This window comes from Lactuca virosa, chromosome 4 (genome assembly GCF_052849685.1).
Source record: "Lactuca virosa cultivar CGN04683 chromosome 4, Lactuca_virosa_CGN04683_v6, whole genome shotgun sequence".
NCBI classification, from domain to species: domain Eukaryota; kingdom Viridiplantae; phylum Streptophyta; class Magnoliopsida; order Asterales; family Asteraceae; genus Lactuca; species Lactuca virosa.
Genome location: NC_136429.1, coordinates 119,720,213 through 119,792,301, shown reverse-complemented (window position 1 = coordinate 119,792,301; position 72,089 = coordinate 119,720,213). Strand labels below are relative to the sequence as shown.

At 34.6% G+C, this 72,089-nt stretch overlaps 1 long non-coding RNA gene across 4 annotated transcripts; it reads right to left on the bottom strand.

Moving 5' to 3' along the window:
- Positions 1–43,664: 43,664 nt before the first annotated feature.
- LOC145168443 (uncharacterized) lies at positions 43,665–46,279 on the bottom strand. 4 transcript variants are annotated; one of them, XR_013741877.1, is made up of 7 exons: positions 45,722–46,279; positions 45,519–45,593; positions 45,330–45,441; positions 45,013–45,240; positions 44,763–44,923; positions 43,883–43,945; positions 43,665–43,818 (listed from the first exon to the last, which is right to left on the bottom strand). It is a non-coding gene; the product is annotated as an uncharacterized LOC145168443 (long non-coding RNA). The 4 variants fall into 4 exon arrangements; XR_013741875.1 differs by having other exon boundaries at positions 43,883–44,923; positions 45,722–45,801; positions 45,934–46,279; XR_013741874.1 differs by having other exon boundaries at positions 43,883–44,923.
- Between the last annotated feature and the right edge of the window lie 25,810 nt (positions 46,280–72,089).

Sequence of the window (72,089 nt, the reverse complement as noted above, 5' to 3'; positions counted from 1 at the left end):
TTGGTTACTCTAAGAAGTGTAGACTCTCATTGATCTTGATCTCGTCGAGTGGAACCACAAGAGTCTCATCGGACAGACATTTCTTTAGGTTAGGCACGTGGAAGACTGGATGTACGTTGTTGAGTTCTTATTGTAGACGTAGCTTGTAAACCACCGGACCGATTCTAGCAAGAATCTCGAATGGTCCGATATACATTGGATTTAGTTTTCCATGTGTACCAAAGCATATCATTCCCTTCCAGGGTGAGACATTTAACAGCACATGGTCACCGACCTGAAACTCCAAGGGCTTACGTCGCTTATCTACATAGCTCTTTTGTCGATCACGGGATGCCTTTAAGCATCCACGGATTTGTACGATTTTCTATGTGGTTTCCCGTATGGTTTTTGGGCCAGTGAGCGTACTATCAGGTACTTGTCCCTTTGCTAGTTGTGTCTCACCCACCTCGGCCCAACACATGGGTGATCTGCACTTGCGTCCGTAAAGAGCTTCAAATGGATCGACCTTGATGCTAGTGTGATAGTTGTTATTGTAGGAGAATTCGACGAGTGGAAAATGAGTATCCCGGTCTTTACCAAAGTCTATCACACATTCCCTCAACATATCTTCCAGTGTTTGTATAGTTCTTTCGCTCTACCCATCAGTCTGAGGATGATAATCAGTGCTCATATCAAGTTGGGTCCCCAAGGACATCTGTAGTGACTGCCAGAATCGTGAAGTGAATCTATTATCTCTATCACAGATAATAGATATTGGCACACCATGTAGTCCCACGATTTCCTTAATGTACGTCCTTATCAGGTTTTCCATTTTATCAGTCTCCTTTATTGATAGGAAGTGTGCAGATTTGGTTAACCTGTCCACGATCACCCAGATGGTATCAAGTCCACCCTTCGTCTTGGGTAACTTGGTGATGAAGTCCATGGTTATCCGCTCCCACTTCCACTCGGGTATGTATGGTTGTTGGAGTAAACCCGAGGGCTTTTGATATTATACCTTGAATTTGGCGCAAGTCAAGCACTTGCCCACATAGGTAGCGATTTCTACTTTCATGTTCGGCCACTAATAAAGTTTCTTGAGGTCCAGATACATCTTGTCTAAACCGGGATGAATGGAGTATTTTGTCTTGTGAGCCTCATTCATGACAACGTCTCTGTACCCACCGAATATTGGTGTTCAAATTCGATTCATGAAGTAACGAGTTATGTCATCCCTGACTTCGAAATTATTATCCATTCCCCTCAATGCTTCTCCTGTGACGTTGTCAGGTTTCAAGGCTTCTAGTTGTGCCTCCTTGATCTGTGTGGATAAGTGGGAATGGATGGTCATAGTCAACGACTTCACCCGGCGGCCCGAGTATTCCTTTCGGCTTAGGGCATCTGCTACTACGTTGGCTTTTCCCAGGTGATAACGGATTTTGCACTCGTAGTCGTTAAGCAATTCGACCCATCATCTTTGTCTCATATTGAGCTCTTTCTAGTTGAGGATGTGATGCAAACTCTTATGGTCAGTGAAGATGGTGCATTTGGTACCGTACAGGTAGTGTCTCCAGATCTTCAGGGCAAACACCATTGCTCCTAATTCGAGATCGTCAATGGTGTAATTGACCTCATGAGTCTTGAGTTGTCTTGAGGCATAGGCGATGACCTTTCCTCGTTGCATGAGTACACACCCTAGGCCCTGCTTGGATGCATCACAATAGACCACAAAGTCTTCGGTCCTTTCCAGGAAGGACAATATTGGAGCATTGCACAGAGCTTTCTTAAGTGTTTGGAAGGCGGCTTCTTGTTCTTTCCCCCAGCTGAAAGTTACTCCCTTCTGTGTTAAGGTTGTGAGTGGCTTTGCGATCTTAGAGAAACTTTGTAAAAATCTTTGGTAGTAGCCAGCAAGACCCAAAAATTGACGTATCTCCATCGATGTTCTTGGTGTTGCCCAGTTTGCAATCGCCTTGACTTTGGAAGGGTCCACATGTATCCCTTCTTCACTGACTTAATGCCCCAATAAATCTACTCTTCTGATCCAGAATTCGCATTTCGAGAACTTGGCGTATAGCTTCTCTGCCCTTAATGTCTCCAAAACCTACCGTAGGTGTTGGTTGTGTTCCTCCTTGCTTCGTGAGTAGATTAGTATGTCATCAATGAATACTATCACGAATCTATCCAGCTAAGGTCGGCACACACGGTTCATCAGGTCCATGAACACTGTTGGTGCATTAGTTAGACCGAAGGGCATCACTACAAACTCGTAGTGACCATAGCGAGTTCGGAATGTTGTCTTAGGGATATCTTCCTCCTGAATCCGCAGCTGATGATACCCCGACCTTAGATCAATCTTTGAAAAGTAGCTTGACCCTTGTAGTTGATCAAATAAGTCGTCGATTCGGGGTAAAGGATAACGGTTCTTGATTGTGAGTTTGTTCAGTTCTTGATAGTCTATGCACATGCGGAAAGATCTGTCCTTCTTTTTCACAAACAAGACCGGTGCTCCCCAAGGTGAGTAGCTTGGTCAGATGAATCCTTTGCTCAGCAGCTCATTCAGTTGGCTGGACAGTTCCTGCATTTCCGTAGGTGCTAAGCGGTAGGGGTATTTGGCTACGGGGGTGGCTCCTGGGATGAAGCCGATTCGGAACTCGACTTGGCATACCGGTGGGATTCCCGGAAGGTCTTCTGAGAATACATCAGGAAAGTTGCAGACCTCGGGAATATCCTTGAGGTCTTTTGTTTCTTGCTTCTTATCAACGACATGGGCTAAGAATGCATGGTATTCTTTGCGTAGATACTTTTGTGCCTTGATGCAAGAGATGATTTGTAAATTCTGGCCGGGTTTGTCGCCATAAATGACGAGGGTTTCATCGATTGGTAGGTTAAGGCGAACGGCCTTTTCGTAATACAGAATATTGGCATGATGGGGACTCAACCAATCCATACTGATGATAACATCAAAGCTACTGGTTGTGACCGACATCAGGTCGATTTGGAAGGAATGGTTGTTTAGATTTAATGTGCACCCTACGAATATATATATTTAGTGTGTTCTGTTTTTCCATTGGCCATCTCTATCGTGAATGTTTCATTTAGTGATTGGGGTTTTAGTTTGAGTAAATGTTTAAACTGGTGGCTCACGAAGCTTTTCTCCGCACCACTATCAAATAGTATTCATGCATATGAGTTGTTTAGGAGAAACGTACCAGTAACCACGGTGGGATCCCTTACTACCTCCTCTTGTCCTATTGTTAGAACTCTTCCTACACCTCTGTTATTTATGTTCTATGCCTTCGAGCAGTCCCTCTTGTAATGCCCGACCTCAGCGCAACCGTAACATGTGCAACTTACCCCAATATTAGCAGCTTGGGCAGTTGGTGGTGTCGGGGCTTTGTATAAACAGGCGGTATGCCCCTTCTTGATGAAATTTGTACTTTGCATTTCCCGACAGTCTCCATGGTGGTGGTAGTTGCATTTGTCACATTTTGGAAGAGTTCCAGCATACTACTTGGCTGGTGCTGGAGCGGTAGGGGCTGTGATGGCATGGACAGCCACAGTTTGTTGTTTCTTGGCTGAGTCTTGACTGGGTTGGCCTTTCTTTTTGTTCCAAAACTTTCTCTTGTTTTCACCTCCTTTTGGCTGTTCAGGCGTGGGGGTTATGATTCCTTGACGAACTCCCTGGTTGACAAGAGTTTGTGCTAGACGCTTGGCATTGTCGAGGGTGCTCGGATTGGCAGATATGACCATCCCTTGGATCTGAGGGGAGATCCCCCAAATGTAATGCTCCAATTTCTTGGCCTCTAGAGTGACCATTCCCGGACACAGAGTTGCCAATTCGTTGAATCGGGAAGTGTAAGTGGCAATATCAGAACCCTTCATGGAGTGCTCCCACAGTTCCTGTTCAAGTTTCTGCATCTCGCTCCTTGGACAGTATTCCTCGAGCATCATGGCTTTCAATTCTTCCCAACTCATGGCGTTGGTCACGGCTAGAGTCAAATCCTTTACGTGGTCATTCCACCACGACAATGCTTAGTCCGTAAAAGTACATGCGGCATACTTGACCTTGAACTCATCTGCGCAGGCACAGATCTCAAAGACGGGCTCAGTTTTCTCGAACCATCTTGTTAGAGTAACGACTCCACCGTCACCATGGTTGGTTCGGGGCTTGCAGTTCATGAACTCCTTGTAGGAGCACACCCGTTGGTGCCCCTGGTTGTCGTCATGATTGGAACTGCCAGTCTCGTTCCCGCTTCCGTTGCCGTTTCCGTTGGTGTTACTGCTGATTTGGGCCACAGCGGCTGTTACTGCAGCCTGGAACACAGCAGAATCCATTTGAGGAGGTGGTGGTGGTGTTGCTGCTGATGTGTTGGGAGGTTGTGTGTTGTTCTTGAGCCTGTTTGACTTACTTGATGGCATACTTATGCCATAAAGTTTAAATGTGGAATGATGATAAGTTTCTGAGAAAAGTTATTAATCAGGCGTTACCATCAATGAATGCCTTGTTTTGTATATGTATCAAGTCTAGTTGTTATCGAAATTTGCAAGCAATTCACAATGATATTTATCACACACACATAGTTGCATAACAAATAATGACATTTAATGAAATAAAACACATACCCATTTCATTAATAATATAGTGCTAGTACATAGTTTTTGTGAAAATTGACCTTTACGAAGGTCTACATAAAAGAGTAGCACCAACGCTTACTTGTAAATACATAAAGATGTGAGTGGGATACGCCCTACTCACGACGGGTAGTCTCCTGCGGTCCCTGAGATAAATTCGAGGCGCCCTGTATTCTGCTAATCGGCGCTCTGCTGCAATCACCCTTTCCTCGAGAGTCGCATGCCCCTCCCGGTACTCCCTCACCTCTGCTCGAGCGGTGGTAAGGTCCTTGTGGAGGCTGTCAATGAGGTGACATGTGCGGGGGTAATCCCTCTCCATCCATCGGTCTCGGGCGTTGGCGGCCTCACCAGCAGCCCCTAGCTCCATAATCCGGTTCGCCGTTGCTCTAGTCTGGTCCCCGAGGTGTGAAGTCCGCTGAACCATAATGGGAAGGGCGCAGTCAGTCGGACCCGCCTGGTGGAGGTTATAGTAACCTCGCTCCATCCCATAGGGAGAACGTTGGCGCTGTTTCCGGCTCCACCTCTCCAAGTCTTCCACCCAGCGGGGCGTGGGTCCATTGTAGCCTAAACAATGTGCAGGGACGCAGGCGACGTAAGGAGGATATATGACTTTGGACTCCGCATCTGATTCCTCCTCTTCCTTTTCCTCTACCTCTGGATCCTCTTCGGGATCCTCTTCGGGTTCCTCCTCCATTAGTTCCTTAGGATCCTCTTTGGGATCCTCTTCGATCCATCCCCCATTTCCCTGGTTAGGGAAGTAGGGGTCTCCAGGTAGGTGAAATCCTGCCATGATGTATGTGCGAGAATGGAGATGTGAGAAATATAAGAAAGACTGAAGTGTATGATTTTGTAGCATTCTAAAATACCCCTACAATATTTTTACTTTTTATGTTTGATTCTAAAGTTTTAGGGTTGGTAACTTTTAGGTTTGTTATCCACTACGACCATTCCTAAACACATGTTGGTCGTATCTTACATAAATATAGTTGATCAGGCTCTATTTATCCAAGATATGATTACATAACTGTCTAGGCTTAACCGTAGTGTCTAACTCCCCTTAATACTTTTATATGATTCTTATTATCACAATGTTCCTAGTATGCATGCATGTATACTTTTTATTAAAATATTATTACATTCTTAAAAGTATACTTTTAGTCAGAGTGCTTTCGCCCCATTGTATTTATAGTTGTATATTTTACTTAGTCGATTCACTATAAACAATGCTCTGACACCAATCTGTCACACCCCCAAACCGGAACGGCGGAAACGTCTGGGGGCAGATGACTTCATGTACATTATCATAACAATTGAATATAAATGAAAAATAGCATCACAACCATTACATTGAATGTTTAATAAGATTACATTGTGTTCAAATACTGTTTACATGACATCAGATGCATGTGACAAAAATGAAGGAAATAATTTGACGACGTTCCATCCTCCATATTTCTCGTGATTACCTGTTACCGATTTCTTGAGAATACAAGTGATTTTGAAAAGTTTCAACATTTAAGTTGGTGAGTTCATAAGAATTTTGTATGAAAAAGGGTTTGTAATGTTTCGTGAAAATGATAGTGTATACTTCCAGAAAATCCGGTATTTTCTTAAAAATTAGCTGTAAGTCTTAAGTACCAAGACTGGAAATGTAAGTAATATTGTACTATGAAATGATGTAATGTAGTTTTATCTTTATGTAAAACTACTTGAAATGTATGTTACCCTGTAAATAAAAGGTGTTGTTGATACCATATGTGAGTTATTATAACCATACTAATACGACTAGTGACCGGAACGACGTGCTTCGGCATCGGAACTGTTATGACATTTGTCACCCCAGACCTGCACGTCTAACTGTAGCTAACAGTTTAGGTGCGGCGTTGTCAATCCCGTATAGATCTATACACAATTGTCATGTTCTCCGTACAAGAGACTCTGGTTATAAATCAGGACTTTAACGTGTAGTCTGGTGGGTACTGTGAAGCTAACTGTCTCACAAAGTTATATCAATCGATTTATGTGTACTGAAAACTCTTTTTGCTTGTAAATAAAATTATTATGTCTCTAAATAATCATTTAACTATTACAACTAATAATATAATATTATGACTACCAACTATATCCAATATAGTTTATTCTGTTTGTTTGTTGAAACTTTTTATATAATCTTTATATAAATGTAAAGTTTCCACGTTGTGCCCAAAATATAGTCAAACATAACACTTTTGAGTTGTGAGCCACCAAAATTGTATAAAGACTACAAAATATACCTTTTTCTTTGAAAACTACCTTTTTATAGAAAAATTCTAAAATCATGTAGTTTTCCAACATAACCTTATTTCGACTATTATAATCATAAAATAAGTTTGTTCTTGTAGTTTTGCATTCTTTAAACATATATCATGAATATTTGTAAAATGGCTAGTGATTATGATATCTTGTGCATATAATGACATATATTTCGACATTTAAGCAAAACATGCGAATATATGTATAAAAAACAACTTTTAACTTGTATCCCCCCCACCCTAAAAACATAAAAATCTCGAAAAAGTGGGGGTATGAACTCACCTTGAGTGGTTTTTTTGTGGGTTGGTTGAAGTGATGAAGTGAAGATTTCGAGCCTAGGATCTTAGATGGAGATGATGAACTTTCTTGGAGATGTTAGTATCCTAAAGATTTAACACATGATAATGTGTGTTAGGATGATGAAACTACCATAAAAATGTATAAAACATTAGGGTATTATGAAATACTTACCCAAAAACCCAAGAATCACGTGAATAAGGGGAGTTCTTGAAGACCTTGGCTCGTTTTTGAGAGAAAGAGATGAAGAGTGAAAGAAAATGATCTTTTGGAGGTGAAGAATGCCTCTTCGGCCAAGGGTTTTAAAGGAGAAGGGATGAGATGCTTTTCTTGTTATTCGTGGGTTATTTGCATGCCTAGCATGGAGACTTGGTGGGTAAAAGGGTGTAAAGTTGGGAGGTTAAATCACTAGGTCAACTTTTCGGTTTTCCCACCCAACCTAGATCCCCAATTCCGAGGCCAAGGTTTTCGGTTCTTAGTGTCACTGAGATCAAGGAGTGATTTCGGTCCATGGAGGCCGAGAACTAAGGTTTTCGGTCCGCGGTGGTGGATGTTCTCAGTTGCGAGGATTCTTGGCTTAAGGCTTCTCGGTCCAAACTTAAACACTTCTAATGCAAATTTGAGATTTTCTTGAAACCCTTTGCCCATTTTATTGACTTTTCAAATGTTTATTACAACATAGTTGTGATATGGTTTCTACATTACACATAGCTACACGTTGCTTGATCCAAAATTTTCTAGTTGTCATAGGCTAGGGTTTCTTCTCTGGATAATGAAGTGGTAAGGGAGGCCACAAGAGGCGGATTAAGGCCTTTATATAGGGTGAAAACACTAAAATATAGGGTTTTCCTTTACAGCGCCTGCTCGTCGATTCTGGGCCTTCCGACTCGTCGAGTGAGATCTAAATCCCGCGTCCTCATAAATGATCTCTACTCGACGAGTTGAAGCTCCCCAACTCGTCGAGTCCTAGCATAAAACCTAAAACTTGGAAAAATTAGATGATACCTGGAACGGGTGTTACAAGTACACCTAGTGAACATTTTGTTTAAAAACACCTACAGGTTGCAAGTCTGCTAGCATTCCACTGGATTGTCTAGAATAGTCTGTGGTTGTCATCTATACTCTGCTTGATTAATCAACATCAAGTACCTATCTTATGAAAAAGTCGAGGCCTCTCTTATCTATTTCATCTTTCATCTATCCATCTCTACCCAATATATTTATAGGTATAAAAATACATATACAGTTTAAATTGAATAGAACATGTATAGATCGTTCATTTAGCACAGATATCAGGAACACAAATAATAGGCACATATAACATGTAATAATCTTAAATACTTTATATCTATGTGTAAGATGAAAGTAACTACACACTCACTTGTTAAAGTGATGCCTCAAAAATCGGAAAACGGTTCGCTTCTAGAAACTAACTTTTCCTTTGACGTAACCTAGTATCATTGTCACTAAGTCTTAGTCTAATATTATACGTGACTAAAAATATTCTAGCCCTCTATCATTCCAATGAATACAGATAGTTCTATCAAATAAGGACTAGCCAGGCAGGATAGTTGGGAGGCATGACCATTTCGACGTATAGCTTTTCTGAAATCCAACAACCAACCCAACATGACTATCCTAGTCACCTTTCCCGTAAGCATATCAATCTGTATTGTAACTTGGAATTACTGGTCGTTCTTATTTACAAATTCATAACAACGACTATTAATTTAAATACAAATTACACTAAAATAAATAGAGTGTAATTTAACTGCTAGGGATTCCTTAGAGAAAAGTATGGAAATTGCACTGGCGAGACTCCAAGTTGTTACTACAAGATGTCGGGCTCCTAGAGGTTACAGGGCTACTCTGGAATACTAAAAACTAAGGAAAAATGGGGCTACATCAGATAGAATTCGAGAGAGAAACTTGTAGCGGATGAGGGAAAAGGGTTGCACACAGAATGCTATTTATAGGAGGGAGAATACCCATGCACTCCGCGCACAGGGCAAGTGCCCGCCGTGCACCTGCTTGGGCGCTACTCTTCCCCTTCCGAAAACTTAGCATGTGATGATCAATGGGTGGAATGACGTGGCAGCTTCTAGAAGGTCATGCGCGCCGCACATACGCACGCACCGAATTTTAAAATTTAAAAATTATGTAACTTCTTCATACAGACTCCATTTTTGACGTATTTTATATCCACGCGTAAGTATTGGCGGGATCTACAACTTTCATTGAAACTCCGTCAGATAATTTTAAAATTATTTGTTTTACAAAAGGTTAGATTGTTAAATCCCATATAAAATACATAACTCTCTCATCGGACGTATGTTTTATACTGTCTTATATCGTTGAACTCCTATAAAGGAGATCTTCAAATCTCGTTTAGATTGTTTCGGCTAAAAGTCGACCGATCTAAAATTCGATTTATCTGCCCGCACTGCCTCGCTGAAACTTCGAAAAATCATAACTTCCTTTCACGAAGTCAGATTTAGACGTTCTCTCTCTACACGCTCTCGGTTTAACGACTACTACGACTTTCGTTTAATAGACTAAGGATGAAACATCCCAAAAATACAGACCAAAAATTTCTTTTTAAAATCATTTATAATAAAACCATAGTCATCCATTATCATAAAGAAAACCATAAATCATGTATCTCAGAACATTGTGCCAAATAATGTATCAAAATCATATGAGAAAAAAAATATCAGAGTCTAAACATCCCAGGCTGAAACTATGGTGTGTGTCATGCGATCATCCCGAGCCCTTCCCGTTGCTAGTGGAAGTACCTGAAACCAAAACTGAAAACTATAAGCACGAAGCTTAGTGAGTCTCCCCAACTACCACATACCATACACATATCACATAACATATCTTGGGCCCCGTCCCTGCTACATCGAGTCAAGCTCGACATCAGCTTTCTCATCATCGGGCCCCGCCCAGCATCAAACCCTATTCGGTATCGGGCCCCGCCCGGCATCGAGCAGATCTCAGCATACATATACATATCAACAACATATAACATAAGCACATAACCCTAGCATGAAAACATTCCTCAGGCCCCGCCCGGCATCGGACCGAGATTTGGAAACATACTAACATTCCTCGGGAACTGCCCCGGCATCGGACCTAAGCCCGAAACACATAACACATAACAAACACATGCAAGAATCACAAAGACATCAAGCATACAAGCATACAAGCATTCCTCGGGACCACCCCGGCATCGGATCGGAATTCGGAGAACATATAAACCTACTTCGAGCCCCGCCCGACATCGGACCGTGGTACGGAACTACTTCTATCTAAACGAGCCGGCCTTGGTGCCTTAGACCCATTCCTACTGGAGAAAACTCACCTCGAAAAGCTGTCTGCAAAAACTCGCGGTGAGGAATATCTGATAGCTGCTCCAACGACTCCCCGACTATCAATATCACAATAATGCTTAGTCAAAACCTGATAATCCTTCTCAGGGTAAAATAACCATTTTACCCCTGGTCAAAGTCAACATCCTAGTCAAATTCAAAGTCAAGGTCAACTCCCAGTCAACCCCAACTCGTCGAGTCATCTCCAAACTCGGCGAGTTCGTGAACAATTCAGACTCGTGCTCAACTAAGTCAACTCGTCGAGTCCCTTCCTAGAATCGTCGAGTTCTTCCTGTCATAACATCGAGACATATCAACTTCAACTTGTCTAGTCCCTCCTTGGACTCGTCGAGTTCTTCAGCTTTCGGGTCCTAATCTTATCCAACTCACCGAGTCATCTCCCAAAACTCAATGGTTTCACTCACAACCAGAAAAGGAGTTAGGGTTCACGACCCGACTCACCGAATCCAAGAACTAATCGTCGAGTCCTCCATGTGACATATCCATTCATTCGATTCTAATCCATTCCAGTGCTTCTAACTTTTTGATCTGGACTCCTGAGACTAGCATTACATGTAAAGTTGCTAACTTTACGTGCATGCATGGTGTTATGAAGCTAAAACACCCAATCCATACCAAAATGAAGGTCTAAGTCATAGAACTAGGCCATGGTTTTGAATAAAGGTGGCAACTTTGAGCTTCCAAAGCTCAAGAGTGCCAAGATCTGAAGTCCTTACATCCCCAAAGGTCCAAAACTCAGAATGACCTTAGCAATGACCCAAAATGACAACATACAAGCTAAGAAGGAGATCTAAGTGAATAAAAGCCAAGGTATAAGCTTTATGCCTCTATGAAGACAGAAATGAGTCCTTAGATCTGGATCTTTGACCTTCCTTCTGCAACTCCAAGCCTTTTGCTTCCTTCTTATAGCTTTAATCACAAAAATGGCAAGAAATAGCTCAAGATCACTCAAGGTTGATTATGGTTTCGAGATTAGGGTTCGGAGGTGATGGAGGCTGGGATGGAGACCAGATATGATGCTTAAATTGGGTGCAAACCCTAAAGATCAGGGTTTCATCCAGCCTGTCCTACTCGTGGAGTTAGGACTTCTACTCGTCGAGTAGCTCACTTAAAACTCACGCTTTTTCTGCCTTCTACTCGACGAGTTAGGGCCACCAACTCGTCGAGTAGCCCTTCCAAAATAAATAAACAATAAGGTTAAAATGCGTACCAGGAACCAGATGTTACAATTCTCCCCCACTTATCTTAGACTTCGTTCTCGAAGTCTACTCCCTCTGAAAACAACTCTGGGTAGTGCTCCCTCCTCGGGCTCCCAAGTCCACTCCGAACCCTTGCGATGCTGCCATTGAACCTTTACCAACTCCACCCTCTTGTTCCACAATTCCTTCGACTTCCAGTCAAGGATAGCTGCAGGTCACTCGATGTAGTTTAGGCTGTGATCAACCTGAATATCCTTAAAGGGTACCACTGCTGAATCATCCACTAAGCAATTCCGCAACTGAGAAACGTGGAAAGTGCTGTGGATCTGGCTAAGCTCTGCTGGAAGGTCTAACCGGTAAGCAACCCGACCCACCCGGGCCAAAACCCTAAACGGACCGATGTACCTGGGGCCCAACTTTCCATATTTCCGGAACCGAATGACGCCCTTCCAGGGTGACACCTTCAGGAGGACCATGTCGCCCACCTGGAACTCTAAGTCTGAACGCCTCTTGTCGGCGTAGCTCTTCTACCAACTCTGAGCAGTATGGATCCTGCTCCGGACCTGCTGCATCCTCTCTGTAGTCTTGAGTACTACTTCAGTACTCCCCATGACTCTTTGACCGACCTCACCCCAACAGACTGGGGTCCTACACTTCCTACCATAAAGCATCTCGAAGGGAGGTCGGTCTATGCTGGCGTGGTAACTGTTGTTATACGAAAATTCCGCTAACGGAAGATACGTATCCCAACTGCCACCGAAATATAACACACATGCGGCTAGCATGTCCTTGAGAGTATGTATCGTCCTCTTTCTCTGTCCGTCTGTCTGAGGGTGGAAAGCGGTGCTGAAGTGGAGACGAGTACCCATCTCCTCGTGAAACCGCTTCCAAAATCTGGAAGTGAAACGGACATCTCGGTCTGACACCACCGAGACAGGCACCCCATGTCGTGCCAATATCTCACGCACATATATCTCGGCCAATTTCTCGGCCGATATTCTCTCCTGGATCGGGATAAAGTGAGCGCTCTTGGTCAACCGATCCACTATGACCCATATCGAATCTACTCCACGTGCGGTCCTGGGAAGTTTGGTAATGAAATCCATGGTGATACCCTCCCATTTCCACACGGGAATGTCTAACGGCTGCATTTTTCCGTGTGGTCTCTGGTGCTTAGCCTTGACCTTTCTACAAGTCAAGCACCTCTCCACATACCATGCTACGTCCCGTTTCATGCAGGGCCACCAATAATCAGGGCGAAGATCCCGATACATCTTCGTCGCCCCAGGATGGATGGAGAACCTCGAATTATGGGTCTCATCCATCAGAACCTGCCGTACTCCACCCCAATACGGAACCCAGACCCTCCCATGCAGGGTCAACAATCCTCGGCTATCATAATCGAACGAGACCACCCGACCTACAATCCTCTCACACTTTTGGCGCTCTTCCTTCAGACACTCAACCTGCGTCTCTCTAATCTACTCCAACAGTGGAGAAATCATTGTCATCCTCAGACATATGTCTCTAATCGGTGCCGCTACTACCTTGCGGCTCAGGGCGTCGGCCACCACATTGGCCTTACCCGGGTGATAAAGGATCTCACAATCATAATCCTTTACCACATCTAACCACCGACGTTGCCTCATGTTTAGATTCGGCTGATCCATGAGGTACCTCAAACTCTTGTGGTCCGTGTAAATGGTACAACGGACCCCGTAGAGGTAATGCCTCCAAATCTTGAGGGTGAACACCACTTCCCCCAGCTCCAAATCATGCGTCGGATAGTTACCCTCGTGAGGCTTCAGCTGCCTCGACGCGTAGGCTATCACATGACCCCTCTGCATCAGAACTGCACCCATGCCCATGATCGACGCGTCACAATACACCACGAAGTCATCTACTCCCTCGGGCAGAGTCAAAATCGGTGCCTCGCACAACTGCTGTCTGAGAGTCTCGAAGGCCGCCTGTTGCTCAGGCCCCCAGCGGAATGTCACCGACTTCTTGGTCAGTCGGGTCAAGAGAACGGCAATCTTCGAGAAATCCTGGATGAATCTCCTGTAATAACCCGCTATACCAAGAAAACTCCGAATCTCAGTTGGAAACCTCGGAACCTCCAACTGCATCACGACCTCCATCTTGGCCGGATCGACCAAAATACCCTTCTGGTTGACGAGATGACCTAGAAACTGCACTTCGCGCAACCAGAACTCACATTTGGAGAAATTTGCAAAAAGTCTCTCCCTCCTCAGTGTCTCCAACACCTCCCTCAGGTGCTCCTCATGCTGCTCCTGAGTCTTGGAATAGACCAAGATATCATCGATGAAAACTATCACAGACCGATCCAACATCGGTCTGCACACTCGGTTCATGAGATCCATGAATGCGGCCGGAGCATTGGTGAGCCCAAAAGACATCACCACAAACTCATAATGACCATAGCGAGTCCTAAAAGTTGTCTTCTATACATACTCGTCCTTGACTCGCATATGGTGATAACCTGACTGTAGATCAATCTTGGAGAACCAAGATGCTCCCTGCAGCTGATCAAACAAATCATCTATCCTCGGGAGTGAGTAACGGTTCTTCACCGTTACCTTGTTCAGCTCCCGGTAGTCAATACACATGCGATGTGACCCGCCCTTCTTCTTCACAAATAGGATCGGGGCTCCCCGTGGCGAACTTCTCGGTCATATGAATCCCTTGTCTAGCAGCTCCTGCAGCTGTGTAGACAACTCCTGCATCTCGGGAGGAGCCAAACGATACGGTGCCTTGGCTATCGGAGCCGCACCTGGGACTAGGTCAATCCTGAACTCGACCTGCCTCTCCGGAGGTACCCCAGGCAGATCCTCCGGGAATACGTCCGGGTATTCTCGCACTACTTGTACATCATCCACTGTCGCCTTACCCTTATCCCGGGTATCCATAACATAAGCGATATAACATGCGCACCCCTACGGAAAGTAGCGCCTAGCTCTCGCTGCTGAACATAGAGTCAACCCATGTAGCGACCTCTCGCCTTGAATCACTAATCCTCCCCCACTAGGAGTTCGAACCCTCAATAGCTGCTGCTCACAGTCGATCACTGCCCGATTGGGGCTCAACCACTCCATACCAACTATAACCTTATTCCCTCACACGGGAATAGGAACCAGGTCCACTAAAAACTGCTCATCAATAAACTGTAGCGTACATCTATGGTAAACCCTCACGAACCGTACCGTCCTATCATCTGCTATCTCGACGTCTAATGGAAACTCTAGCTCCCCTGGAGCTCCAACGAATCGCTTGCTAAAATCGAGCGACACAAAAGATCGGGTAGCCCCCGAATCAAACAGTACCAAAGCAAATATACCGTTCACTAGGAACGATCCTATAATAAAACACATAAACATGAGCGACAATCAATATAAATAAAGAGATAAGGAGAGAATACATACCAGTCTCAACATCGGGAGCCGCATGTGCCTCCTCGGTCCTAAGCTGAAAAGCCCTGCTCCTCGCTGTGGCGCCTCCGTCGGCTCTGACGGCCATCTGTAATCCTCAATGTAGAAGGAGCGGGTGCCGCCACCTGTCCTATCACTGACAGACTCGGACACTGGGCCTTCTTGTGGCCCCTATGATTGCACTGGAAGAAAATCAGATCTGAAACTGCTGTGGTGGTGGTGGTGGCTGTACAATCCCTACTCATATGACCAGTTCGGCCGCACTTGAAGCAGCACGAACTCCCCGCCCTGCACGCCCCCTCGTGCATCTTGTCGCACTTGCCACACCGGTTGCGGCCCTGCTGGCTCCTCGATCTGTGATCTGACACCTTGGGCTTCTTGCCCGCACTTGATGTCTGCACCCCCACGGGTTTCTTCTTCCTCTCCATCTCCAAGTCTAGCTCCCTCTCCCGAGCTCTCGCAATCATATCTTCCAGCGTCTTGCAGCTGGAATGGCTCACAAACTTCCATATGTCGCTCCTCAACATCTCGTGATATCGTGCCTTCTTCATCTCCTCGTCAGCCACGTACTACGGAACAAAGAGGGCCCTCTCCCTGAACTTGGCAGTGATCTCCACCACAGTCTCAGTAGTCTGCTCAAGATCCTGGAACTCCCTCGCTAACTGTTGCACCTCAATCACAGGTACAAACTCGGCCCTGAACCTGGCCGAGAAATCACTCCAAGTCATAGCATCTAACACTTTATCATCCCCAATGGCTCCTCACCCTCCTCCCACCAGTCACGTGCCATGTCCTTCAGAAGACAGAATGCAAGCCTAACCTTGTCCCACTCGGGACATCTGCTGGTGCGGAACGCGTTAGCGACATTAGCTAACCACATGCTGCTAGCAATGGGGTCCTGTGCCGCATGGTAGTCCGGAGCTCCACACGCCCTGAACTCCCGGAAATTCAGTGTGCGCGACCCCATCATGGCCGCCACCTCAGTACGGAACGCGCTCAGCTTATCATCTAGAAGCTCCAAAATACCCTCCTTGACCGATCCAAAGATCACGGGAGTCTGATCTAGAATGCTGCGTGTGATCTCAGACGAAATAAACTCCCTCGTCTTGTCATCCATCTGGCCGGCTCTAGAGCCCGAGCCTGATCCCTCACCACTGCCAGAAGTGCCAACTAGCCTAGTGCGTAGAACCACCATACTGAAAATACACCATAACAAACATCAGTATACATATCATATCTCGAGGGATCTCACATTCTACAAGTTTCCTAGATTCATTTCATCCTTCCTTGATTCGAGTACGGATCCTCTGATTTCAGTAGTACGGGCCCATACTACCTTCCACATCTATCCGTACTTTCCCCAAGAACTGCCTCGACTTCACCAAGTCCCTTCTACTACTACTGTTGATCTCAAGCTGAAAACACCCTAGGCTTGCCCTAGGGTAATCACCAACCCACTCTTCGCTATCAGATGCATAAGAAGTCCCTGCTACCTCCCCCTAACTAGCTCGTGAATACTATTACATATCACTAAGACTAGATAATTCTTCGAATGAGAGCTCCTACCCTACAATGGTTGGACTCAAACAAGAGCTGCGCAATAGAGCTAGACCTAACCTTCTGAAATTATTTAATCCTCGCAATGTGTAACTTAACATATTTACTTACTAGTTAGTAAGAGATAACTAGAACTCCTAAAAGCACAAAGCAAGCAGCATTCGAGCATCGAGTACACATAATCAAGCATATCACATTCAGGCCATCACTGACTAATATGTACTAGCATGCGGTTCATAAAGCTGAGATACACATAACAGGTACATAAGGCATCCTTCCTAGATCCTTAGCCCTAATCTAGCATGCAGTTGTCATAAAGCTGCTACACATAAAGTAGGCACATAATGCATCCTTCCTAGATCCTTAGTCGTAATCTAGCATGCAATTCTCATAAACATATCATAACATAACTTGTATAGGTAATTTAGGAGTACTTACTTGAGCTCGGCTGATTGAATGCACCACACCCTTTTTCTCTTTTCAAAGTTCTTTTCTCTTTTCAAAGTTCTTTTCTCTTTTAAAAATTCTTTTGTAAAAATGATTTTCTTTTGAAAATTTTCATACCATGTCCTTAGTTTGAGTTTAGACACACCTGAGAGTATGCCCGAATCCCTCAAACCAAGGCTCTGATACCAACTTGAAACATCCCAAAAATACACACCAAAAATTTCTTTTTAAAATCATTTATAATAAAACCATAATTCATCCATCATCATAAAGAAAACCATAAATCATGTATCTCAGAACATTGTGCCAAATATTGTATCAAAATCATATGAGAAAAAAAAATATATCAGAGTCTAAACATCCCATACTAAAACTGTGGTGAGTGCCATGCGATCATCCCGAGCCCTTCCCCTTGCTAGTGGAAGTACCTGAAACCAAAACTGAAAATTATAAGCACGAAGCTTAGTCCCAACTACCACATACCATACACATATCACATAACATATCTTGGGCCCCTCCCCTGCTATATCGAGTCAAGCTCGGCATTGGCTTTCCCACCATCGGGCCCCGCTCGGCATCGGGCCCCGCCCGACATCGAACCCTATTCGGCATCGGACCCCGCCCGACATCGAGCAGATCTCAGCATACATATACATATCAACAACATATAACATAAGCACATAACCCTAGCATGAAAACATTCTTCGGGCCCCGCCGGGCATCGGACCGAGATCCGGAAACATACTAACATTCCACGGGAACCGCACCGGTATCGGACCTAAGCCCGGAACAGATAACACATAACAAACACATGCAAGAATCACAAAGATATCAAGCATACAAGCATACAAGCATTCCTCGGGACCACCCCGACATCGGATCGGAATCCGAAAAATATATAAACCTACTTAGGGCCCCGCCCGGCATCGGACCGTGCTCCGGAACTACTGCTATCTAAACGGGTCGGCCTTGGTGTCTTAAACCCATTCCTACTAGAGAAAACTCACCTCGCAAAGTTGTCTGCAAAAACTCGCGGTGAGGAATATCTGATAGCTGCTCCAACGACTCCCCGACTATCAATATCACAATAATGCTTAGTCGAAACCTGATAATCCTTCTCAGGTTAAAATAACCATGTTACCCCTGGTCAAAGTCAACATCTTGGTCAAAGTCAAAGTCAAGGTCAAGTCCCAGTCAACCCCAACTCGTTGAGTCATCTCCCAACTTGGCGAGTTCGTGAACAATTCAGACCCGTGGTCAACTAAGTTAATTCGTCGAGTGCCTTCCCAGACTCGTCGAGTTCTTCCTGTCATAACATCGGGACATATCGACTTCAACTCGTCGAGTCCCTCCTTGGACTCATCGATTTCTTCAGCTTTCGAGTCCTAATCTTGTCCAACTCACTGAGTCATCTCCCAAAACTCAATGGTTTCACTCACAACCAGAAAAGGAGTTAGGGTTCACTACCCGACTCACCGAATCCAAGAACTAATCGTCGAGTCCTCCATGTGACATATCCATTCAGTCGATTCTAATCTATTCCAGTGCTTCTAACTTGTTGATCTGGACTCCTGAGACTAGCATTACATGTAAAGTTGCTAACTTTACGTGCATGCATGGTGTTATGAAGCTAAAACACCCAATCCATACCAAAATGAAGGTCTAAGTCATAGAATTAGGCCATGGTTGAATAAAGGTGGCAACTTTGAGCTTCCAAAGCTCAAGAGTGCCAAGATCTGAAGTCCTTACATCCCCAAAGGTCCAAAACTCAGAATGACCTTGGAAATGACCCGAAAATGACAACATACAAGCTAAAAAGGAGATCTAAGTGAATAAAAACCAAGCTATAAGCTTTATACCTCTATAAAGATAGAAATTAGTCCTTAGCTCTGGATCTTTGACCTTCCTTCTGCAACTCCAAGCCTTTTGCTTCCTTCTTCTAGCTTTAATCACAAAAATGGCAAGAAATATCTCAAGATCACTCAAGGTTGATTAGGGTTTCGAGATTAGAGGTGATGGAGGCTAGGATGGAGGCCAGATATGATGCTTAAATAGGGTGCAAACCCTAAAGATTAGGGTTTCATCCAGCCTGTCCTACTCGTCGAGTTAAGACTTCGACTCGTCGAGTTAAGACTTCGACTCGTCGAGTAGCTCACTTAAAACCCGCGCCTTTTCTGCCTTCTACTCGACGAGTTAGGGCCACCAACTCGTCGAGTAGCCCTTCCAAAATAAATAAATAATAAGGTTAAAATGCGTACCAGGAAACAGACATTACAAAGGCTAAAATGAAACCTAACAAAAAATTACTTTTTACGACGTGCAATGCCGTATCTGGTCGAATCGCAAAAATTAAAATGATCATAACTTATTCGTTATAAGTCTGATTTAAGCGTTCCTTATATATCTAGAATCCTTGTCATGAGTACTTCATCTTTCATTAAGGGTATTTGGTCTAATTATTATTCTATTTTAGACGCGTATTTTTATTCCTATTTTATTATATTGCTATAAGCACATATACTACAAATAATTACGCATAATACTCAAATAATTTTCTTTATTTATTTCATATAAAGGTTATATTGTTTACCATAACTATTACATCATCTTGTTAATGCCTAGAGGAAAACGCGGGCATTACAACTTCTAGGTATGTCTATATCATCTAGTGGAAGATTGTCACCCCTGACTAAAACCTGTTTTGTGGTGTTAATGAATCATACTGATTCAGTGAAAAAGGATCGTATGTTCATTCATGTAATATATCCCCCTCATGGTTGCCATATTAACTAACACCTGCTGTTAAGGAATCCTAGAAGCAGTATAGTCAACTCGTTGCTTACAGTGATCCCTCAGGATATATCTCATAAGTTCACTGTTATAGGATCTGTATGTGAGGATCGACAAGATGGGTAACTAAGTGTAGATTATCTTATAATATGTATGATATATTTTTTGGTACCATTTCTTTTTGTAGGTTTGATAATTACGATTTATTATCATAATAATATTGTTGGATTGAAAAACCCTATTGGTCTCGTCAGGTTTTCCCAAACCTGACTCACTCCAACTATATGCATCACATGTAGCAGTGTTAAGGCATTTTAGATCTTGAACAAGTGTGAATTAAACAAACAAGCCTGCTATAAAGTTCAGGACTGTTAGGTCTTTACGTTGTAGTTTATGTATTGTATTGATAATGACATCCTTAGGGTTTCATTATTTTTGAAACAACATCTTTACTCAAGATATTTTAATAAAACGAGATAGTTTCCGCAAATCATTTTATTATACTAGGATTTTCTACAAACAAAGATATTATGATTCTTAAAGTGTAAAGAAAAACTTTTTTTTGGTTCTGAAAAATAGGGATGTCACAATAAACAAGATAATTAAGTAGTCACGTAATTACCAATTATATGGATAATTATTGAGTGACTAGATAATGATCTTTTAAGGGTTTTAATCCTACCTTATAAATTGAGGGGTCTTTGGCCGAAATTATATGATGAGTTTTCTCAAAACCCTAAGCAGATTTCGGTTGCCTCTCTTTATTCCCGTAACGACCAAAGTACGGCACCGCGTCGTGTTGGTTACGTTGCCACGACATGAAAGCACTGCACCAACAGTTTTGGATTTCGTGGTTCTCGTTCAATGTGTTTGGAGGATTGGTTACAGTTGAATGTTGTTGTTATGAGTATCGTGGGTGCGACTACGAAAGAGGAGTTATATATTGAACTCTTAGTACTCATCATCGATTAATCATGAATCTACGAAGGTTTCAACGACTACAAAAGGTATGTATTCCCCCATATAAAGGTTGCAATTGATAGGTTGTTCATAGATCTGTTTTTTCGGGCCTATGGATGATTGAAATTATGTTGTTTCCGTTGTCCCTTTATCTTATATAAGGATCCTTATAACCTATCAATATGTATGTTCACAAAGTGATTAATCATATATGATTATGGTCGTTCGTGGGGGAGGAAGTAGATGTGAAATCTACATCATATAAATGTTTATGATTAGACATACGCTGGAACATTAGATGTTAAATATGTGACTGCGGTTGATTCTCAACATCTTTAATTTTCAAAAATTTCAAAAGAACCGTACTATTTTTGTTCTCTCTCTCTCTCTCTCTCTCTATATATATATATATATATATATATATATATATATATATATATATATATATAGGGCTAGGTTATTTTGTTTCTTACATCTATTGTGTGCCCGTAAGCACAATTCTGGACCAATTGATGAATAAAATCAATGGCCATGATCTGAAGGTCTACGATATTACAATAGGGTAATATGTACCATATAATCACATAAATTTCAGCAGAATGGTGTTTTGGTCAATAAACCTACATTAAAAAAGGAAATTTCCGGATTTTAAGGGATGATTAATTTTCCTTTTTTTTAATCTGAATTTTTTAAATTAATTCAAATTTAATTCTATTATAATTTCTAATACTAACTGATTCTATTCTGTCAGAATGAGAAAGAGTCAAACATAAACTAGTAAATATATTTTCGATTTTATTCTTGCAGAATATGGTTCATTCAATATATTTTTTATAATTAACATGCTTAAAGAATTATACAACATATTATCAAGAATAACATTTTCTAAAGAATACAGGTTTTATTTTTTAAGAATCACTAATTACATTAATTCGTAAAGAATAAGACTAAACAATTATTACATTCATTCTAAAAACAAAATTGATTAATAATGGTTTAAGAATTACATTTATTCTTAAAGATTAAAACTAGAATGGTTAAAAAAATAAAAATAAAAACATCAAAATCTAACAAAAACACTAATCAATTCTGAAAAAATATTATTGTTAAGAAACACTTTATACATTCTTGCAGAATACATTCTGCTAGAATACTCTCGTTCTTTATATTTTCTTCTTTTTCCACATCAATGGCAGCCTCTTCAAAATCTATATTCACAAAGAAAACATAATCAACTTTAAAATATTAAAACTTTTAGTATATTCTAAAATAATAAAACTATAAATTTTAATAGAATGTGTTAGACATTAAAGACTTTTAATTTATTCTAACAGAATATAGTACACATTAAAGACTTGTAATTTATTCTAATAGAATGTAATCCTAAATCTGCAATGAAAAAAAAGATGGGGTCTTATAGGCATTTCATCGAACACTTAGAAGGCAGAAAAATTATGCAAAAGTTTTGACCAAATTTACATGGTGCTTTGTTGCCGGAATACCAAAGAGTTTTGCAACATTATCATAAAAATAATCTAACTATCATACCATATCCATCATGAAATTTATCTTCTACAAACTTTATGGAGAATTCATTCATTCAAAAGATGAAAAATACATACCATATCCATCACGAAATTTATCTTCTACAAATTTTGTTGGCAAAACATTTGCTCCTTCACAAACCAGGCCTTGGAAATTTTGGTTTGGTTCTACCTTATGCCAAAAGATACTAGTGTAAATAACTCCATACTAGTGTATAGGACTATAGATATGTCTTACATACTCAAAGGTTATTAATTACATGGAATTAAAACCCAAAGTATGAGTTTTTATGCATACATAATACCTGGAACACAAAACGGATGTCATCACGAGTATCTACTGCTACATGCATGCATGAAGAGAAATACCCGCTTCTAATGATCCTATGCACATCTTCCTGAACTTCGCGTGTAGTTAAAGCTGAATTAGGACGACACGTTTTCAATGCGGCTATGGCTTCTGCCTCCAAATCTTTCCTTTCAAGCTCCTCTCCGTCCTTATTTCTTACCAAAACCTTACTAATTAGCACACACTTGTCGTCATGTCGGCTCACTGAATGACTCTTACTCGACTAAGTTACTTCACCGCCCTCCTCGTCGCCCCGGGTCAACGCCAATGAAGCCGAGCACAGTAGCGGTGGTTTTTTGGAGTGAAAAGGGTTTGAGGATTTTGGAGGTTTCTGAGTACTCGATTGGAATTTGATGATGGAAGAAGATATGAATTGAGTGAGTGAGTGTTTGGAATTGTTAAGAATTGAAGAAATTAAAAGATAGAGGTCGGCGAAGAGAGCAAGTGGGCAACGGTGATGGTGATGGTGTTGATGCCGGTGATGGTGTTGATGCCGGTGGTGGTCAATCTGATTTTAAGGTAATCGACCCATGAATGAAGTGGGAGGCATCAGTGTACGGCGGCATCGATTGATTACGGAGTCGACGGTGGAGAGGCATGAGGAAGAAGCAGCAGCATGCCTTTGTCGATGATGAACGTGTTCGACCACACACATACTCGTTGATATAACACATGATATAAGAGAGAGACTAGATTAAATATATTTATTTTATTTCTTTAATTGCAGGATTTCAATTAAATGATTTCCTTAATTAAAAGTACAAAGGGTCCAAAATACCCTTAAATGATTTATTTAATTTTTTATTATTTCTTGAATTCTTATTGGTGCATTTATGAACACAATAGTTGCTAAAAACATTTGAACATATATATATATATATATATATATATATATATATATATATATATATATATATTCAATAAAAATTTCATTTTCTTTTCGATCACACTATCTCCTACTGTTATTGGCTTGGATGACATAATCATTAGGGGTGTTATTCGGTTTGCTTTTTCGGTTTCATTTTAATCAGTTCGAGTTTTTTGATTATTTTACATCTTAAAACTAACCATACCAAACCAAATGAGGTTCGGTTTAATCGGTTTTAGTTAATTTGGTTACGGTTTATTCGCATCTGTTACCGGTTAAACCAAATAAACTTTTGCATGTAAAAATAAATATTAAATTAAAATAAAAAAATACTTACAAAAATTTTACAAAATGAAAAAAAATACATTAATACATCACATATTATGTTTAGTTTTTCACGATATGTTGGCTTGAAGTTTCAATGTAGTCATACATGTTGTAGAGACAAATTAATATAGTTTTACCGAAGGTTAATTAACATTTACATAATTAGTTGTTATTTTTTAATTCAATATATAAACAATTATAAAATTATAATGCTTAGTAATTAAATAGTGAGTTATCAAAATCTTTTTTAGGAACTAATCCATCAAGTTAAACTAGAATAATAAAGATTTAACCAAAACAAAATCAAATACGGTATCATAATTCGGTTAACCATACCGAATTAACCAAATAACCCGATAACCCCAATAAATAAGCCAAACATCATTTGGTATGGTTCGATTATTCGGTTTTGGTTTTTAATATACCCTTAATAACCATGATCTCATATCTAGTTTAAAAAGAAGTTATTATTTTATATTTAAAGATACTAATTAAACTACAACATCAATTTTTTCTTTTTTTAAATAACCTCCTGAAGATACCCAAGGTATATTAATAAAATAAAGCAAAAAAAAAGTGTGACATACTTTACATTATTTTCCGGGCGATTTGTTAGATGATCCAATTTGGTACAATCATCACTCTACCACTGATTCGATGAATCTTTCATGGAATAATCTCAGTATCAAAATACATACTTTATTTAAAAAACAATGATATGCATAATGTCTTATTAGACTATTTTAATCTCATGCATAATAATAATAATAATAATAATAATAATAATAATAATAATAATGTTATTATTATTATTATTATTATTATTATTATTATTATTATTATTATTATTATTAATTGACTACTAAGAAAAACTATAGTTTATAGACAAAATTACGTAAATGGTCCCAGTGGTTATTTAAAAATCACACAAAAGGTTCTTTTTTGACTATTTTTTCCACTAGAGGTTCTTACAATCATCACCTAAAATTTCTACCATCAGTCTTTTTTTGCCGATGGGGTTAATTTCCTCCGTCAAGGCCTGAAACGTTCCTTCCACCTGCGGGAAAAATTGTCATTTCATGTTCATATATTTTTCGATCAATGTTGTATGTAGTTGATGTGCATGCGTTGCTCCCACAAACCCTATTTCTATTGTTTTCCCTCCTTTCTTCGTTCTTTATGGACAAAAACCCTGAATCGTTAATCATGTTGTGTTCTTGTGGTTGTGCAGCAAATGTGGTTACATCGTGAACGGATTTGAATCTAGGGAGAAGATTCTGGTATTGCAAAGGTGAGGGTCCAAGATGTTGGTTCATTTTTCTAGGGCTATGTAGGTTATCCATGGGTTACTAAGACAAATGAACAAAGATACATATGCCATTTCCAACTTGAAAATTTACTTGATTAGTTGTTGGGTTTGTTTACATTGTATATGTTGTTTACATCTTTTTTATTAGTTGGATGTATAGTTTAGTATTTCTTTTAGCCGTATTAAGTAGAAAATATATGTACACCTTTTGGTACTTGCTAGAAAGGGGCTATTGAACTATATTTTAAAATTATTATTAAGTGTACTTTTTTCTGTTAAAATGTTTTGGTGTATATGTTATGAGATGCAATCACCTAAGGACTGTAAATGGTAAGAATGGCATGAATATAATTGTGATCTATAAGGAGAAACTTCTTTTGGGCATTTTAACCATATAACCAAACCACCACAACAGTGTATCAAATAGGCATTACGCTTTGATAACACAACCAACTTGTCGTAAAACATGATATCTTACCATAACATAAAAAAGGAAACACATATGCATACCATTACAAGCTTAATTTCATAAAACCCATATGGCAAGCGATTACATCCACAAAAAATTTAATAGCTAAAAGTATCATAGACCATACAAATCATGTGCACAAATTAACAACATACCCAAAAGATGAAACTAATTCCCACGAAATCATTTTTTCTCTAACACCCTTGTTCTCGTCCTATTTCTTCCTCTTCTTTAGACCAATCCGAACTTCTGCATTCCCTATTTGACCCTTGTAGCTTCACTGATTGTGACCCTTATTCCCACATTTGCTACAAGCTATATAGTAAGGTACTTTCTACTAAGATTTTTTCCTAGAATAACCACTTCACCTTCATTCCTTTGTCTCTTTTGTTTGGGCCTTCCCACCTGAAAAAAATAACATGTTCAGAAAGAAAGTGTGACATGATACCATAAATATAGTATATGATTAGTATTAGATGTGGTTGATATTTAGGGGCAATTATGGTTGTTGGGAAAATGGACTTTGGCTACATACTCCTTCCATTAACAGGATCCACTTTGTGAGCATACATGTCAGCATATATCTTTATCCACTAAATGGGATGGAGCTATGCTTCAATATCATGTACATTTTTCTCAACACGATTCACCTTATCCAAAATTGCACTAACATCATGACTACATACAATACAAGTCAAATCCCAATACATACAAGTGAATGCAATCTCCTTTAAATTTACCACATACTAGTCCTTCAAGGGAGTGGTGATCTATGTCTTGTCAACTCCATTGATTTTACAAGTATTATAGGTTGTTTCCTTCTTAATTTCATTCAAGATTATTATGGCTATTGGAGTAAGTGGCCCTTTGGATTTGTCAATCCCCTTTTTCATAATAACAATTCTCTTCATCATATACTCCCTGATATACTAAAAGAAAGTTATGATAGGTTTGTCTCTAACTTCAACAAACTTGGAGTTAAAAACCTATCACAGATTGTTTGTCAGACCCTCTCTCTCTTATCTCACTATAAACATATAATACAAAAATAAGTCTTAAACCTAATTTTCCTATAATATTAATAAGCTATTACCAACCAATAATATGAGCCCTACTCTAATGTGATGCCGAGATTTTTTTTCAACCATTCATGTGTTGTAGCATCATATTGCCTCAAACCTTCCATTGCATTGTCAAAATGAACAAAAGTTGTAGTAGTTGAACATTGCAAAAGAAAATATGTCCCTCCATTTTAATCTCATATTCTCATGAATATAACAGATGCAATATATGTGCTCAAAATTTAGGAAAAGTTTTGCAATTGTAGGTATGATGCCTTATAAGGAAAATCATAAAAGTTCAAGTGAAAACATTTAAAGTAAATATACAAGCAAGAAACATTTTTTGAATCGAAACCTACGGCTATAAATGTGCAATTGCATTTTGTCTATATGGAATAAAGGTGAAATTCAAAGATTCACCTAATTATAAGTAATCACCTAAGCACTTTAAAAACCAAGTCAGGAGCTTGGTATATCAGCCTCCACAATCAAATATGCAAGGGGATAGATTCCATTGTAGAAATCTAGACTCGCGACTGTCAAGACTTGTCCAAGGTAATAACCCTTTAGAAATTCACAAATAAAAACCAGAAAGTCACGTAATCCGGCCTTAAAACCTAACTTTAAAGGACCTAAAGACACATAAACCCTCTTAAAAATTCTTGTATCGGATGAACTATTTGGCTCATTATGGAAATAAATTTTGAATGTTGTACCAATATTACATTTTTGAAGCCCAAATACATAATATCTAAGTAATGCATATTATTTATGGAAGACCCAGAACACATGTTGTAGGGCTATTTGTTTTACGCTAAAATCCTTGTTTTTTTAAAACCCAACTTCGTACTTCTTCTGTACGTCCAAGACAATAATTTTCACCATCAACTCATCCTCAGGGTGTCTCCTAGACACTAACAATAGCCAAGGATAAGAACTGGTATATGACTTTATTAACTTCTCTTTGCCTCTAATTTTTACTTTTGGTTCACGACCCATATATTCTCAATTCTAGGACCACACCCTTACAACTAACTCTAACTCTCAGTTTGTTATTTTCCAAAAATGGAGTGCCCTTTACTGTGAAATAAATATATATACAAGAACTCTTTGACATCATCATTTATCTTAAATTTTGGGCAAGTCTAAAGGGTGGGACGTGAACCTCTCTTTAGGAGCGTAAAACTAGTTTTGGTATTTGTTTTAATAAGTTCTTTCTCTTGCCAGGTACTGCATCATAGGTGTAAAACATGTGTGTGTCAGTGACTTCTAATGAAATAAATATATATACAAGAACTCTTTGACATCATCATTTATCTTAAATTTTGGACAAGTCTAAAGGGTGGGACGTGAACCTCTCTTTAGGAGCGTAAAACTAGTTTTGGTATTTGTTTTAATAAGTTCTTTCTCTTGCCAGGTACTGCATCATAGGTGTAAAACATGTGTGTGTCAGTGACTTTTAATGGATCCTCCTCATTTATAATATTTTTTGGGATTAGTATGGTTTGGAACTCACTCATGTCTATCTCAGGTTTATCCACATCACTATTTGTCTCTTCATCTTCACTATTACTATCCTTATCAATGTTAGATTGACAACTAAATTTACCAACATATTTAGATGGTATAGTTGATTGGCCTATGTTTGTGCATCCAAAATCAAGCTCATAAAATTGATCAAATTCCTCTAACTCATGTACCTCATATGCATCAAGGAAAGTTATGACTTGGCTGTCTATAGGTTATATTGCTTGGGACTATGTTGGTTGTGATTGCTTTCAAACATGTCCATATAGGACAATGGACAAACCATGGCTATTAAGATCCAATCTCCTGCTACAAGACCCTATTTTCCTTATAGAAACTTTTTCCTATTCACTAGTGGGTTCTAAGCTGAGGAAGATGGAAGTGTCAATGTGTATGTGTTTGAGATGAAAGCCTACCTTGATCAGCTAGATCGATTTTCGGATTATGTAGGAATTGGAAATAAATATAACTTTGAAATCACTTCCAACTTCATATAGTAACTTTGTCGTGAAATTTAATATGAAAATTTGGAAAGGTTCACTTCGGAGCTACATGACATGCTTAAGGTCGCTTCGTCTGACAAGGTCAAGAATAAGCCAACCAACCCAACCCAACCATTCATGTTCTAGCTGCCAGGGATGGATGTACGAAGAGAAGGAGGTCGAATCACTAGAAAGTCAAATAGAAGGGCACAGTTAGTTTTACGAGCTTCGACTCAAAGCCTCAACAAAGTAAGGCTAGCGTGAGGTACCTCTAAATTTTGTTGTGTTTTATTCTTTTAGATACTTCTATTTATCATCATATATATAATAGTAATTCGAACTTTGATGTGTAGTTATACCCATTCAGTGATAATATTTTTTTATTGATTTTCAGGATAGTTAAAACCAAGGTTTTGAAAATCATGATCTTACCTAAGATCGTTTTTTGGCTTTACATGATCACGATCGAAAGATCATACCAAAATGAACATTTCTCTAGTTTTCCTTGTAAGGTCTTATTTGTACAGTACCATTGGAACTTGATGTTGATTAAAGCATCAATAATGACCTTAATTTTGAATTCTTAGTCACAATTGCACAGACTATAATTCTTGTAGCTGTAAACATAAAAAACTAGGAAGAAAACATCTCAAACATAAAAAGAAACAAGATCATTTTGATCCTCGTGATCATTTACATCTAAAGAAATAAGATAACAAAGGGACTAACAAGAGTGTCATGATGATTTGATTAATTTGAGTTGTTGATGAAATGATGATGTTGTGTGGGACTTCTTATCATCTATGATGCTCGATTTCAAGTAGAATGAATGAAGTTATGAGGCTCTACTATATAATAAAATACTAAAAAAATAACTCCATATCGGGATATAATCTTAAAATCCAGTTGGCATCCTAAGATCTTGCTTCAAATAGATTATAATGTAATTAGGGTGAGGTTCAATAGAAAACCATTATTAACAAGGAACAAGGAACCAATCATGAGCTTCGAAAATCATAATGATCAAAGACCAACGGAATGGATGTACGTTTGTATATTGGACGCATATACACTAGATTATATCATAAACCTAAATCTTTACCAAAACGCACCTCTTTTTTTCGCTTAAACTTTTTTAAGCCAAATTTTTTTATAGAAAAAAAAAATTAAATATACCGTTGTTCACGATTTTCCGTCCCCTTTCCATAGAGAAACATGTTGATAAATAAAAAACAAATTTTTTTCGAAAAGAACCCACTTCGTTTTGTTGTTTTTTTTCAATATTTAAGTTAATTTTATTATAAAAAAAACTAATTATACCAAAAATCTCAATTTTTGTCATCTATTAATAAACATCAACATCGATTTAAAAAATAAATAAATAAAAATCGATCAGTTCAGATTTACACTGTAAATCTAAACTATAAATATTTCAATTTTAACATTAAGAATTTGAATCTAACTTATTATTTCAACTCTTCGATCATTCACAAATTAAGTGAAATTTACATATGAATCGAAATATATTTCCATGTAGTTTTATAATATTTTAACGTTTTGATTACTCATAAATTAGTTTTATAAAATCAACAAATTGATTTATTCACATTATGAATCTGAACTTTATGTAATCTAGTTTTCAGAACTCACAATGTGAATCAGACTTACTATTATTCACACTATGAATCTGAGCAGATTCACAATGTGAATCTGAACTGAAATTTCGATTTGTTTTTAAACACCAATATAAATCTATGTTTAAAGAATACCAAAAAATATGAATTTTGATATATTTATTAATTTTTTTTCAATAAAAATAGATTTTAACTTTTCAAAAAACAAAGAAAACGAAGTTGATTTTTTTGAAAAAAAAAATCGTTTTTTATATATCAATAATGTGAATCTGAACTAAAATTTCAATTTTTTTTAAATATCAGTATAAATCTATATTTAAAGAGTACCAAAAAATATGAACTTTGATATATTTATTAATTTTTTTCGATAAAAAATAGATCTTAACTTTTCAAAAACAAAGAAAATAAAGTGGATTTTTTTGTAAAAAATAATTCGTTTTTTATATATCAATATGGATCTCTATGGAAAAAGACGAAAAATAATGAACAATGATATATTCAGATTTTTTTTCTCGATAAAAAATATGACCAAAAAAAAATAAACTAAAAAAATAAAAAATGAATTTTGTTATAATCCGATACATGTGCGTCAATTATAAAAATCTACAACCGTTTTAAATTCCGATTCATTAGATTGGTTCCTTGGTTTATTAGTTAATAATTATTTTATAAAATTTTTTTCTCAATATAATTATAAATTTTTTTTATTTATAGGATCTTAAGATCGTTAGATCTCAAAATCATTTATCGGTATCTTAATAAATAACCATGGTTCAAACCTAAGGATTGCGTATAAATATATTTATATACATCTAAGTAATTATTACGAGATAAAAAAGTTCAACCTAAAATCAAGATATTGTTACATGATGCGAACATATCATTGATGACGATATGAGATAGAATTTTTTAATTTATTTTAGGTTTTCATGGAGCTGTCATGTTTTATATTTTGCACATGGATGGTGGGTCCATTATATTCTATTTCTAAATTAAACAGAAGTCTTTAATTATGAAATACTAATAAAATATTGACTGTAATCACCCATTAGTTCATATTATTGCTTCAATTATTAAAAGTATGAATACTTTTTGTTTATTTATTTTATTTACAATAAATTGATTAGATTAATTCAAATTGCGATTGTTTTCTTAAGTGATAACTTCTTTCCGAAAGGAAATATTTTACAGACCGTTATAAAATTATATTTTTAATTATTTTCATTCAATTCAGCAGGTATTACTTCTATATTGGGTTATTGATATAAAAGCTCTTAGTTATTATTATTTTTTTTGTCCGGTTTTGTCCTTAAGACGATTTAGGTTTGGTAATGCCTAACTTATGGACTCTTTTTGTCACATTAGCCATTTAGCAGAACCAATCATACGATACCATTCCCACCGGTTAGACCATGGTACTATAAAAAAACCCTCGTTGTTCGGTCCTCATACTCATTTACACAAACGAACTCTTCACGATGTCATGTTCGTCTACCAACTAAGTAGCTTCACGCACCAAATTCAAAACGATTGTTAAATGCTATTGTGGTGATGTCTGCTTAATATTAGTGTCAACAAGTCCAGACAACTCCGGTAAATTTTTTTGGGAATGTCCCAATTTTAAAGTGAATTGCAATTTGATATGAAATTGAAATGAAATCTGTTACTAGGTTATTGGGGTTGTGATTACACATTGTTATTACACATTCTTCCTTGTTTTAATTTGTAGGACTCTTCACGTCGGTACCATTTTGAGCAAAAAAATCCAGTTAATGGGTCTGTTTAAGATAGTTGTAGGGTTGTTAATATGTATTGCATTGTTGGTTGTAGTTATTGTCATCAAAATGTAATACAGACAGTGTACTATTGCAATGTGATTGGTAATGTAAGCATTAGTGTTCTTATGAAATGACATCCATGTTTTGAAAGTATTTATGTTATGTTTTGCAAGGTGGGAAATGGTATTCCAATTGTGTAGTCTTTGTTATACCCTTTTGCAAGGTGGGAAATGGTAATCCAATTTTGTATATCTATTATATTTGTGGACAATTTAGGTATTGACTAATACGACCACTAAAATTATCTTCTAATTAATTTATCATAAGATGACAAATTAATAAACTAATTTTTCATAATTTCATTTTTGTCATTTAATTGCTCAATTTGTCTTAACTGTAACCCAAAATGACCTTGTTATTATTATAAATATTACAAATAGGTATGATCTTGGTCGCTATTTCCAACAGTCTCCCACTTGGATGAGTCATCAACTATATGCGGTCTAATATTTTTAAATAACCAATAAAGAGTGTTTCATCCAATGCAACTGCCGAACTCTGATTAAAATAAGAGACAACCCTTAGATAAGAGATCAAATGATCCTTTGTTCCACAATATATCTGTATGAACCCGATACATGGAAAATGGTCAATCTCAGTGTTCAAGTTTATGTTTCCCGATAAGGATTTGTGATGACCACATCAGATGACTTAATTAAAAACATCAATTTAGTCAAGGCTCGACCATACACTTAGATATCAACACCAAATCATTATGGGCCCACATGTATCACATCTCTTGTTAGCAAAGAAGGAACAAATTGATGGTTTTATTAGGTCACAACAAAAGGATCAATGCGGAAAATCACTTAACAATTAAGAAAGGACACGTGTAACCTAAAAGGATCTATGTCTTTCACATTAAGGCAACATACTTTGAATAACAAAATCTAGCATAAACCCTAGTAATTTTGAAAACTAGAAATTAGGGTCCCATACCTTAAATTTGTTATGGAAAACAAGTTAGTGGAATCCTTCCTTGTAGACTTGAGAAGCTAGCACCAAACGTTTAGTGTCTCTAATGGTTTGTAGCCAAACCCTAGCAACAAGAACACAAGAGGATAGAGGAGTAGAATTTTCAGCTATCCTTCTAGTAAAGCGCATGGATGAAAATAACGTACCCAAGGGGTCCTATTTATACTTGATAGGATAACCCTTGAAACCCTAATCCTGAATAAAATAATACTATTTTAAATTCGAGTGGTTATCCAGTTTCCTTATCTTTAGAATGAATATTAATTCTAGATGCCTTTGGCATCTCCCAAAACCGCACACCCTCATGGAAGGTTCTAGAACTCCTTATTGTTTGACTATTGAACAATTACAGTTCAGTCCTTGAACCTTTAGTTAACCTATAATTAAATACAAATTAATTTTTAATTAATTATTACTATTTCAAATTAATATATTAATCATATAATATATTAACAAATCACTTATTAAAATTTATTAATCATATAATAAATCAATAAATCAACATCTCTCTCTAAATGTAATTCTATTATGTTACTACTTATGAGGGCAACCCAAAAAGGATTTTGTTTCTAATTACAAGTCATACAAATTTAGTTATGAGCTTAGACACCTTAATCTAACTGTCTCCCACTTGGATAAGTATAATTGCAAATATAACCTTGAACTAAACAACAAAATGTGCTTCCTAAGCTACTATCGAACTCTGATTCAAATCAAAAACTGGCCCTAAGGTAAGTGATCAAATATTCATTCGTTCTTCAAGATATAGTATGGACACGAGACATGGATTATAATCAATCTCACTGTCCAAAATTTTGTTTCCCGGTTTCCTGATTTGTGATAATGTCATTAGGCTACTAATTTAACACATCAGTTCAGTCCTGGCTAGGCCCAACACTATAATGTCAAAACCAAATCACCGAGGGGCCCAAAACATATCTCTTTTCCCATTAGGGCAAAAGGAATGAACAAACTTTGACTATATAACTGTATCCTTTACTCACCAAATCATACAAGACACTATGTTTTATAACATCATGTTACTGATGCGTTTTTACAATACCAATGCATAACTGATTCGTAAATTACAACTTTATATATCTCCGTTTGAAGAATAAAAGATATTATCGTCTTAGAATTACTCGTGATGAAATCCATGAAGTAATCTCTAAGCGTGAGTTTACCCAATACTTTAAATTCTCCATTTTCTAAGTACTCATTAACATTGTAGCAATCCTATTGCAATGTCTAATCTCTATAGACAGTCTACAATTCAATTCGTGGCTGTCTTAATTCATTACTTACTTCTAAAGGTATGAGCGATAGTGGAATTTGAATAATCTAATCATTCAGGAAGTAAAATACGCAAAGTGAAACACACGAATAAATAATTGAAGACGGCAGTACGATACTCATAAATAGTTCTATATTATTCATTCACCAACATCAATTACATTTAATTTGTTACGAGTTTCAAAATATCAACTAACTACTACTACTAATATCATCTCTCAAGCCAATGCTCCCAGCATGCTGGTTGTGCTTAACCCTTCTTAGGGACTTCGTCAAAGGATATGAAGTATTGTGTTCTGATGATAATCGTTTCACCAGGAGATGCCCCTCTTCAACCCTATGTATGATGTAGTGGTACTTTTTGTCGATATGCTTGGATCTCCCATGATCATTTAGTTCGTTAGTCAAAGCAGCCGCACATTCGTTATCGCAGAATAGTTCCATTTGCTCTTGAATGGTCGGGACTACTCCGAGATTGTCTCACCCTGTCCCAGGTGGCAAAACATGTCGAGCTGCGGGACTTAGTTCATTGATCTCAGCAAATTGAATATATAGCACAAGTACAACGATAAATAAAACAATAGTTGTATTCCATCTTGAAGTTTAAATACAAAGTTGTTACATAAAATAATAGGGTACATGAATTGCATTAAGCAGGTAAGCATATATAACAAAAACTAAAGAAAACTAGGTCACCTGAAATCCATAAATATTCCTTCGTCTGAAATGTTTGTTTAGTGATTTCTTGAGAATACATATAGTTTTGAGGGTCAACGCAAGGTTGGTGAGAGTTACAAGTTGTCTGATAATGTAGTAATGATACTTTTAAAATGACCCAAAAGTACTATACTTGTAAGTAAACCATATTTGTTAAATGTTTTGTATGGAACCTTTTAGAGATACCTTTAAAACCAAAACATATATTATTTGTAAGTAATTTCATACTAAAAATGTTTTGTAGAGAGAGAAACCATAAGTAAGTCCATACTTAAAATGTTATATATATATATATATATATATATATATATACATACACACACACACACAGAGAGAGAGAGAGAGAAAAAAAGAGAGGGAGAGAGAGAGAGAGAGAGGGAGAGAGAGAGAGAGAAACGAAATCTATGACATCCCCAAATTCACGGTCATTTTAAAAATTTTATTTATGCTTATTTAAAAATCAGAGTATCCATTTTAAAAAGTAGTATTGCGGAATTTGTTCCCAGAAAAACATGATAATAATATTATCAAAGCATTTACGAAGAAATGTATTTTTTTTTATATTAAAACTTTGGGATGTCATTGTCAATACAGAAACATAAGCATAAACAAACCTTACATTCATTTACACTAATGATTTACATCTCCTTTAATTTCTCAGTGCAATGTGTCTTCGTATCGATACCTATGATATAAATAAACTGAGTGGGTCACGTTGGGAAACCTAGTGAGTACATAGGCTTTTCAACCCACAATAATAAAGTTATTATGTTTCATCATCAAATAATTAACCCAATTATCCATCCCCATTATCTTCTTTCTTCTTAAGTATCTTCCCTAAGAATCATGTATTCTTCAATATTTATTCCTAAGGATTGTCCTAAGGAATAGGCACGAAGTCCATCGCTGCCAGGGTTTATATAACAGGCACTAAGTCCATAGTTGTCGATGTTATCTGTTAGGCACTAAGTCCATAGTTGCCAATAAAGGAGCTCGGTTTTCAGTTTTGGTTTCAGGTATCTCCAGTTTTCAAATAAAGGAGCTCGGGACGATCACAACGCATACACCTATGTTTTCCGCAATATGTGATTTCTGGGAATGAACTCTAATAAATGTTTTATTTGAAATTCTTTTCAATGTGTGAACCAAGTTATAAATGTGTTTTAGTTATACTAAAAATGAAAATTTTGGTCATGAATTTTGGGATGTTACACGTCATATATTATCAGATATGCTCTTAACACGTTTTTCAGGAAATATCAAATATTTCACACACAAACAATATATTTAATACTTTAATAAATACTTGTATTAATATCTTGTTCATGAAATGGACTATTCACTCACTTGTTAAAGTGATGATTCCAAACTCGGACAACGTTTCGCTTCTAAAAATTCTAGTTTCCTTCGACGAAACCTAGTATCATTACCGCTAGATTTTAGTCTAATATTTATCGCAACTATTTACGAGCGATATTGTTTTATAAGTGTTAAAACAATATTTTTCAACCACTATGTACAGACATGGGCCAGACATGAAACACCGGAGGGTAGGACCATTTTGACATTATAGCACTTCTGAAATCCAACAACCCTATGCGGCCCTTCAAATCAGATTCCCCGTACCACGAGTAGTTAAAAGATATTATAATAACACTTTGTATATTATATTTTATAGTATATTTATTGTTTATAAGTTCATAATAACGATATTGAACTTAAACATAAGCTATACTTGAAGTAGGGTAAGCATAACTCACTTACCGAGAGGTTTGGCTAAGAACCGGGCTCTACGGGGGCAGAGTTTCCGAGCCAAAAATCTCTTCTTCTCGGAGCCTTCTAGCGCTCCGTGGTTTTTCCTATAGCACCTTGAGGTTACTAGGGCTTTGGGAGGGTTTTGGGAGGCTTAAAGAGAAGTTAAAGAGAGAAGTGAAAGGGTTTTGGTGTGAAAAATGAAGGCACTCTCGCATGGTATTTAGAGGCTGGAATTGGGTCAAACTCGTCGAGTTTTGGCCTCCAACTCGTCGAGTTGGTGCCACATGTCTCCATCTGGTGGCAAGGTGTGGGGAGAAAGCAATGGCTCAGATCGCGCCACGTCACCCACTTGGCAGCAGCACCCTTCCGACTTCTAAATTCCGTAACTTTTGCATACGAGCTCCGTTTTCGACGTTCTTTATATCTACGCGTAGGTATCGACAATATATACAACTCTCCTTTTGACTCCATCGGTTAATTCTCAACCGATTTTAAATTTAACAATATGAGAAGATTTCACTGTTAACGACCGTGTAGAATTCATAACTTCTACATACAGACTCCGTTTTCTACTGTCTTTTATCGTTGAACTGCTATTAATGAGATCTTTAATTCTCATTTAGTTTGTGTCGGCTAAAATTTGATCGATCTAAAATTCGAATTCCGAGCAGTGCACTGTTATGCTAAATCTTAGAAAAATCATAACTTCCTCATATGAAGTCAGATTTTGACGTTCTTTTTATGCACGCTCTCGGTTTAGCGTATACTACAACTTTCATTTAGATCTCTAAGGTTAAAAAGTAATTTATCAAAAATTCACTTTTTACGATTCCCGATGTCATGCCGGTTTTGCCGTAAAACTTCGACGAGTCATAACTTCTTCGTTATAACTCGGATTTCGGCGTTCTTTATATGTACGAACCCTTGTGACATATACTTTAACTATCAAAAATTCATTTTTGACGCTTATTTTTTCTCTAAATTGACTAACCCGAATCTGCTATATATATATATATATATATATATATATATATATATATATATATATATATATATATATATATATATATATATATATATAGAGAGAGAGAGAGAGAGAGAAAAAAAAAAATTGGATCCATTAGGATCGCTAACCTTTTTAGTATTGTAGGATCATTTTTTAACCTTTATTTTAGAGCTTATCTATATTGAAAAAAATAAATAAAATATGTAAATTCATCATTTTTTAATATCTTTCTATATTGACATTCGAAAAAAATATGTAACATATGCATCACATGCATATTATTTGTAACAACGTTTTTTTAGAGTTTATTTTCTATCGAAAAAAATAAATTAAAATATGCTAATTCAACATTTTTTAACCTCTACCCACATTTATATTCAATTTTTTTTTTGCATATAACATAAAATGTGCACCATGTGTGCACATAAGTAGAAAAACGTTTGTTTTGAATTTTTTTTTTCAAAAAATCACTTTCTATAACAGTGTCATAATTTATTAAGATCATTTTCTTCTGTGTATTAATGTGCATATATGCATTTTTTCATTTTATGTATATATGCATATGGTGCACATTTTACATAATTTTTTTCCAAATATCAATAGGAAAAGAGGTTAATAAATGATGAATTTACATATTTTTAGTTATTTTTATCGATATAATATAAGCTCTGAAATCAATGTTGAAAAATCATGCAAATTTGAGTTTGTGCATATGTGTACATTTTTTTAAGTTTTTCTAAAATATATTTTTTTTTCAAAATGTCTTCATTTTCTAAGATGTTAATATTAAAGGTGATTCGTTGAAAAAAAAATCAAAATAATGAGTTTGTTTAAGAAAAATGTGAATATGTGCACATTTTTCGTAGTTTTTTTTCAAATACCTATGTAAAAAGAGGTTGAAAAATGAAGAATTTATATATTTTTAGATATTTTTTCAATATAAAATAAGTTCTAAAATGAGAGTTGAAAAAGTGATCTAAATATCATAAAATACTTTTCATCCTATTTGAACTTATATATATATATATATATATATATATATATATATATATATATATATATATATATATATGTAGAAATTTATTTGAGACCATGCTAATTTTCTGAGACATTGGACACGATCCTAGCCACTCATATTGGAGATTAAAAAAATAAAAAAGAAATTGTAAAATGCAAAATAAAAGGAAATTTCCGAAAATTCTTTTATTTTAATATCTTTTGTTATTTAATTTATCCAAAAAAATAAATAAATAAATAAATAATAAATTACCGTTTTTTTGAAATATACGTGGAATATTCTAATAGAATATTTACACTGCAAATAATCAAATCGAATTTTTAGAACGTTAGAATATTCAAATATTTTATTATTCAACTACAATTGTTAGATTTGTTAGAATATTCTAATATTACGTTAGAATTTCTTGAATATTTAATGTTTAATATTTTATTAGAATATTCTAACATTCTAAAAATTCGATTTGAATATTGACAGTATAATATTCTATTGAAATATTTCATGTATATTTTGAAAAAATGGTAATTTTTTTTACTTTTTATTTTCACTTATTTTTAATTTTTATTTTAATTTTTTTGGATAATATAAATGACGAAATAATATTTAAAAAAAAACCAAAATTTTTTATTTATTTTGCATTTTAAAACAATTTTTTTATCTCCAAAATTAATGGCTAGGGTTGTGTCCTAATGTCTCCTAAAATATAATAGTTTCATATGAACGTAATCCTATATATATATATATATATATATATATATATATATATATATATATATATATATATATATATATATATATATATATATATATATGCCTAGGTTATTCTATTCAAAGTAATTATTGTGTTATTGTATGCATAAATGTGGGCCAATCAAATTTACTTATTTTAAGAAAGTGATTAATATATATTATTGAATTAAATATAATTGAAAATATCATCTTAATTAATTACAAGGGTAATTTAGTCAATTAATATATATTTAATAAAGGAAAATTGCATTTTTTTAAGGGATCATAGATTCTATTAATTTTAAAAATCCGATTTTACGTATTATAATTTTTTTAATTCGGACATTCTGACAGAATATGTTTATGAGTATATTCAAAAATAAAAATATTCCTGAACCATAAATAATAAAAATATTCTTGAACCTATTTCCTTATCATGAATTTAAAAACTTCTTGTAGAATAACAAATCCTTGAACAATCAATTGAAGAATAAAAACAAAAAATACATTATTTCTTATAGAATAGGGGTAACAATTGTTAAGAATTACATTTATTGTTAAGGAATAAAACTAAAAAACAATCAAAACGGGAAAGAAAACATCAAAATCTAACAACGACTACTACATTCTAAAAGAATAATGTGGTCCATTTCAATTTTGTGGTCTGTTCTTCAAGCATCAACTTCTGTGATTCCAACAGAATTGGAATTCGTCTTTCCATTCCAACAGAATTGGAATTTGTGATTCCATTCCAATAGATTTGGAATCTTACCAATATCATCCATTGAATCATCTACATAAACACTCTTCCATTCTCTATTCTTTTCTGCATCGATTCACAATCAATATTTAATACAAAAGAAAAATCACCCCTGCATTCCTTCTCTTCTTCGTTTTCAGTCAAGAACACACCACCGAAGTGGATGTTTTCTAGTGCAAACAGAAGAGATCAGCAGCTCCTTTCTCTTCTTCTTCTTCTTCTTCTTCTTCTTCTTCTTTGATTTCTGCCAAGAACATCAAGAGACCAACAACCTCTCCCTTTTCCTTCTATCTTTCCCTATTAAAAGAATCAAACAAACAAAAAACTCCCCTTAGATCGTTTTCTGCCTGCTTCCATTTTCCTTCGTTGTTGGCTGTTAAATCAGAAAGAAAAGGGGAGCAAGGAGATTACCGGAGCAGCCCCCCATCGCATCCCACACATTCTCCGGTCAAGCAAACACCTCCGAAAACCTCACATGCGCCGCTGCTCCTTGTCGAGAGCTCCGTTTCTAGGGTTTGTAATTCGAGAGCAGCTTGAGCTTCGTCGTCCGACTCCGAGTCGGAATCGAAACTTGATGCAGACTGGAATAAATGGGTAATGCCAGCTGGAGGGACAAGGGTGGGGGTGTCGATTTGTTCAATTTAGGGTTTTAAGAATCGGTTTTTAGATAAAGAGGGGAAGGATATTTAAACTGGAGAGATACCATGATTATAGGGATTATTTTTGGAAGTTATTAAACAAATGACTAAATTACCCTTATTTATTTATTTAATTATTTAATTTTGATTAGCCCACATTTATGTATACAATAACACAATACTTACTTTAAACATCTGAACCTATCTCTCTCTCTCTCTCTATATATATATATATATATATATATATATATATATATATATATATATATATATATATATATATATATATATATATATATGTGTGTGTGTGTGTGTATGTATATATATATATATATATATATATATATATATATATGTGTGTGTGTGTGTGTGTGTATGTATATATATATATATATATATATATATATATGTGTGTGTGTGTGTGTCTGTGTGTTCCGTTGAGATTCAAAATAAAATAGAGATCTTGAGATTCAACCTCAGCCACATAATTCACATCTGCGGCTCTAACCTCCGACTTACAGGTATGGTAGGTCACTTGTAATTATAAATGATTATGTAGTGCTACCCGTTCCTTTCACATCCGCCACCTTCCCCTCCACCACAACTGTCACCGCCACCACCACTATCACTACCTTTGTCACCAGCCAACCCCACCACTGCCACCTCTGTCAGTTATACCACCGCCACCTCTGCTACCACCACATATTCTGCCACAAACAGTTATAATCATATAAGATTACTAAATCTGTGAACATACATATATGTATAATCATTTATGATTAGGCATAGACGTATAAACATGTATAATTATATATGATTATACATCTCTTTCATATAATCATTTATGATTAGGCATACCCCGGTGGTTCCGGTACGCTGGAGCGTTAGAGTGGCAAACGAAAAATGTGGTTGAGGTTGAATATCAAGTTCTCTATTTTTTTTTAAATCTCAAGTGAACCATCCCCTATGTGTGTGTGTGTGTGTGTATATATATATATATATATATATATATATATATATATATATATATATACTAGCCGTTTACCCGCGCTAAGCGACATGTGAAAATAATTTGTTTCACCAATTAGTTGTTGGAGGTGATTACTATTCTTGCACAAATAGATTACTACATATAATCAATTATCAATAAGAGTCATGTTAACAAATTCGAAATCAATAAGAATTAAAAATGAAAAGTTAGGATTATTTACAAATTTACATGAACAAATGATTTATTGTGCATTATTAATTGTCCAACACTTATTTATACGCCTCATTTGATGTATAGACTTCACTGTCTTTATTAATCGTGTAAAACAGCAGGTGACGAATAGTTTGTTTCGCCAATTTTTTTTATCGACAATGTTTATTTGAAATATGACAGAAAATTTATTTAATGTGAGATGGAGTCGAACGAAGAATACGGTGGCGATGATGTTATCATTTCGGGAAATTGTTTTCCTTTTTTTTTGTTTGATTATTTTCTTTTTCGGGGACACTTTATATTCTAAAAGTTTGGAAAAAATGCAAGAAATGGCAACTAAGTTTATATGCTTTTTGTATTGCATCCTAGAGTTGCATAAATACTGATTTTACACATGTTCGGTTATTCTGAAAAACCAAACTTAAAAAAAAAAACTGTTATAGTATAACTGGATTCGGTTATAATCAATTTGGTTTTTTAATAAGTGAAATTAGGTCAAAAAAATATGTTTTTCCGGTTAAAGAAATCGTTTTTTTTTTTAAAACAGGAAAAAGATGGTTTCATTTTTTTAAAAAACCTATATTAAACCGCCAGTTATAGAAAACACATATTTCAGTTTTTTGGGTTGGCTACAGGAAAAAAAGAAAAAAAAAACAATTTCTTTTGTGCTCTTATGCATATGCATGATATAATGCTCTGCACCATAAATATTAAAATCTAAACCCTTTAGGAATGGTGAACCATCAAACATGGATTTTGAAAGTTTTCGTTCATTCAACAACCAAACACTTCCTGGAATGGAATATAAAAGTATATTTTCATCTTATTGCATAATCAAATGTGTCTTCTTACCATCTATTATTGTTAAACTCGATCTTGTAGAAAAATTAAATTAACCAAAAATTAATATAATTGATAACAATAAGAATAATTTACAAAACATAGTAGAAAAATTAAATTAACCAAAAATTAATATAATTGATAACAATAAGAATAATTTACAAAACATAGTGTACAAACTTCTAGATAAGGGTACAAACTTTTTGATTTGTGATCATTGCAGAAGATCAAACATGAATGAAATCAATGATATAATGAAATCACTCTGAATATTAATTGAAGACATAAGGAGTTAATGAAAAAAAATTTAAAAATGCCAAAAGCCCTAAGAACAAATCAGGAATCAACAAAAGATTAAAAAAAATACTTTATAAATATCACATTTCTTATTGGTTTAAAACCCAAAAACACACAGATGCACGCATATACACAAATATTGTTTGGAACTTACCTAAATCTGCTAGCATGAAATTTCCAAAATACCCTGACAATTTCATTTTTATAATCAAATTCCAAAAAAGAAAAGAAAATTTTAAAATTGAGCAAACCTGGAGTAAGGAAACTGCAACCATTGAGATCCATACCAATCGATTTAAAGAATATCCTTATATCTGTAAAATCATCATTTCCATAATTCAATATCATTTTAAGAAAATAAATCCAATAATTAGAATAAATCAAGAACATAAATGAAAGTAAGATGCTATATATTCACAAAATTAAAAAATATAACAAAGTACATTGATGTATCATAAAAGTATAAACTACATAAATGGTCCATGCGCTCTCAATAATACCCTCACAAAAATTTGAAAAAATACCCTCAAATCGGCAGCAATGAAATTTCCAAAAAACCCTCTAGAAAAGTTTGTAAACTGCATTGCTATTTTTTGAAATAATAGAAAGTATGTTGTTATATCAATATAACTTATAATAAAGATGCTATTTTCAACATCCTCATGGTTTGTTTCTCTATCTATAAAAGTCAATAGATAAGAGCCAAATATATGAGCTGGAATATATATTTATGGAGCTACATTTAAGTGCCACGTGGCTATAAGATAACATAGAATGTACTATGTTTTAATTTTGTACAATAGCTATAATTGGACTTTTATTCTAAATTTTCCATGTTTGTTACCCATGATACATACATGTTTGTGTTTTTTAATGCATAATAGCAACCTAGTTGTAATTCTTTGACGATAATACCAAAGTATAATGGAATTTTCTGTTAAACCGCAAATTTTCACAAAACAGAATGGTATTTTCTGTAATCTAACCTAATAATACAAGTTTTAATTTAAGCTCATGTTACTCAGCCATGAATATGAAATTTAGTGAATATATATATATATATTCAAAAACGAATAACTTGTGTGAAGAACAATTGCAAGGGCCAATCAACTAAATATTCAAGGGAAATACCATCCCTTTAAATCACCACCTCCACCTACTTCACCAAAACCTTTTGCTTGCGTAAGCAGATGCTTTCATGGTTGACCTTTAAAGATATGATTTAATCGCCACTCAGTGCCATGAAGATCTGTTGCTACTAAGTCACGAGTAGGATTTGCTTGTGTCATGTCCTGTACATATAAGATTTTAGTGAGTTAGAGCATGAAAAAAAAGTAAATACAGGGGTAGAGGTTAGAGAACATAAGAACAAAAAATTTACCAATGGAGGAAGGCACTCATCATTTGCATGCTTTCAGAGCACTGAAAACCCACCATGAGTACTCTGCAATCGTGTCTTAAGCTGTTAAGTTTGTAGAAAGAGTGAAAAGTTGGCTTTATAGGCTCAGCTAAGCATTCATCATTACTTGGTGGATCACTTTGTTATGTTGGATAAGCTGCATCAAGAAGAAAAACAATGACAAAAACCGTTCCCCTTGGTGGAAATGACCTGTATTTGGAGGCAGAAACAACAACAAGAAGCAATTAGAACAAGTGTACCTATTTGAACGAAAACTCACATTCCAACATCATTCCCACCTTTGGAACGGTGAGATAAGCTCAGTTTCTCCCTGCAACAAACCCGAATCTTTATACTTCAGCTTCATTCCCAACATGAATCACTTCTATTTTTCTTGAAAAAATCATTTCCCTGTAAATAAAAAATGTGATAAAACTTTTCAAGTGCCTAAATTTTGAATACAAAATGAAGGAAATATACAAACATACATGTAAACATATGTGACTTTGGTGGGTTTAGGATTAAAAAAAAATCAAATACCCTTCTAATAATGGGAGAAGAGCCTGTAACAGAAAACGAAAAATGAACATAAATATTAAAGAATAAGAAACAAGAAAGTATTAAAATAGAAACTGAATATATGAATGAACAAAGTAAACTTAGCTTGAGAAAAATGAAATAGCAAACTTACAATGATATAAATGAGATAATCTTTGATGAAGGGGCGAAGGTGAAGCAAAATTTGAGGTCGTCTTGCTCTGAAAACACCATCTGCACATTGTTTTTTTCTTATTGATCAGATGAAGATGGTGGTTTAGACCAGAGAGGGAGAGAAGAAGAAGAAGAAAAAGTCGGCGACCAATAAGTCGTGCGATGGCGGTGGCTATATTATGGTTTCATTACCGTTTTGTTGAGCAGATAAATAGGTGTGGTTGTGGTTTTGGGAAGAGAAACAGAGGTAGAGAGGGATGAGTGGTGACTTATTCTAGGTTGTAGCGGCAAGTCGGCGACCAATAAGTCGTGCGATGGCGGTGACTATATTAGGGTTTCATTACCGTTTTGTTGAGCAGAGAAACAGGTGTGGTTATGGTTTTGAGAAGAGAAACAGAGGTAGAGAGGGATGATCGGTGACCTATTCTAGGTTGTAGCGGCGACGTTAGGAGGATGGTGGTATCGGAGGGCTGCTGAAAATTGAGGAGGGTGAGGAGAGAAACAAAAGAGATATGCATTTGACGACTCTTAATTATGTGTAGAGGAGGCTAGGGTTTAGTGTTTTCAACATCAAGAGAAGGGTAAAGATACGATCAGTACACGGATGTAAGCTTAATAAGATTGTATGTTATGTTGTAATGGGTATACCTCTTAAATTTTAAGAAATATGCAATATGTTTTATATAATGGTATATATATATATATATATATATATATATATATATATATAGAGGTAAAAGTTCAAATAAGAACCATTAAAAGTTAAGAACCATAAGAACCATTTACATTTAACTTTTCTTTTTTTGTCTATTCCAAGCTTTTTGATTTTTTTTTCCAAAAACGCATCTCCTACCATTCAGATCAAGTAAAACACATCTCAAATACTTTTGCAAGAAAATCTCTCAAACTCTCCTACCAACTCTACAACCTATTGTCGCCGTCACTACCACTGGCAGCCTCCTGCCATCGTCGTCGTAACCTTCCTCCACCATCCACTTCTCAACTACGGCTTTAGACCACCAAAAAAACTCACCAAACGCCTTTAGCCTAGCCTCTCAGATCTGAAGTTATCCAACGACTTCACCTTCTCAGGTCCAGGTCTACGATCCACGATCTCCGACGATTATCATCATCGCCACTTCCTGTCCTCTAACACTTCTCCGGTGAACTGATGTTGCAAACGACACCAAAGAACCACCAGATATGTAACTATTACTGCCAGCTACCACCATCGCCATCGAACTCCAACTATCATCGACGAAACACCAGATCTGACCTTGTACACCTTTAGATCTATGATTTGTGCTTCTTCTCCAGACCACCGACATTCAGATCTAATGAACCATGAGAAAACTCTCTGATCCGATTTACTAGAATAACAGATCTGATAGAGCATGAAGCTCTTTGTCGCCTCCAGATGTCCAATAACCTCCAGATCTACTTCATTCTTCAAACAACCACTAGAGACCACCTTTATCTTCATTTACACTAGATCTGGTTAGATCTGATGTAGATATGAGATTTTAATGTTATTTTACAAAGGTTTTTCTTTCTATTTAATCATTCCTTCGTTAGATTTACATCAGATCTGTTCTCCCACCGTTGGTGTTGCCATCGGAGCATCACAAATCACAGTCAACATTGTAACCTAAAGGTGCTAATTTTGAACTCCTTTTGTTCCAGAACTCCTGAACTTGTTTTTGCTCTGACCTGTTCCATCACCGGTGAAATGTTTGCTGGATTTTTACCAGATCTGTTATGTGCTTCCTCCTCTTCCACTCTAACTCGTCTCTATCTCTATTTCTTTTATATATGGTCGAAACACCAACAAATCGACATCAAATCTGATATGTTTGTGCATTTTCAGGTGATATCTGATGTGCGTGTGTATGGTGTATTTCATGGTGGTTGGTGGTGGTTCTACCACCACATCAGATATGGTCTCCAGTGATGGTGTTTACAAAAGGATGTTCTGAAAAAAGATGCACACAAGGTGTTTGATGAAATGTCTCAATGAAATTTGGTAAGTTATTAAGATTTGAATGCATACTTTTTGTATATTTAACTGTAAATTTATTGTATAAAACTGTGATTTTTGTCTATTAAGTTGTTATATTTGTGTTTAACTGTGAATTAAATGCATTAAGTTGTGAATTTTCTGTTTAAATTGTGAATTGACTATATTAATTGTTGTTAATTTTGTATATTAAACTGTGTAATGATTGCCTTAAGCTGTGAATTTTGTGCATTAACCTATGAATTTTGACTATATTAAGAGTTTTGAGTTGATAATATATTTGTAAATGCATACGTTTTGTGTATTAAAGTATGAATTTGTTGTATTAAACTGTTGTTTTTGTGTTTTAAACTAAGAATTGATTGCATTAAGATGTAAATTTTATGTTTAAACTATAAATTGCATATATCAGGTGTGAATTCTTTGTATTAAACTGTGCATTGATTGCATTAAGCGTTGAATTTTATGCATTAACCTGTGAATTGACTGTATTAAGAGTTTTAAATTGATAATATAGCTGTGAATACATACTTTTTGTGTATTGGATATGAAGTTTCTGTATTAAGCTATTATATTTATGTTTTAAACTGTGAATTGACTGCATTAAGATGCAAGTTTTCTGTTTAAATTGTGAATTACCTATATAAGCTATGCTTTTTTTTTGATAAACAATGAATTAATTGTATTAAGCTGTAAATTGACTAGTATTATGTATTTTTTATAATTTTTTTTGTTTGCTTGTGAAATATCAGATTGAAGAAATATTATACACAAATACGATTTTATCTAATTTTGAATAAAATATGTAAAATTTAAACTGTGAATATTTATGTAAATAAACTTTAAAAGAAATACTAGCATATAGATATGAAGATATAAATGTAAGTTTTAAGATGAGAATATGAGTATGTATATATAATGTTTATGCATTAAACTGTGAATTTATTACATTAAGCTATGAATTTTGTGTACTGAACTATGAATTGAATGTATTAAGATGTGAATTTTCAATGAATTTTGTGTTAAAATATGAATGATTTATGTATGATTTTTTGTATTAATTTTCTTGTGAATATATGTAGTTTTTGTGTTGTATAAATATGTAAGAATGTATTAGTTTTTATAACTATTTTGAATTAAACTCTAAATACATGAATTAATTAGTTTATTAAATTGTAAATATAATATTTAAGTTGTTAATCAATTATTTTATATACAGATCCGATTTGGAGGGAAAGATGGTTACGACGGTAACACATGTAGTTACTGGTGGCGCGTGGTAGTACTTGGTGATGGTGGTGGTAGTGTTTGAGTTTAACTTCTTTGAATATATGGATTGGTGTATAATGAATTATATTATGTTATGTTGTAAATTTTATGTAATAAACTAAAAATAGACTGTATTAAATTGTATATTAGTGAATTAATATGTTTATTAAATTGTGAATATGATATTTTAAACTGTGAATATGTCTTATACACGATATATTTTTTAAAGAAATTTACAATTAGAAAAAAAGAGAAAATTAAAATTGTCAAGGCATAAATCTTTTTTTATTAAAAAAATTTATATTTGATCCGAAAGAATAAAATGTTATGTATTAAAAAGTATTACCAATGAAATAAAAATTAAAATGTTTGTTCTATTAAACAGTGAATACGACCAGAAAATTTCATTGGATTTGGTGTTAGTCCAACGGTGGTCCGGCGGCTGTCCAACAACAAGTGGCAACTAGTTGTAAATAGAGAATGGAAAAGTTTTCTTAATATAATATTAATGTTTAATTTTTCCAAAATTCCCTTAATCAAAACAATTAAAAAAATGGTTTTTGTGGTTCTTAACCTTTTCGGGTTCTCATTTGAACCACTCCATATATATATATATATATATATATATATATATATATATATATATATATATATATATATATATATATATATATATATAAAGGATTGTTCAATTGAGAAAAAAAATGTTGAGAATGAGGGAATCATTTTCAACCACACATTTGTTTTGCCGCAAAACAATTAGGCGTACTGACGGAAATGGATAACGGATACACATGTGTTTCCAATCAAACATGTTTCCTTAAACTATGCTAATAATTACATTAATATACACAAAAAACATACTTTTTTTGTTTTTTTGATTTTTAGAAAGCTATTTTTATCGAAAAATTATTTTAAATATATCAAAATTCATAATTTTTTATTCTCTATAAATAGACATCTATATTGATATAGTTTTAAGATAAAATAAAAAAATTAATTTTTTAGACTTTCAGCTCTCGTTATTCATAAGTGAATAAAAATTCATCAGATTTTTATTACAATACATTCGTTATTCACTTATGAATAAAGCGTATGCTTAACTTTTTTTATAGTTTGAGTATCGTTCATATACGAATATAACATCTAATAAAGTTTTCTTACTTAAAATATATTTTTTACATCATCTTTCATCATATATTATATTTATATATGAATAAAACGTGTATTAGTTGTCGTCATATTTTATATTCATATATGAATAAAACATTTATCAGATTTTTGTTATAGTTAATTTACTATTCATATATGAATAAATATTATAAATGACACTTAAACTGTAAAAAAAATTAATCATATTTTTTTTATTCATAAGTGAATAACGAATATACTGTAGTAAAAATTTGATGCATTTTTATTCACTTATGAATAACGATCGCTGAAACTATAAAAAAAAATAAAAATTTTAATTTATCTTAAAACTATAGCAATATGGATGTCTATTTATAAAGAATAAAAAATTATAAATTTTGATATATTTAAAATCATTTTTCGATAAAAATAGCTTCTTAAAAATTAAAAAAACGAAAAAAAATATATTTTTGTATATATTAAGGTAATGATTAGCATAGTTTAAGGAAACATGTTTTGTTGGAAAATACATGTGTATTCATTTTCCATTTCCGCGGGTACGATTGAGGCTTTTGCGGCAAAAATAAATGAGTGGCTTAGAATGATTCTCCCATTCTCAATCTTTTTTATTTTCTCAATTGAACTTATATATCTCTCTCTCTCTCTCTATATATATATATATATATATATATATATATATATATATATCTTATAAAGCTAACATTTTTCCTTAAACCTCATGCATTTGAAACTCCCAAGGCTATTCAACTTATATTTTTACTCAAATCATATTCATTTGAAACCTCCTATTTAAATGAATACCACTCAAAAGTCTCTTAATAATGATTAACTATTCAAAGGTTTTATAACTTATATAATATGTTTAATAAACAATTAATGGATAATCTACTATAAAAAGACCAATCTCTTTGAGAAGGAACACAAATACAAATCACATACAAAATTCACAAAGAAAACAAGTTTAAAGGTTTGTGTGTTGGTTTGAGGGCTTTGGACTATTTTCGAGCCATGTTATTATGTTAAAGTTTTTAATATGTAAGTTTGTTATATACTAATCCTTATATATATATATATATATATATATATATATATATATATATATATATATATATATATATCATGGTTTAAGTATTCTTTTAAGACAATCATTGTATGTTGTGGTTGAAATTTAAATGTAAATTAGATTAGATTCATATTATCGATCATATGTTATGGAATGTGATATAAATAGTATTTAATTAGATATTGTATATATGTTTGTATATTTGTGTTGCTTTAAATAAATAATTAATTAAAAATCATGGATATGTCATATTATCCATGCAAGTCTCTTTTAAAATGCAAATTGTCTATCTTATCATTTTATATTTTAGTATATGTTTTAACATTTTAATTATAATAGAATGTGTTTTTTAAAAGTTTTCTTTCACTTAATAATAATAATAATAAATGGTAAATTAGAAAAATCATGGATATTTTATATTATCCATGAAAGTCTATTTTGAAATGTAAATTGTCAATCTTATCACTTTACTATTTGGTATATGTTTCATATTTGAATACTAATATTTAGTGTTTCTTAAAAGTCTTCTTTAAATTATTAATAATAATAAGTGGTTTAAATTAATAAACAATAATTTTAAATGATAATAACATCAAATTAAAAATTATGTAATGTTAGCTAAAAATAAATTAAATTCTAAATGATCATCATTATTAAAATTAGAAAATAATCGTATAAGAAAAAAATTTAAATTAATCAATCATAATATTTTTTATAAATAATATTAAATAGATAATTATATTTAATCCTATTAAAGAGGAAGGTGAGTTGATGTCAATTAATAATATTGTTCAAAATAATAGAGATAAAAATATATATAATTTAGCGTAAAAATATTATGTCAAAATTAATGTCAATAAATAACCATTTTAAACACATATTTTTCAATATTTTAACAATCTATTTTTAACCTACGACGCGTAGCGCGCGAAAATACGTCGAGTATATATATATATATATATATATATATATATATATATATATATATATATATATATATATATATATATATATATATATATAGGTTAAGAAAATCCAAATCTTCAAATCGTATCATTCAATCTAAATTATCTAATTAAAGAAATTGATTTAATTCAAATACTGAATAAACCTTGTCTGCGATGTAGTATTCATATTTTCTCTAAATGATTTTATTTAAATAAATTATTTAATTTGTTAAAGAAATCTTTAATTGTATATGTAATAATAAATAAATAGACAAGAATGTTGGAAGGGAGATGTTACATACATAGGATGCTTATGGGGACCAGGACCATGTAAAACTCAAGAGTACTCCAAGTGGGTCCGACCGTAGTTCGATCACTCCATTCTCCTACCCAATTCAAAATAGATACCGAATAAGGCTGATACTGTCATATCATTATGTTTTGGGCAAGTTTCGATTAATTAGGAATATAGGGGTAGTTAAAAAAAATGCACCCAGCACCAGAAAGATTTTAGAGTAATTTACAAAAATGGTCTCCGTGTTCTCGAAAATCCTACAAATTTACACCAAAATATAACTTTGTAGCAATTTTTATCTTTATGTCAATCTTTTGTTACAGACTTATGTCTTACAACGATTAAAAGTTGTCCTGAAAAAACCAATTATAAAGGATGTTATCAGATATAGTATTATAGTGTGAAGCTTGTGTTAAACACATATTGTCAATACAAGATGCGTTCATCTACTTGTTGGAGTGTGATATAACTATCCCTCGGATGAACCAAATAAATATGAGGGTGTGACGTACCAAACGAGATTGACAAACTGGTCACTTAAGTATGATTATATTACTGGAATTGACAAATTAAGAAACTTATTTGAATTAATATTAAAAAAATTTGATTCATGTTTCAAGTTGAATATCATAACAAAGGGACATAAGACGTCAAACCATTTAACATTAAATGTTTATGTATATTTTGTAGATACAAACATTTATATATATATATATATATATATATATATATATATATATATATATATATAGGTAAATGTATGACATGTTCCTGTAAGTGAGAGTCTTTTGGGATTTGGTTTACTAACGTAATAGCTTGATTGGGATTAAAAGTTGTACATTGGAGTTTAGTATATATATATATATATATATATATATATATATATATATATATATATATATATATATATATATATATATATATATATATATATATATATAGGTATGTTCAAATGTGAACAATTCTAAATTTGAGAACAAATGAGAACAATTTTATACCACCTATTCGTTAAATGAAGAAAAAAAGGCGCGTCATTTATGTTTTACTTAACGGAAGGGCTTATGTGTAATTTAACATTTCTATCCTCCATGCTTTGCTTATTCTCGCACAAAGCAGCGGCACCCCACTCCGATCCTTCCCTCCGCCCAATACCGCCTACTCTCGTTAATCGAAAACACACCATCAGTCACTGGCGGAGTTTACCACCACTGGAATCGAGAAGCTGATTTTTGATGAAATCAAGAAGATAATTGAAGTATTGGATCGATCGAAAAAGGGAAAGGAGATGTCAATCGCTTAGATCGAAGGAGCTGATGCCCTTGTTCACATGGAAAATTTCTGATAATCCATCACCAGGTGAGTACACTTATCGATTTGATTTCACAAGTTACTCCCAATTAATTATGAGAAAGAATCCGGTTATCTCTTTTAGATTGGATTCATGGATTGGTCTAGGGCTTAGTGGAATCCTATTATCAACACCTAACATAACGCTAGTTAAAAAATCGACAAAAATGGGATCCTTATATGGTGCAAGTTAACATTTAGGAAGACTTTTTGGTGTCACACACCAACTGTTTGATAAAAGTCCTCTTAGAATTTTTCATAGTGGAGTTGGATTCATGGATTGGTCTAGGGCTTAGTGGAATCCTATTATCAACACCTTAACTTTGAACCCTCATTAAGCCAAACATTAATGCCCTTAGGTTAAATTGAATTTCACATCTCTATAGCCTAATAAGCAACCAACAATCATGTTAAAAGTGATAAACTTAAGGCTTAACCATTAATTCCTTAATAGAACACCAAAAACGATTTAGAAGATATTATGATCAATTTTCCTAAATCTGTCCTCCAACTTCTAAAATCCGTGCAATTAAATACGAACATCTAAAAGTCATGAGACTTAGTTTTCTGGAAATCTTAGCGTGTCTACTTTCTTCAAACTTTGAATCACATTTCGAAATTCCAAATCCTTGAGGGGTAAAATTGGCAATCTTCTCAGGCTGGTCCATGCTGTCACAGATTTCATGCACTGTCTTCAAAAAATATAATAAATTCATCAGAACTCCAAATGTCAAAATTCCAAAGCCTATAGTTAGATATGGATGTATAGTTTCCAACATATAAAGGGCCTGATGTAACTCTTAGTATATTGATACAGTTTATTCAAAGAGTGTTGAGTGGTCCAAAAAAATGACAGCTAAAAGTTACCAACTTGTAAATTTAATATAAAATAAGCCAAAAATCATTAGAATGAGATCTTTATATTTCTGAAAAGATAAAAAGGGGAACTTTACCAGTATAATTTTATCAAAATTTCAAAATGGGTTGAAAGGTAAGAAAACATATCCCAAACAGTGGACTACAATTAAAGAGAAAATAAGGAAATATGTACATAAGTTTTATAAGATTAATACAACAAACACAAGGTAAATAATGTTATAAATTTTGTGTAGGTTCTCGTAAAGGAAATGATCCATCTTGCTCATGCTAGCTAATTTTCAAGATCAAGGAGGTGAGTACTAACTCTCCTATTATGTAGGCATTACTTGTTTTATGTTATTGTTCACATATACCCTAATAACATGTGATTATGTGTATCTAATGACATATGATTTATGTGGCTAAGATCCTTTTCGTGTTCTCGATTCAATAATCGTTTTTTTCCACTTTAATCATATGTGATTAAATACATTTAATCAGATGTGATTATATGTTTCTAATCACATATGATTTTATTTGGAAAAACCAAATCTTGTCTATTTAAATCAAATGTGATTAGATACATACAATCACATTTTATTATATATGAACGCGAAAACAAATTTTTATCCAAATTAATCATATGTGATTAAATACATATAATCATATGTGATTATATGAATCTAATCACATATGATTTAATTTTTGCTTTGTCGATTCATTAGTTGTTCTCATGTATTTTATCACATGTGATTATATGTATAATCGTATGTGATTAAGTACATTAGCACAACTATTTAATCGAGAAGGAAAAAATAAATTTTGTCCACCTCAAATCATATGTGATTACATACATATAATCACATGTGATTAAATATATTAGAACAATTATTGAATCGACGCAAGAATTAATATTTTCCATACGAATCATATGTGATTAAATAAATATAATCACATGTGATTAAATACACAAGAACAACTATTGAATCAATACGTGAAAACAAATATTGTCCATGTAAATCATATGTGATTAAATACATATAATCACATGTGATTATATGTATCCAATCATAAATGATTTATGTGGATGAGATTCATTGTCACATTCTCGATTCAATATTTCATCTTTGTCAAATTTAATCATATGTGATTAAATACATGTAATCACATGTATCTAATCACATATGATTTATTTGGAAAATAATCAATTTTGATTTTTTGATTCAATAATTTTTCTCTTGTATTTATTCATATGTGAATGTATTTAATCATAAACAATTTTTGTCTATAGATTATATGTGATTACATACATATATAATCACATATGATTATATACACGGGAACAATTATTGAATCAAGAACACGGAAACAAATATTTTCCATACAAATGATATGAGATTAAATACATATAATCACATATGATTAGATACACGAGACCAACTATTGAATCGAAAATGAGTAATAAATATTATCCACATAAATCATATGTGATTAAATAGATATAATCCCATGTGATTATACATATAATCACATGTGATTATATATATTTAATCACATATGATTTATATAAACAAGATTCGTTAAAAACAAATATTTTCCAAATAAATCACATATGATTGAATACATATAATCACATGCGATTAAATTATATGTGATTAGATACATATAATCATATATGATTAGATACATATAATCACATGTGATTATATGTATTTAATCACATATAAAAAAGTACATAAAATCACACATGATTTATGCCATTATATGTATTCAATCACATATAATGTTAGTGGCTATAGGTAATGGGCGGTGGTGATAGGTGATGGTGGTGGGTTGTGGTGGCGAGTGGTGGTAGTGGTGGTTTTGGTGGGTGATGGGTGGTGGTCGTGGTGACGAGCAGTGGTAATGGGTGGTGGAGGTGGGTGGTGGTGATGTATGGTGGTGGTATTGATGGGTGGTGGTTGGTGGTTGTGTTGTGTGTTGGTAATGGTGGTGGGTACATATAATCACATAAATCTTGTCAACATAAATCATATGTGATTAAATACATATAATCACATGTGATTAAATATATTAGAATAATTATTGAATCGACGGAAGAATAAATATTTTCCATACGAATCATATGTGATTAAATATATATAATCACCTGTGATTAAATACACAAGAACAAGTATTGAATCAACACGTGAAAACAAATATTGTCCATGTAAATCATATGTGATTAAATACATATAATCACATGTGATTTAATACACGATGCCAATTATTAAATCGAAAACACGAAAATAAATACGGCCCACGTAAATAATATTTTATTAAATACATATAAGCACATGTAGTTATATGTATCTAATCACATATGTTTTACGTGGACAATAATCATTTTTGCATTCTCGATTCACTAGTTTTTCACATGTATATAATCACATGTGATTATATGTATTTAATAACATATAATTCATATATGATTTGATATATATAATCACATGTGACTCGATACATATTATCACATGTGATTATATACAAGAGAAAACCTAATGAATCAAAAACACAATAACAAATCTTTGTAGGTGGGGGTGGGGGTGGTGGCAACGGGTGGTGGAGACGGGGTGGTGGTGGTGTGTGGTGATGGGTGGTGGTAGGTGGGTGGGTGGTTGCAAGTGGTGGTGATAGTGACAGGTGGTGGGTGGGTGTGGGTGGTGGAGGTAATTCATTTTTGCTTTGTGATTATATGAATCTAATCCCATATGATTTATGTGGACATAATTGATTTTTGCTTTGTCGATTTAATAGTTGTTCTCATGTATTTTATCAAATGTGATTATAGGTATAATCATATGTGATTAAGTACATGAGCACAACTATTAAATCGAGAAGGAAAAAATGCATCTTGTCCACCTCAAATCATATATGATTATATACATATAATCACATGTGATTAATTACACAAAAGCAATTATTCAGTCGAAAACTGTGATTATATGTATCCAATCACATATGATTTATGTGGATGAGATTCATTGTCACATTCTCGATTCAATAATTGTTCTTTTTCCACTGTAATCATATGTGATTAAATACATATAATCATATGTGATTATATGTATCTAATCACATATGATTTATACAGACAAAAAATAATGATGTCTATATAAATCATATGTGATTAGATACATATAATCACATATGATTATATACACAAGAACAATTATTGAATCGAGAACACAAAGATAAATATTGTCCACATATATCATATGTGATTAAATGCATACAATCACTTGTGATTATATGTATCAAAATTTAAAAATGGGTTGAAAGGTAAGAAAACATATCCCAAACAGTGGACTACAATCAAAGAGAAAATAAGGAAATATGTACATAAGTTTTATAAGATTAATACAACAAACACAAGGTAAATAATGTTATAATTTTTGTGTAGGTTCTCAGAAAGGAAATGATCCATCTTGCCCATGCTAGCTAATTTTCAAGATCAAGGAGGTGAGTACTAACTCTCCTATTATGTAGGCATTACTTGTTTTATGTTATTGTTCACATATACCCTAATAACACGTGATTATGTGTATCTAATGACATATGATTTATGTGGCTAAGATCCTTTTCGTCTTCTCGATTCAATAATCGTTTTTTTCCACTTTAATCATATGTGATTAAATACATTTAATCATATGTGATTAAATACATTTAATCAGATGTGATTATATGTTTCTAATCACATATGATTTTATTTGGAAAAACCAAATCTTGTCTATTTAAATCAAATGTGATTAGATACATACAATCACATTTAATTATATATGAAGGTGAAAACAAATCTTTATCCAAATTAATCATATGTGATTAAATACATATAATCATATGTGATTATCTGAATCTAATCACATATGATTTAATTTTTGCTTTGTCGAATCATTAGTTGTTCTCATGTATTTTATCACATGTGATTATATGTATAATCGTATGTGATTAAGTACATGAGTACAACTATTTAATCGAGAAGAAAAAAATAGATTTTGTCCACCTCAAATCATATGTGATTACATACATATAATCACATGTGATTAAATATATTAGAACAATTATTGAATCGACGCAAGAATAAATATTTTCCATACGAATCATATGTGATTAAATAAATATAATCACATGTGATTAAATACTTAAGAACAACTATTGAATCAACACGTGAAAACAAATATTGTCCATGTAAATCATATGTGATTAAATACATATAATCACATGTGATTATATGTATCCAATCATAAATGATTTATGTGGATGAGATTCATTGTCACATTCTCGATTCAATATTTGTTCTTTGTCAAATTTAATCATATGTGATTAAATACATGTAATCACATATGATTATATGTATCTAATCACATATGATTTATTTGGAAAATAATCAGTTTTGCTTTTTTGATTCAATAATTTTTCTCTTGTATTTATTCATATGTGAATGTATTTAATCATAAACAATTTTTGTCTATAGATTATATGTGATTACATACATATATAATCACATATGATTATATACACGAGAACAATTATTGAATCAAGAACATGGAAACAAATATTTTCCATACAAATGATATGAGATTAAATACATATAATCACATATGATTAGATACACGAGACCAACTATTGAATCGAAAATGAGTAATAAATATTATCCACATAAATCATATGTGATTAAATAGATATAATCACATGTGATTATACATATAATCACATGTGATTATATATATTTAATCACATATGATTTATATAAACAAGATTCGTTAAAAACAAATATTTTCCAAATAAATCACATATGATTGAATACATATAATCACATGCGATTAAATTATATGTGATTAGATACATATAATCATATATGATTAGATACATATAATCACATGTGATTATATGTATTTAATCACATATAAAAAAGTACATAAAATCACACATGATTTATGCCATTATATGTATTCAATCACATACAATGTTAGTGGCTATAGGTAATGGGCGGTGGTGATAGGTGATGGTGGTGGGTTGTGGTGGCGAGTGGTGGTAGTGGTGGTTTTGGTGGGTGATGGGTGGTGGTCGTGGTGACGAGCAGTGGTAATGGGTGGTGGAGGTGGGTGGTGGTGATGTATGGTGGTGGTATTGATGGGTGGTGGTTGGTGGTTGTGTTGTGTGTTGGTAATGGTGGTGGGTACATATAATCACATAAATCTTGTCAACATAAATCACATGTGATTAAATACATATAATCACATGTGATTAAATATATTAGAATAATTATTGAATCGACGGAAGAATAAATATTTTCCATACGAATCATATGTGATTAAATATATATAATCACCTGCGATTAAATACACAAGAACAAGTATTGAATCAACACGTGAAAACAAATATTGTCCATGTAAATCATATGTGATTAAATACATATAATCACATGTGATTTAATACACGATGCCAATTATTAAATCGAAAACATGAAAATAAATACGGCCCACTTAAATAATATTTTATTAAATACATATAAGCACATGTAGTTATATGTATCTAATCACATATGTTTTACGTGGACAATAATCATTTTTGCATTCTCGATTCACTAGTTTTTCACATGTATATAATCACATGTGATTATATGTATTTAATAACATATAATTCATATATGATTTGATATATATAATCACATGTGACTCGATACATATTATCACATGTGATTATATACAAGAGAAAACCTAATGAATCAAAAACACAATAACAAATCTTTGTAGGTGGGGGTGGGGGTGGTGGCAACGGGTGGTGGAGACGGGGTGGTGGTGGTGTGTGGTGATGGGTGGTGGTAGGTGGGTGGGTGGTTGCAAGTGGTGGTGATAGTGACAGGTGGTGGGTGGGTGTGGGTGGTGGAGGTAATTCATTTTTGCTTTGTGATTATATGAATCTAATCACATATGATTTATGTGGACATAATTCATTTTTTCTTTGTCGATTCAATAGTTGTTCTCATGTATTTTATCAAATGTGATTATAGGTATAATCATATGTGATTAAGTACATGAGCACAACTATTGAATCGAGAAGGAAAAAATGCATCTTGTCCACCTCAAATCATATATGATTATATACATATAATCACATGTGATTAATTACACAAAAGCAATTATGCAGTCGAAAACCGTGATTATATGTATCCAATCATATATGATTTATGTGGATGAGATTCATTGTCACATTCTCGATTCAATAATTGTTCTTTTTCCACTGTAATCATATGTGATTAAATACATATAATTATATGTGATTATATGTATCTAATCACATATGATTTATACGGACAAAAAATAATGATGTCTATATAAATCATATTGGATTAGATACATATAATCACATATGATTATATACACAAGAATAATTATTGAATCGAGAACACAAAGATAAATATTGTTCACATATATCATATGTGATTAAATGCATATAATCACTTGTGATTATATGTATCTAATCACATAGAATTTATGTGGAAAATATTTATTTTCGCGTTCTCGATTCCGTTGTTGTTCTTGTGTGCTTAATTACATGAGATTATATGTATCTAATTAGATATGATTTATATGGACAATATTCATTTTCACATTTTTGTTCAATAGTTGTTCTTGTACATTTAGTCACATATGATTTCTGTACACGAGATTCATTTTCGCGTTTTTGATTAAATAATTTTTCTTTTTGTACATTAATCAAATGTGATTAATATATACAATCACATATGATTAAATACATAAGAAAAAATATTAACTCATGAATATTATCAATATAAATCATATGCGATTTGATACATATAATCACATGTGATTAAGTACATGAGTACAACTATTGAATTGAGAAAGAAATAATGAATATTGTCCATATAAATCATATGTGATTAAATACATATAATCACATGTGATTAAATATATTAGAACAATTATTGAATCGACGCAAGAATAAATATTTTCCATACGAATCATATGTGATGAGTGGTGGCAAGTGGTGGTTGGTGTTGGTGGTGGTGGTGGGTGGTGGTGGGTGGTGGGTAGTGATGAGTGGTGGGTGGTAGTTGGTGGTGGTGGTTCGTGATGGGTGGTGGTGGCGCGTGGTGGTGGTGGGTGGTGTTGGTTGGGTGGTGAGTGGTGTTAGTTAGTGGGTTTTTTAATTGTTTGTAATTATCTTTTGATTTATATGAATATTATTTTATAATTTTAATTAAAAAACTTGTGTTTTTCAAATTTGTTCTCAAATGTTCTCGCGATAAAAATGTTCTCGATTGAACGCTCTCATATATATATATATATATATATATATATATATATATATATATATATATATATATATATATATATATATATATATATATAGAGAGAGAGAGAGAGAGAGAGGTTCAAGCATTCTAACTAATTATTGTGTGGATGTAGAAATGATTGTGGGCCAATCAAAATTAAATAAAAATTAAATAATTAAACAAATCAATAAGGGTTATTTAGCAATTTGGTAAATAAATTCCATAAATACTCCATATAATCAGCATTGACTTTTAACCTAATTTATCCCCAGTTTATCTACAGGCCGTTCCTATAACACCACCACCCGTTTCGCCTAATACCACTGACTTTCAACGTTTATTTTCTTGTCTGCGAGTATGCGGCTTCTCTCTGCCTCATGTTCTTGTTGATCGATCGACTCCCACCATCAAATTAAGCCATGAAGAGCTAAGTAGGTAAGCATCTTATTTCTATAAGGTTCTTGAGTCTTCCCTCTCCCTCCTCTTCTTGCTGATCGACGAATTTCTTTACGGAATTTGTGATTGCTTCTTGAGTTGTTGCTTCTTCACTTTGCTAATTTGTGATTTCTGTGAATTTTTTAGTGCTTCTTTAGCTTCTGGTTCTATTTGTTACTATGTTATCTAAATGAATGCTTCTTTAACCAACAAAGATAGATCGAAGCCCTAGAATGTCAAAGGGATTCACTTGTGAAATCCAACAAATCAATGCGACAAACCATGTGGGATTGGAAGCAAAATATCTATACCGAGGCTGAGGCTGATAAGAAACCGATTGTTCCACTTTCAAAACTCAAATCGATTTATGGCGAAGTCCCCACACTCCCCCAATCTGGTTAGTTACTTGATTTGATTTTCAGATTCCAAATCTTCCACATTTAAGAAGATTCCAAAACTTAAAGATCCACAAATTCAAATTTTGAGATGTTTTGTTAAAGTTTAGATGTTTTTATACTAATTTGCAGTATTGATGTGTATGTTTCAGGGGAATGAAGAAGGTTAGGAATAATCATCAATTAACCTCCTTTCTTTTATTTAGTTATCGATTTTTTATGTTTTTTATTTACTTGTCATTTATTTTTAGCATCAATCAAAATCAGAGCAAGTATACATATGTGGTATGCATTCTATTAGAATTACTAAAGCTTGTTTTATTATATGTCATATAAAAGCATTCTGATTCTGACAGAATGTTATTATTACATAACTTGATTTCTTAAAAGTTATTCTCATAGAATCGGTAAAGGGAACATGGTGATGAAGGACACGAAGGTTGGATGATGGTGTGTGTAATGGAGATGAAGAATGGTCACCAAAGAAAGCACTGTTCATCATGATATTCTGGCAGAATAATCTACAATAGAATAATAAGACTATATGTAATAGTATATTCTGGTAGAATAATCTAGAAATTGTGTTTTTTTATATATTGGTGGGTGTTTCATTATCGTAGAAGTGAATATAAAGTTTTTTTTTTTAAGAATGTGACAGAAAAAATTTAACTTGTATCCAAAAATTTGTTATTCTTCGAGAAGTAAGACTCTTTTATTTGTTTATGGCTTGCATTTTCATAGAATAGCATTATAAAAGAATGTCATCCAGACATAATAGAATAAAATCGGGTATGACTAAAAAATATGTTAGAATTATTTATATTGAATTAATTAAAAACATCAGAATTCAAAATTAAGATAATCAAATATCCCTTAAAATCCGAAAATTTCATTTTTTTAAATTTGTGTTTCCTAATTTTAAGGCAACGCAAATGTACAATATTGCCCTTTTTTTAATTAAATGGTAATATTCTATTTTTCTTTTATTTAAAAATATAGAAAAATCATTTTTTAAAATAATGATTGGTCCGTATCTACCTTACATCCACACAATAATTAGTTAGAACACAATAACCCAAGCCTATATATATATATATATATATATATATATATATATATATATATATATATATATATATTGGGTCCGATTCCTGTGAGGACTCATTTTAAAGTGAGGACACCTTAAAAAAATTGAAAAAAAATCTAAAAATAATACAAATCATAAAATCGAGCATAGATCTATGTCCGGGAGAAAAAAAATAGGAAATTTTTTTTGCATCATTAAATTTGATCCATGATGCAATTTTAATTTTTTATTTTGCATCATTAAGATCCATGATTCAATTTTAATGATCCAAAATTTTTTTTTCCAATTTTTTTTCTCCGGGACATAGATTTATGCTCGATTTTATGATTTGTATTTTTTTAGATTTTTTTTTCAATTTTTTAAGGTGTCCTCACGAGTCCTCACTTTAAAATGAGTCCTCACACGATCATGTTTCTATATATATATATATATATATATATATATATATATATATATATATATATATATATATGAAAGGTTTCTAAGGCTTGATGATAACACTATAAACCCTAATCCTAACCACCTCTGAAGTCCCTATGATCGACTACACTACCTCCCCCTTCTCTCTGTGTTCATTGACCAAGTAAAAAACAAGGAGAAAATGCATGATTTGCATTGCGGATTGCAAAGTCTATAAACTATTAGTGTTTTATTTGTATACATACAAATAGAAGTGATCATAACTTTGGTCTTGAATTTCTATATAAATGATCATCACCATCACAAGGCAAAATTCAATTTGCATTGTTTGGATGAATTTCTTAGTTAATTTAGTTTGTTAAAATGAGATATGGTTCTTTCGAATTTGCCATTAATCAAATGTTTATATATTATGCTGCATATTGTTTGTTTATATGACACATTTGTTGAGAGTTCCAGTTCCACAATGGATAAACATGTGGTTAGGAAAATATTTAAAGTATGTGTGTGAGAGAATTAAGAGTTCAAAACAATACACAACGATACCAAATATGATGCTACATAGTCAACATCCCCGAACCTTATCTCATGCATCCACAACTTAAATATTATTCTTTAAATTTTTATGATTTAGCATAATGTACCATACGCTGATGAGAGCTTGACAAATTTGTGCCGATGGGTATATCATTCTCTGTGATATATTAAACGCACTTATCCAATCTTACCATTTTCTTCTAATAAAAGAGATTTATGATTTAGCGTATGAAACCACACACTGATGAGATATTGCAATACTATGTCAGTGAATGGTAGTTTAAGCCCACACTATCAGGAGGCATCACAAACCTACTAAGTGACCATCTCAAGCCAATCCTTGATCGACCACGCTAATGCTGATGATGTGTCTAAAGTATCTATCTTATCCAAACGATAACTTTTTGAATAACGAATAAAAGGTCCATCATTATCTTGGGATATGAGATTTTTACGGCGAAGGTCTCTTCAGTCACGATTACGTAAAAAGGAAGAAACTTTTTGGGTATAAATTGGGGATTCTTCATCCTGGGTCACTTTTACAAGCAATTCAAGAAATTAAGCTCTCTCTCTTAAAAAGAGTCCAAATCGTCATCTTCCTCAAAGCTTTCACCATGTCAAAGCCCTTGTATGAGTTTGCTCCTAGCGCTGACATCATCAAAGGTCATCATGCTTCTGACTCTACCATCACCATTCAACCAACAAATGTGGCATTCTCGGATGAAATTCCAAAGCAGTTTGCAAACTCAGGAATCGAATACTTTTTCGACTTTGTCAAGAGCGATCCTCTTCGATATGCATTCTATGACTTTCTCGATCTGTTATACCCTAAACAAGTATATGAATTTTACTATACATGCTTTGTTGATACTATTGCTCGAACCATTACTGGAACCATTGGAGATGGTCAATATAGGGTTACTATTGATGTAGAATCCTTCTGAACTGCTCTTCATCTTCCTCGATTTGAAAGTTACTCTAAAAATCCTTCTGAAGAAAGCTGCAAGACTGTTCGTGAAAAATTAGGGTATAACTTCAAACTCAAGGGCCTCACTCGTGATCTCTACAAGAACACTCTTCATCAGTGTTTTAAGGTAGGATGGAAATACTTAACAGGTGTTATTTGAAAATGTCTTGGTCACAAGACTGTAAGTTTGGATCAACTAAATCTCTTTGAGCAAAGGATCTTATACTCCATCGTTTACAACAAAAAACTGGATTTTGCTCAAATTTTTCTTGATCAGATGATTGAATGTATTTCTGGGAACAAGAGACCAATACATGTTCCCTACCCGCGTTGGCTTGGGTTGATCACGTCTCGTGAAGAAGGCTATGTTGAAATTCATGGGATCATCATTCCTATTCTTGCTCTTTCCTCGGAAATTATTAATGCTGCTCGAACTAAGGAAGATTTGCCTATTACTGCAAGGATGCAAAATTGGATTGAAAATCCCTATGTGGTTGAATCCTCAGACTCTAAAGAGGATAATGACAATGATGATGTTGGTGATGAAGAGGATAAAAACTCACTAAAATAACTAAAAAAATAGTAAACCAACATAACTAAAAAGGATATCATGATCACTCCTCTTCTTCGAAATCAAGCTACAAATGTTGATTAAATCCTCTGCTTGAAAGAGGTGGTCTGTGAAAACAAAAACTTTCGGTACATGTCCGACTATTTCCTTTGTTTTCTTTGCACTATTAACTAATAAGTAGAACAAGAGTTGAACCAACTAGTCAAGAGTAGCAAGAGTTCGGTCTTCCACTTAACCACCTCGATACACCTTGCTATACTATGCCTCGTGGATTGAGTTGGAAAAATCACCAAAATAGTAGACTAAACAAGTCAAGAATTCTCTAATCGCTTGCAATCTCGAAACTCATTCAAAAAGTAAAACCAAGCAATGCGTATGATCACGAATTCCTGCAAATAATAACAAAAACCTTCCCGACAAGTGATATGATATCAACGAAAATAAAATTAAATTAAAAATTAAAAACACATAACGAATAATCAAACAAACTAAATTAATTGAAAACAGTTCCCCGACAACGGCGCCAAAAACTTGATGTGTATATTTAATGCACTAGTTTTTTATTTATAATTCATAGTTTATCGCATCTAAACCACACCTTACATGCAGTGAACCCGATCGAGTATAGTATAGATTTGATAAGCAAGGGTGTCGAACACGAGGGGAACGGTAGTGAATTAATTTAGAATGTTTGATAATAGGTTACACAAAACACATGGAAGTAGTAAAGAAAGGTTTTATTAAATTAAATCTCAAACAAACAACTAAATAACAAATCTCGATAAACTGACCGAAGACAAATATCTTTAGGTACTTTGGTTTAGACAAATTACATCTTAAAATCATAGATAATTGCACATACATATTTATTTATTCATATTCACCGATTTCTAAAATGATTAGGTTCATGTTCACTATTACTAATCCTTTAGCAAACAAGTCAATTCAAGCAGTGATCGGTTGATTAAACTAACAGGTTTCCCAGTGTTCATTTCGTATCAAGCACGACTTGTAATATTAGTTAATTAAATTTGACAATTAAATCAACTTATATGTGGTTGTTCATCACACATGATCACACATTAACTTACTTATTTTCTAGTTAACCGTAGGTTCATGTTCACTATTACTAGGCATACAATCTTGTTTTCACAAAACTATATGATTCAAGCAATTAAGAAGATGTTCATACAACTCAATAAACTTGATTATTAATAGAAAATAATTATCATTAACACATAAGGATCTTTTAACAAGCTCAACAAGATAAATTAAACACGAATAAAACAATCCAAATATCAATTAATCCATAAAACAAGGTTTCATCTAATCATAAACACAAAGCAAAAGGTTTTAATACCCAAATCCGAAAGTAGTTGCATATAGAATCATAATGGAATGCTAAAAATGTTAAAGTTAGCAAACTACATGATTACCAACATGAATCTGCTCTCTAATCCTTCAGATCTTCGCTCCTGTCAGCTTAACGGCCTTCCGGCCGCCTTCTAGACCCTCAAAACGGCTTCTTGGGGGTTTATAATCGCAGGAATCAATATAGGGTGTAAGATCTCTCATTAGGGCTAATTTTTTTTCTTTATTTATAGTTTTAAACGTCAAATCGATGAGTTTGAATACCAACTAGGCGAGTTCTTCATTAAAATCCCGTATTTTGCAAGTCAGCGTCAAGAATCGCGAAGATTCCATTCAACTCGGCGAGTTTGTGTTAAACGCAACGAGTTCGTTTGGAATCAACATTTTCTCAAAACATGAAAGTCGTCCGAAATTCTTTCTACTTTTCAGAACATTTTGAATCACGTCAATCGGAGTTATGACTCATGATATATGGCCAAAACACTAACGATGGGTCAAGTTGTCCACCAACATCCTTTTTGCGTCTTTTTAGCTCCTTTCTCATCCTTTTGCATTCCAGCTCCCATTTTAACTGTAATTTAGCATTTCAAAGCATATTAAGTATCTTTTAGTTCTAAATAACATAAAAGCATAGTATAGAATAATAAGAACACATCATATATATATGCATCAAATAGACGTTATCAAAACATCATGGATCGACCCCTCCTGTTGAAGATACTACTGAGCCAATGATCCAGGATGAACCTTCTCCAACACCGTTGTAACACCGTAAATTTTCAAAACAGATTTTTCATTTTAAATCACATATTTCTCATAATGTATCTTACAAAAATCTCATTCATTAGATTTACAATTTAAATTTCCACAATTGCACGGTTAAAATCCAGGATCCTCAAAACGTAACTCTTTTACTGGTGTGTACAATCAAGCCGGTGCCTTCCCGCGATCCTGAGAAAACCTGAAACACATATCACATAACACGGTAAGCACTAAGCTTAGTGAGTTCCCCAAAATATCAGATAAACATATTAGCCACTCGAGGCTATAGCTCTGTAAGGCCTTCCGGTCAATGTGTCTCAGTGGGACCTTCTGGCCCCACAACTCTGGTAGACCTTCCGGCCCTACCATGACTTGCCTTCCGGCCCCAAACTCTGATTGCCTTCCGGCCCCAAACTCTGATTGCCTTCCGGCCCTAACTCTGTTGACCTTCCGGTCCCAAAACATAAAACATATACATATCACATAAAGTCCATACCTCATATAAATACATAAGACCTTCCGGTCACATATCACATAAGGTCTCATAACTCATACATACACATAAGAACTTTCGGTCACACATAGTTACCGTTCCAGGTAAGGTATAGTGAGAAGACTCACCTCGGTTAGCAGGTAACCGACAAGCACTCGAAAATCTTGGACTAGCCGCCGCCTAACACATAAGTCAACATCTCAATCATTATCCGCCTTAATACTCTTTATACCTTAAGTCCTCTTTTCCTCTTTTAACACTCAGGATGGGTAAAAGACCATTTTACCCCTCCTTGGACCCACCTGCCCCCTATACTGGCCCCCTCATGAAGTCAACAGAAGTCAACCTGGGTCAACATTCCATGTTGACCTGACTCGCCGAATGCACACCTGCGACTCGCCGAGCCCACTCGAATTCTCCATGTTCCTCCTAGGGTTCACTCAGCTCACTGAGTTGACCCCCAACTCGGTGAGCTAACATTGGGTCAAGGCTACAAAGTCAATCCCACTATGACTCGTCGAGTCATCCCATGGACTCGGCGAGTTGCTCCATCAGATTTCTCATTTAGCCATCTGAGGTCAGATCTGTAACTCTAACTCATAGATCTAACCTCCTAATACTCAAAAATCACATAAAGGTCCTATCTTGATATCCATGCAAGGGATATTTCGCTATATATGCCATTTAGACTCCATTAAAGCTTCCTAACTTCAAAGCCCCATGGTTGCACCTTAATGGCTTCCTACTTTCTGACTCTCTGGACCTTACAAGGTCCAGATCTATGGCATACTCAGAAGGGGGGTTTTGATGCACCCAAAACCCCACCAAAAGTGATATGAGCCCTAACTTCTCATACTCAAGAGATCTATTCAATAAAACAGGAAAGGTAAGAACTTCATACCTTGATCTGAAGTTGAAGATGGGGATGAAATAGATCCACAAACTCTCTTCTTGATCCTTGCAACACCCTTGATTTTCTCCCCAAGGAAATGACCTCCAATGAGCCTCTTTCCCTCTCTTGCTCACCAATGACTCTAGGGTTTCTCTCAAGTGACGAATGACACTGATGGGAGGTGTCAAGGAGGCTATAAGTGCCTTTAAATAGGCCAAGGCCCGAGAGAATTAGGGTTTCTGCCAACAGCGCTGACTCGGCGAGTCATCTCTCCGACTCGTCGAGTCCACTCATTAAGCACGTCACCAAGTCGCGACCCTACTCGACGAGTTGAGGCACCAACTCGTCGAATCCCTCCAAAATCCTTGAATTAAATAATTTAAACAATATACCTGGAAAACCGGATGTTACAATTCTCCCCCACTTGAATTAGATTTCGCCCTCGAAATCGCTCCTTAACCACACATAGATTGAATTCAACAACCCGAAAGGCACTTCTGAAAAGATCTCATACCACACCGATATCTTTTTCCATGGACACCTGAATCCACACAGAAATTCCCAAGTCCGGAACAAAACCAACCCTTCTGCCGCTAAGATTCTCCCTTTCTGTCCTTCCTAAAATCTAGAAACTTTAGTGGCGTGGCCCGCCGCCAGTCCGCCCACTCAAGCTATCACCATGTTATTCGCTCCTCGAACATCAAACCCTGATAACTCACTGCACCTCTTATTCTCACGGGACAAAATCCAACAATCGGCTATCGATCACTCACCCAACGTACCAAACGATCCGAATCACGCCCCAAGGAACGAAAGGGTTCACATCCCACCAGGGGCTCATCCATTGAACTCCTATCAGAACCCATCTGAACAATAAACTTTCAACATCCTGCTCTCAGACATATAAAAAATAATCATGCTCGCTCAGAAGTCCTCAAACATCTAAAAATCGTAATCCTTCACTTTCTGCCAGATATCTCTTTTATCATTTAGCACCTGGTCTACTCCCGAACCTATAGTCGGACCTCCAAAGGTTACCCACTACATGCCTCACCACGTCTCTCCGCCTTCCTTCTCACAACAACTATCTCGGTCCATTGGGACACCCAAGTCACAGAATTCTCGTTACCCTGAGCAAACACTACAACCCCCACTGAAGATCGACTCACCCCCGACCTCTGTCGTCTACTTCTCATTAGTTCCATGCATCTCGCGGTACCCCCGTACCCGAGTACTGACCTACACAGGTCTAAGACATCAAATGACAAACAATACCCATCAATATGGAACCCACCTCAGAATCCAGAATCTCTTCTCGATGGACCACTCAACTCATGACTCATGACCCGTAGCCCATGCGTACCTCACTTATCCAACTCCTTCTGATTGCGATGCCCACACCCTACTCAGAATATAACGATTCCCGATCATTGAGGAGACTCCAGTCTCTTTCCTGATCTGGCCACCAGGCTCCCGAATACTCAATCCAATAAGGCTACTCAAGCCTAAGAACTCTCCTACGTCATGCTCTGACTAAAGAATACCGTGGCTTCCCACAGCACCGCGACACCCTCTCACCGGCTAGTGGGTACTACGGCTCCCCGCAGTATCACGACACCCTCTTACTGATTGGTGAAAGCTACAGCTCCCCGTAGTTTCCACAATGTTCTCCCTCTGTTTGGCGAATACTACGGCTCCCCGCAGCATCGCTACACTATCTTGCTATCTGATGGATACTACGGCTCCCCGTAGTATCACCACACCCACTTGCACTAACTCATGGAAGCTGCAGCTCCCCGCAGTCTTACAGCACTTGATTTTACCACTTCACAATCTCATCCTCAGGTCGACGCCATACTGCGTCCACTTACTCATGCTCCGCGGACCAACATAGATAGGTGCTCACACTTATCCAAATTATGCATCACAATTTCTGACGACAATCATCACAACCAGACCCCTTTCCTCGCTGCAATCCATATTCTTAAATAACCTCACTTGCTGCCATTAGCCACTGATCTCCTACTTACGATATCATACTCTGATATGCAACGCATCCCTGTAGGATTCTTTTCGCCACTAATCTTCATGTCATACAACCCAAAATTTCGGAACATTCCAATCCTCAATT